We start from the raw sequence: 72089 nt of genomic DNA, 5'->3' as shown, positions 1-72089 counted from the left end.
TTTATTGTGCATGCTGGTACACTGTGCTTCATAGTATTATAATTTAGCTTTGAAATCAACGTATTTGCTGCTTTTTTGTTCTTATAATTGGAAACCTTATTGGCTTTAATTTTATTTTGTAGTTATTTGAGAGCAGCAATCAATTTTAGCTGCTGTCCATTCCATAGTAAATTTTTTCTTTCAAGGCTTCCCTCTAGTAAAATGAAATGGACATTTATTGTAGATGAATCTATTTTATGTATTTGTTTCTAAGAGTAGCCTAGCTTCAAAACAATAAACATTAATTATTTTAAGGAGTGGTATTTTGGGTTTTTTTTTTTTTTTTTTTTAAATATATTTATGTGGTCAGGACCTTTTTTAAGTGTTGCATATTTTCTAACCATATGTTCTTGGTGCTGGCTTTGTTTTTAGAACATTACATTGTTTGAAAGAAAATAAAAAATAAGTGCAAGAACAGTGCTGACATAAACCACCTTACACTATATCACTCATATTACTCCCCCTCCCCCATTCCCATATATTAAATCAAAATTAGGCATACAACAGTTAGGTCTGTTATCCCTGATTAAAACTATCCTGTTGCTGGTCAGTACTGCAATGGTGTATCCTCTGGAATATTCTAAATCTTTTAGTAGAGATCAAGTCTGTGCTTAATGCATTAATTTATTTAAAGTATTGCACTTATATTCAGCAGGATAAACATCAGCATGTCTGTATAAAGGTTTCCATCCATCAAAATGGCCACGGTCTGTAGCGGTGCGTGGTGACGTCACACGTCGAGGTTCTATCCTATGCGTTTCGTCACACATTGGATGTCGTCAGGGATGGAAACTTTTATACAGACATGCTGATGTTTATCCTGCTGATTGTAAGTGCAATACTTTAAATAAATTAATGCATCTTTTACATATTACACTATGAGTGGTTACTTTTTCCTCTTGGGCATTCGCTGTGTGGAGAGACATCTGCTATTTAAGAGCTATATGATTTTGAGGATATCTTATACATTGTCTGGATTTTCGGGGGGACCTATCTGCCAGTCCTTGATACATCAGCTGAGCCTGATAACTGCGCTGTTTGACCAGCCCTTTGGGTGGTCAAACTCTCTGGTAAGAGGCTGTGTGATTGGGTGGAAAGTGAATGACTTTCTCTATCCTTTTGGGCTCCAGATTCTTGCAAAGCCCCAGCACTTCTAGTTTATGTGGATTTCTTTTCATTGGTTAATTTGTGTTATCTATATTTGTTTTCTCACTTTTGGTGGATGATTGGTTATAAATAATAATCATATGTATCATCAATTAAACGCTACACTGACAGTTTTTTTATATATATTTCTATTGTTTGCTTATTGATTGTGTTAGCTGCTTCTTTTCCGGTCTTTAACACCTAAGTGCAAGTCTTTTATATAATATACTTTAAAGTATGTGACCCAAGCTAATTGTAAAAGAAAAATCAATTACATAGCCATAAATGTACTCTGTCAGTGCACACAGTGTTGCTGTGACTTTCCTTGATAATAGTACTATTCTGTAACACCATATATATATTAGATGCATTCCTCAAAATTGTTATTTACAGGCCACTGACACTCATACTACATGCATGAAGCATTTGTTCTGGTACCTGCATCCTCCAGCAGATGAGCACAGGAATCCTATGGAAGTGGATTTAAATGCAGCGGATGCATGGACACAGCTCATGTAAAAATCTGACAGCCACATATGATTGGGTGCTCCAATCCAAACGTATACTGTATGCCTTTTGGGCCATGCAACCACCCCTGCATTGCTGTCAGCTATTGACATGACAGTATATGTTTGGACTGTGTCTGTGTATCTGCTGTGTCTGCATCCAGTTCTATAGGCTGTCTGCTTGCAGCTGGGAGCAGATGGACACATCAAAACATAAACCTCCTGTGTGCAATATGAGTGCCAGTACCTGAATTTAGGGCTGATAACTGACCGGCAAAAAAGTTAAATGTATCAATGAAAGTAGGACTGCAGCCAAGAATAACAGGATAAAAATGAGGAATTCATGTATTTTTAATGTTGCCCTCGAGGCAGCATGATAAAATTATATATACATATTTATGCATTGGTGTTTTCCTTTAAGCCCTAAAAATAGCCATAAATTTCCAACTGGATTTGCCCTCCTCTCATAGACTTCAATAGGATTGACTTCTAAGTTCTGGTTTGCCAAATTTGAAACATGATTCCCCAAACCCTTAGTGCATTGAACCAAGGCAGATTTGATCAATCCATGTCCTCATTAATGGAAAGTAAGCTTAGTATGAATGTTTGGAAACTCAGGTATGTTTTCAAGTTGAAACATACCATTTTCCCGACAGCTTATTATGGTCACCACTTTTTGTTTTTCTTGTGGATGCTCTAGATGGTAGATCTGGTTTTAAAACACTTACAATTCCAATGTCTTCTCTTTCTTGCTATATTGTCATTGGAACATTTACCTTTCTATGTTTCTATTGTATTCATCTAAATTTCATATCCAAAAAGATCTTTCTCCTGCAAGATTATCCACTAGAAGGTACACTGATTTGTCATTTCCTCACAGTGGTAGAAAGTCCATTCATTGCCCAATAGGGCTTCAGAATATTACATGTTGATATCTCATTTTTTCATGCAATTCAAGAATATTAAACAACAAGTGCTATAATTAACTATAAGAAAAGGCACCATTTACCAAATATGTCACTATGAATACACTCCATTCAATGCTTTCAAGTAATATGCCCAGATGTTCCAAACTGTTGTGGCACATAAGCTCACAGAGAACTTACATTCTATTCAGAATGGCTATTTTTCTTTTAGAATACAATGTTATATCTTAACTTATTGTCTTCTTTTTTTTCAGAAAACATTTGTATATGTAGGTAGACACTAAGCATACAAATGATACATAACTTTCATTTTATAATGTTACTCCTGTCATTATTGCAAAGCATACTATATGTACAATTCCTGTTCTCCCTCTGAAATATAATTGAAGGATAAATTACCTAAATTTAAACTAAGAAAAATGACTGTTGTGTTTCAGAATTCAATAAACATCTGCTTTCTATTAGCAGCACAGGAGTCCGTAAGAATATAATGACATCTGCCTGCATCCCTGAAGTCAGATAATGTATCCTCCACATACCAGTTCTGGCGGTGCTGCTGCAGAGTATATACAATGCAGTTATGAGACCGAATGACACGTAACAATGGTAAAAACTAATCGCTTCCCTCTAGAGGTTAAACTAACATAAGGTAACTTGTATCTTACTTCTGGTCATAGGCACAAAATAACATTCCCATATGTCACACACAGTCAGTGTCAGGCACCTAGAATTGGTTCAATGATTCTGCTTGTCAGTTAACCCACACTTCTGTATTCTACACTCTTATATTTTCCAATAACTTGTAGTACAAAAAATTGTATCTTCCCATTAAAAGTATTTGAAAGAATGTAATGTAATAACAAATATGCAATTTACTTTACTTTTTTTTTAGAGCATGTATGTGTATATCCTACGACATTGACATATATTTATGTTTAAGTATAAAACGGCATATAAAAACTTGCACCACTAAGTACAGTGTGACCTCATTATATTGTATAAACCTTGCAAACCCAAGCTGTAAGACTTTGTTTAAAGTGTTTGAATTTAGTAAAGGCTACTAGTCATCACTAAATCATCCGGTAAAATAGTGCATTTTTAATGAACGTAAATTATGATAGCGAAAATTGCAATAACTATGCAAAGCATTACTACCTAAAAAATCAGTAATATCCATTCATTGTACTGTGGTACTGAAAGGGTGAAATTTGGTTGGATTTTATGCTTTAATATGCTTTTATGCTTATGCTTTAATAACTTGTATACATTTTTTGTATACATTTTTAAGATTGTATCAAATATTTTGATAGATTTATATCTTGCTGGTGAAATTTTTGTTTGTTTCCAATGTGTTTTTAACCACTTGCCCTCCACCCTATAGCAGTTCTACTGCTACAGGGAAGACTACCAGCACAAAAGCATGCATATATATGTGATCTGAGCTCCGGAGATGTTTATGGGCTGGGGGCGTGCTCGAACCAGCCAGGCGGTACTGTAATTGGGTACACCACCAATCACTCACCAGGTTCAGGCCAATGATGATTGATCTGGATCTGCTGATTGGCTGTACGGAATCAGAGCACAGCCTGTGCCTGTGTTTACATTACAAAGGCACAGGGAATGGTACAATCTTCTCTCCCTGGAGCACATTCCATTCCAGAGAGAGAAGAATGCAGATCCATGTGAGTTCAAGCAGCACACTGAGACAGTAAAAGCACAGCTAAGTCACATTTAACCCCCTGATCACCCCCCAGTTAACCCTTTTTATTGCACTGTCACCAGTGTCTATTTTACAGTGTACAGATTTTTTTATTCATCACTGTATTAGTGTCACTGGCGACTTTAGATAGCATTAGCATTAGTTAGCGTCCCTCCCAGATAGTGTCATATTGCCCGCCACTACATCAGTCATCATATTTAACCCATTGATTGCCAGGAACACGCTCAAATACACAATTAACCTCCATTGCTAGTATAGTGTCTGAACAGATCAATATCTTTGATCAGCTCAGAATTTTACCAGCGATCACAGTCATATAGTGTCCCCAAAAATGCAGTGTTAGCAGGATCATCCCTGATACCTGCCAGCACCTGCATTTAGCCCCTATGATTAACCCATCCCCCTTCTCCTCCAGCAAGTGCATTGTCAGTAGATCACTGTTACTCCATACATTGCACACAAAACTGCAAAGGCCTGATCTTTGCTAGCACTAGCAGGTAAATATTTTTGTAATAGTTCAAGCAGTTCTTGACAGCCAGGTGCTCTTTTTCCTGTAAGTTGCACAAGGTACCTATACATTTAGTGGCCAAAATATCCAAAGAAAAGTACACTAGTGAAGAGGCCTATAGGATTCTGAGCATGACAGATGAGAATGAAGGGGAATCCTCACTGAGAGAATCTAGCTCAGAATACGAACCTGTAGAGAGCAGTGGCACCCCTACAGTTAGCTCAGATGATGGATCAGAGGTCCCTACTAAGGTCAGGCTTATCTGATTCCATTCCCAGGTTGCTGAGCTGTTACAATTGCATGATAATTCTTATTTTCAGCAGAGTGGCAGTACTAGTTCCGCTCTACCTTTTCCTGAACTGGTGAGCACCGGCGGCCTAATACGTCCTGGTATTTTTACATACCACCACTACAGCATCACTTGGTGACTTGGTCCCATAAGTGCAGTACAAGCTGGTGCGGCGGTTAGCACAAATAATGTCCTGCAGCCACCCAGAATTCGCACACAGGCCCATACAACCCATAGTGTCCTTCTGGATGTGCTTTCAAGTCCTGATTGGCAGCCCACAAATTCTGCAGCACCTGTACTTCCCCCATTCACTGTTAAACCAGGAATTTAGATGGAAACAGCAAATTTAACTACTGCCCTTGATTTTTGGAGCTGTTTTTCATGGAATATCTGTATGGATTGATTGTGGATCAAAGCAATTTATATGCAGAACAATGTATCACCAACTCAAATTCAAACCTTGTCAGACCATTTGCATGGAAACCTATTACGGTTTCTGAATTTAAAATTCAACATGGGCTTTACTAAAAAGAATGAGTTGTCCACAGACCCAATTCATCACATGCCCGTGTTCTCTGCTGCCATGGCCAGGTATAGATATGAGAATATAATGCGATTTATGCATTTCAATGACAATACACTCTGTCATCCTCGGGGTGACCCTGAATATGATAGGCTCCACAAGATTTGACTCTGTACAATGCTTTTGTGCTTTACAAAGCAACTGGACAAAGTGGAACCTTCCTAAAATTACAGGAAGAGATCATCACGGCACTTTTGTATCCAGAAGGTGCTGTGGCCCAAACCCCTAACCCAGATGCAGTGAGGTGGATGCATGAGAGACATTTTACTGATACCATTCCTGGTATCCCAAATAAAAATCACCCAAAAGAGATGTTGAGTCTGTAGCAGAAATGGAATTAGGCATGACACCTGCTTTTTTGTCCATCCTGTCCTGGCCAACCTGGTCTGTGTCTCAAGGACTGCTTCTGTTGCTACATACACTAGTGGAGTATTAGTATAGGGTGCAGCAAGGCACAGTCTAGAGAACATATATTGTATACACAAGGTATCGCAAAAGATGTTAGGTAGTCAGGAAAGTGGATAATTTTGAGAGACCCTAACATCTACATTTTAGTTTAAAAAAAAAAGTAAAAAATAAAATAAAAAGTAAAAAAAATTAAAAAATTAAAAAAACAAAAATAGTTGTTGTTTTATTGAGTTACTGTTTTATTGTTACTGTTTTATTGTTAGCTATTGCTGCTTTCTTTGCAGGAATGCCATTCAGCTGTAGCACCAATCTGTTTATTCTGACAGCAACAGGGTCTTGCTCTCAGAATATACGTAAGTGTGAGCAGTGCTGTTGGATGAGATTTTTCATCCGCAGTTAAAAAAGAACGTATATGCCCAAGCATGGGGGCCTGGGGTGGCCAGTGGGTGGATTACTCTTATGCTTCGTCATATATATGTAATAATATTTTTTGGCGCATATTTCAATAAAAAAAGTTGTTTTATTGAGTTACTGTTTTATTGCTAGTGTTTTATTTTTAACCATGGCCGGATCTAGGGGGGTGCTGGGGAGGGCTATGCCCCCACAAATATCAGCTGCGCCCTCCCAGGCAGACTTTATCCAAGAGAAGATGTCTGCAGCGGCTCACATAGCCCAGATAGCACACTCCCCCTCCCCTTCCTTGCATGGACAGGAGAGTAGAGAGGGTATCGATGTACACTACCTCCTCCCGCCCCTCTCTTCCTATCTGCCCTGCCCAAACTCCAACTCCTAAACAGTGCTGAGCCTGAGAAGATGTGTGGGTGGGAAATTTCAAGCACTGCAGCCGACAACTACATTGTGGCTGTATGATAGATTCCTCTGCCTGAGCCTGCAGAGACCAACCTGGGTAAATGAGCTGAGCTCTGCACTACAGCTGAACTCTCCCTCTCTCCCTCTTTCTCTCTTTCCTCCATCTCTCTCCTTCTCTTCCCCCTCCATCTCCCTTCTTCTTCTCTCCCCCTCCATCTCCCCCCTTCTTCTCTCCCCCTTCCATCTCCTTCCTTGTTCTCCCCCTTCACCTCCCTCCTCCTTCTTCTTTCCCCCCTCCATCTCCCCCTTCTTCTCTCCCCCATCCATCTCCCTCCTTCTCTCCCCCTCCATCTCCCTCATACTCTCCCCCCTCCATCTCCTTCCTTCTTACCCCTCCATTTCCCCCCTCTTTCTCTCCTTCCTCCATCTCTCTCCTTCTCTCCCCCCTCCATCTCCCTCCTTCTTCTCTCTCCCTCCATCTCCCCCCTCCATCTCCCTCCTTCTTCTCCCCCTTCATCTCTCTCCTTCGTCTCCCCCCTTCATCCCCCTCCTTGTTCTCTCCCCCCTCCATCTCCCCCTTCTTCTCTCCCCCATCCATCTCCCCCCTTCTCTCCCCCCTCCATCTCCCTCCTTCTCTCCCCCTCCATCTCCCTCATTCTCTCCTCCATCTCCCTCCTTCTTACCCCTCCATTTTCCCCCTTCTTCTCTCCCCCCTCCATCTCCCTCCTTCTTCTCTCCCCCTCCATGTCCCTCTGTCTTACCCCCCTCAATGTCCTCCCTTCTTCTCTCCCCCCTCCATCTCCCTCCTTCTTACCTCCCTCCATTTCCTCCCCCTTCTTGTTTCCCCCCTCCATCTTCCTCCTTCTCTCCCCCCTCCATCTCTCTCTTTCTTCTCTCCCACCTCCATCTCCCTCCTTCTTCTCTCCCACCTCCATCTCCCTTCTTCTTCTCTCCCCCCTCCATCTCCATCCTTCTTCTCTCCACCCCCATCTTCCTCTTTCTCTACCCCCCCTCATCTCTCTCCTTCTCTCCCTCCTCCATCTCCCTCTTTATTATTCTCCTCTATCTCCCTGCTTCTCTCCCCTCCCTCCATCCCCCTCCTTCCTCCCTCTAGTTAACACTCAGGGACAAATGTAGTATTATAGGAGATGGCTGATAATCTGCTGGCTAGATAAACTGATGGAGGTTTCTCTCAAGTTTCTGTTGCTTATGTTTAACCCCTTCCTGCCCAGCCCCAGAATCCCATTAGGGTCTTATTCACATGAGCTTTTGAATTCAGATCACTCTTCAGAGAGCAGTTGGCTGGCAGTGAGGAGATGCTGTATCACCTCCTTACCACCTGCTTTAACCATGAACCCCACACTAGTGCACTGCCACCATGTTCATTGCATGCAGTTGTGGGGTGCTTGCAGAGCAGCCTCATTCACTTGAATGCAACAGAGGATATAATTTCTGCCACGGTCACAAAACATCATAGTGACAGTATGTGTACACCCCAACATGATGCTCATCCTGACTGCTACACTCCATATGTTTTGTTTTTTTACTAACTCCTGACCCCTGTACTGGTTTTAATGACGTTTTTTGTTAAGGAAAAGATCAGAAAAGTAGCCTATACATTAGCCTATACATTAGTCATTTTTTTTGTTCAACAGTGGGTTGAGCAAAAAAAAAAAAATTACTTGATTCTCTCATCCACAAATTCTACATGGATGGGGGAATCAATCCCACTGAGGTAATGTGTTCTGAAAGTGAAAAGACTTCAATGTCGCCAGAATACACTGATCAGTGCTTCCAGCTATCAGTAACCTCAGTAACCAATTTATTAATTAAAAAATGGTACTCACAAACAGCAAATAAAATCAGGCATGTAGTCCTCAAAGGGACTTCATAGATTCCATCATGGGGGTAGACACTCAGTACCGCTGACGCGTTTCGAAGGCCATGCCTTTTTCATCAGAGCTGAGGCATGGCCTACATGCCTGATTTTATTCGCTGTTTGTGAGTACCATTCTTTAATTAATAAATTGGTTACTGAGGTAATGCGCAAGGTTGGTGCGCTTCTCGTTTTTGTTTCATTTTGCAGTATTGGTCGGGCTTCCCCAGCCTTGTTTGGAGCTGCACAACCTTTAATACACTGGTGGTCACCTTTTTCTGGTTTTGGTTCCATCTACTCGCCACCGGCCTGGGTCCCAGAGCGCAGGAGAAATCGCATCTGGTCTATTGTATACAGCAGGCACATATTCTGTTCAATCCCCCCTTCAGACCCTCCTACTGGCCATCCACATAACTTATTTCTCTGTTCTTTCCCAGGGTACCCCATGTCTTTCATAATTCCAGTTTTGCTCACATTTTGTCATCCTGCTTTGCCTTTTTAATTGTAAAGCCAGTCAGATTACTTCTTATGAGTATTGTTAATATTGTCAATGTTTACATATTGTTTATACTGTTTAGAGGCTAAGTTTGCCTTTAAAAACATATATGTCCTGGGTACTGCTGACCCCTTTACACTGCCATACTGACCCCTGTTTACTCCCCTTCTGACTAATTGCCCTTGCCCCCTTCTGCCCCCCTGTACATTGGCCTACAAACTGCTGAACCCTGCAATACACTACCATACTGACCCTTGTCCTCGGCTTTGCTGACTGACCAATCTCTGCCTTCCTGACCTCCTGTACACTGCCGTACAACTGCTGATCTCTGCCCTTTCCTCTGATAATTCCTGTTCTCTGCCCTGCTGACCCCAGTACACTCCACTACTGATTCATGTTTTTTCATGCTGCCCTGCTGACCTCCTATCCTCTGCCCCCCACCCATATAAGACCAGCTAGATCTGGCCCTGTTGTTAACCATTGCTGTTTTCTTTGCAGGAATGCCATTCAGCTGCAGCACCAATTTGTTTATGACCCTTTTTTGGAAAGTAGACACCCCAATGAATTTAATAAGAGGGATGTTGAGTAGTTTTCAGATCTCGTTTGTTGCCACAAGTTTTTGGAAAATGAAGAAAGACAATGAAAACTTATTTTTCTTTCCTTTTTTTCTTTTTCAAAACCTTGTGAGAAAAAAATTAGATCTGAAAAATACTCGCAATTCCTCCTATTACATTTCTTGGGGTGTCTACTTTCCAAAAAGGTGTAATTTGGGGGGGTTGGTGCTATCCTGGTATTTCAGGGCCTCCAAAACTGTGATAGGTTGTGAGGAAGTGAAGTTATGCACCTTCAGGCTTCCAAAGGGGTCATTGGATTTTGGGCTCCTGTATGCGGCTAGGCTCCCAAACAGTCTCACATGTGGTATACCATTCAAATGGCAACTTTGTGTAAAAAAAATTGTAATTTTCCAAAAACTTGTGGGAAAAAGAAAATCTTTCATGGGCTTAACATGCCTCTTAGCAAATAGCTTAGGGTTGTCAGGGATCTCGGGTTTTGCGGCGGCTCACGGGTCCGCGCATGCGTGGAAGTATAATATGAATGAATATACGGGCGCTAGGACACAGGCACCCGCGGCAACAAACATGGTCGCACATGCACACTCGCGCACACGGGAGCATGCCTGGCACCAATGACAGAGCAGGAAACACTATTTAAACTGACTCTTGCATGCTCAGGTTGCTGTATGGTCTTGTTCCTGCTTGTCCCTGCTATCCTGTTTTCCTGTGAGAGTATCCTGTTGCTGACCCAGCCTGACCCTGATTGATGTTGACCGTCTCCTACCCTGGCCTCTGGCTCGTCCGACTATTCTTCTGCCTGTTCCTGATTATCTGACCTCCTGCTACTGAACCTGGCCTGTGACCTGACCATTCTCTGCCTGCTGCTCTGTACTGTTCCACCTCCACTGTTACCGACCCGGCCTGCCTGACTTCGCTACTGCTTCACAGTGTGTTCTGTCCATCCATCCAGCACCGGTCCATCCATTGCTGTCTGGGCCTGCTCTGCCTCTTCACATCAGGCTCTCATCCTGCTACGTACCACTGGCGGTTCCTTCTACTGCAGCTGGGTGTACCCAGGGGCCGCAACCAGGTCTCAGTCTGCTCCAAGTCCATCCCCACCATCAGGGGCTCTGGTGAACAAGCAGATTGGGGCTTAGACTCTGCACCCTGGGGAAATCCGGTCTGTGGAGCTCTAGAGTTACCATCAGTTGGTACCTGACAAGAGTGTATGCTTTCCAAAAAGGGGTCATTTGGGGGTGTTTGTACTGCCCTGGCATTTTAGCACCTCAAGAAATGTGATTGGCAGTCAGAAAGTAAAAGCTGTGTAAATTTCAGTATCTTTACCATGGTCTGTAAATGCTATAACTTTCACACAATGCAATTAATGTACACTTATTGGGACTTTTTTTTACCAAAAACATATAGAAAAATACATTTTGGTTTAACTTTTTGATGAAATTTGAGCTTATTGGATATTTTTTATAACATAAATTATAACATTTTATTTATTTGTCTATAATATACATGGGATTTTTTTTCACCAAAGACAATGTAGCAGAATACATTTTGACGTGAATGTATGATGTATGACTAACTTTGAGCTTAATATATATATATATATATATATATATATATATATATAATTTTTAAAATCAAAATTCCACCAAAAGAAAGCTCTATTTGTTGGAAAAAAGACATAAATTTAGTTTGGGTACAGGCATTGCATGACCATGTAATTACCAGCTGAAATAGCGCAGCGTTCCAATAGCAAAAAATGGCCTGGTCAGGAAGGTCAGGGGGGTAAATCTTCCAGAGTGCAAACGGTTAAGGGGATTTGTAAATGGTAGGTCTATCTTTATTATTTTATCTTTGTATTGTAATCCAAGAAAATCTAATGGATCTATTCATGAAAAAAATTAGAAAACCATTCAATGAATTTACATTTATTCTGTGCAAATTGGGCAAAACAAATATTCTTTAGGCTATTTCTGAGTGAATGTTATTTTATTATGTATGGTAGCCAAATGCTGCATTATGGCCACTATATAGAGCTCAAGAATATTGAAAATACAGTACATACATCTTTGTAAAAAGAGATACAATTAAACTATCCCAGAGAATTCCAACAGAATTAGAAAATTAATGTAACCATTTGTTTTGACCAATTTGCACAGAACTAATGTACATGAACATTCACTAGACAAATAGCTGTTTAAAAGTCCATGAGTTTTACAGAGTATCTCACAAAAAATGAAATCTCTAATGTTAGCAAAGCCATAAATAACATTGTTAAAATGCAATGCAAATACTGCACTGTGTGTATGGTAAGTGCATGACAAACACATAGTAAATGTATGCATCTTAAAAGCCAGGCTACAACAGTTCAACTGGCATTTGGCAGACATGTCTTTTTTATCTTCTTCCCCTACCTCTTACACAGATATTAAAAAAAGAGCAGTACAAAGTAAAGTTGTGTTTACACAGCTAAAATCTATTTCTATGACTAGCTTATAGCTTATGTATGGCATAATTCTATGGCTCGTTTATAGCTGGTGATACATCACCAACAGCATTTAATATATAACAATCTTACAATGTATGAGCTAGGAGCAATTACAACATATAACATTAAAGGGAACCTGCCAAATGAAATAAAAACAATTATTGATATACTCAAATGTTAGATACTCATTGGTGGTACATCAGATCACATTGCCTGATTCCTTGAATGTGAGATTTAGGCTACCTCTTACATTTAACTCTTCCCTACCCCAAACCAAAAAAAAAAATGTATCAACTTAATTAAGTGTATCCTTGATCAAAATATAAAATCACATATTCATTTTCACACTATATTTAAAATATGTATAGTTTATGCCTAGTAATCTGAATGATCTTGGTTTGTCAAATTACATTTTTGAACATCTACATACATTTACTTCTGTGAATTCTGTGAGTATAAACTGCAGCATCATACACTTCACAGACCCTGCTCTCTGAGGAGTTAAAAGCGTGGTTTTTGGAGTCAGTACCGGAATCACTGCCTGCAGTTATCAAGGTACCATGGGATATGTAATCATAAGTTCTTCCCCCTAACCTAAACCTTAATACCCTGAACCCTAAAAACTTAGTCTAAACCATATTGCCCCCAAACCCCCACCTTACCTTAACCTTAAAGTGGAATTCCAGTTACAAAGGAAAACCTACCCTTGCCTGGTATGTATAGTAAATCAACATTTTATAATATCAAAAAAGTTAGTGAGCGCAATCCAACAAGCGACCAATGCACTAAAAGGAACCACAAAACCTTTCTAATAAACTCAAAAGTACAAGGAGTGCAGCGCTACATCAAATTAAATGGCAAAGAAAAAATACAGTAAAATAATATCAATATAGTCAAATAATACTGAAAGGATACCGATCTGATCTCCAAGTATTTACTTCATCAAGTCTGCAGCAATACCTAAATTTATAGTTTTAAATACTACACTATGAGCACCTTTATTCTCCATATCTGGCACTGAGCCTCCATGTCTCAGCCCCAGTGATTTAGGTATTGCTGCAGACTTGATGAAGTAAATAATTGGAGATCAGATCGGTATCCTTTCTTTCACCACTGAGGGTCCATCAGAGGATTTCATTTCCGGGCTGTCTTTATTCAAGATCCTAGGATGCATGTGATACAGATATGCATTTATTACTGGGTTTCTGGTGAGTAGGCAATCTATTCATATTATCACAACGGGAGACCGGATTGCACCTACAACGTCTGATATTTCACTGTGGACTGAGGAATCCATATATTTATATTACAGTGGACTTATTTTAATATTAGTATTATTTGACAACATTTTATAATATGTATAATTGTAATTGCTGATTGTCTAATAAAAAAACAAAAGTTTAATCTGGACAATAAGCAACCCTACTGATCTTCATTGACAATGATGTGACTTTGCAAAAAAATGTGGCTTCTTCCAGGCACTTCCTGGAACAATTGTCCATGTCTGTGTAAGGATCTGAGCTCAACTCCACATAGCCCAGCCCCCACCCCACTCAGCCCACCCCATCCAGCCTGGCTACTGCTCCACCCCTGTCCCTTGTGACTAGCATCCTGTTATCATAGAAACACCCTTACTGTTTATGCCCACCGGCTAAGCACATCACTTCAGGAAATGATGTGACTATCAGGCATTAGATATGCCAAGCACCTGCCAGACTTATATAGGTCAATGCAGACACATAATGGGGATGTGTTTTAAAGAAAAAAGTAGAATTAAACAACAAAGAAACAACAATTACACATCTTAAAAATACTGCCATTGTAATATAGTATAACTCATTGCAGGGAGTTAATTTGATAGAAGGCTTCTCCTTACACTTTTTTTGTCTTACTATAACATTAACCTGGCCCTAAAGTGAACATGTGTATTTAAATATTCTGAACAAACAGCAGAAGCTATTTAAAACAAATTCCTATTGATCTATGTATCCTTATGCATTGCAAAGCAATTGGATTTTCAAAGTTCACAACACAGATGTTTAAATCCTAGTTTTTATTCTAGAGCAGATTTTAACAGGCTAACAAACCTCTACTGCAAACAACCAGATGGTGTCTCTAAGCTGTTAGAAACCAACTGAAACTCAACTCTAGAATCTTTGTTGTGAACTTAGAGGATGTTTGAGGATCTTTGAGAACTTAGGATCTTTGAGAATGAATAACTTCACATTAAAAACACCTATAGAGGTTTTAAAGTCCTTTTACTGCTTGTTAAAAATATGTCATTAGTTTAATGTCCACAGCCTAGGCACATGTGTACTTTAAGCTTCACCGATAATACAAAGTTAAGCTCTTGAAAGCCATATTGACCTTGAAATTGCCAAAAGAATTTGGCCACTATGTCCTAATACTAGCTGCAAAAGCTCCCAGTCCCTACTCCAAAAACAAGCAACACCAATATGTTGCATGAAAAACTATTTCAACCTATCAATGAATGCAAAGAAAGTATATATTAAATTGTTTCATGTACTCAAACTTATTTCATGTATATGCTGTATACACAGGTACTAACTTCTTCTCTTAGATACATGTTTATGTAACCAGTTCAGCCTTGCCTCTACTATCTAATGATCCCTTGCAAGATCTTAAGCAACCTCAGTGACTCCTGTCAGAAATGAGGGGATGAGAGACACCAAACACCATTACCTCACAAGTGTAGAGGAATGTAAATGGCCTCAGCCTTGAACTGCTCCTATACCATGCCCCTGAAGCATTTTGCTCCACCCACCAAGGTCCTAGTTAGACATGCTTGGTATCGATCAAAAAGAGAATCCTATATTTTATTCATATATATTATTAAAAACATCTCAACCAGTAGCTCTTGATTCAAATGTGCAACTATTTGTGCAACCCCCCCAAAACATAATTTACTTATATGAATTTAATTACATATATGGATTATGCTTACTCCTCTTCACCCTGTGATTGATAATAGCACCTCCAAGCCATCTCAAAAAATAAGGTCTCAAGTTACTCACTGAATTATTCTTAGGCAAATACCAGTTTGTACCATTTTATGTACCATTTCTTTTACCAAATCTCTCATAATACATACAGATTAATGTTGTTAAAAGTTTCTTTTTAAGCTTTTCCTCCCTGAAATACTAGTATTGTAACTATTGTTTCCCAAAGTCAATATGATTCAGTTCATTGATTTTAATTGAATTGTACCCTTTGATTTATTGTCAGTGTAAATCTGAGTAGTAAATGTTTTATATTTCACTAGACATTGAGATACTTTGATTTTGCCAGACTGTCAGTGGAATTACTTTATGTAAAAATGCTTGTCAGATTTTGAAGTGATGAAACTGACTGTGAAATTCTGGCTGTCTAACCTGTCAGAGACACACAGCCCTATATGTACACAGCAGCTAGCACCACTTTGTTCTTGTCCTTTTCTTTGTGACATTGGTACTGTTGGTGCACCTTAATCTCAACAACACTCTTTTTTAAACAGTGTGAAAAAATTGTACCTTGTTGATATGTTTGATATTATAATTCTCAATAGTGAAATCATCAGTTTTGTAAATATTATTTACTACCTGCCTTGGTCCAGTGTTGCAAGTTGAATTTCTGTATAAGGGGTTGTAGATTTAAAGAACTATAATCATCTGAGTCTTGAAAGACCTGGATGTCGGATCAATTTAAGGAGAGATAGCACACCTGGCAGAAGTCCTGGCAAGGGGTCCAGAGAAAGGATAGTGGATTTATCCCAAATGATGAGAAGGCTGGGAAATTTGCCAAACTCTAATAATAGTGACATGGTGTGTTTAAGAGATTCTTAGGTGCCAACCAAGAAAAAGAGTGTACCATCAGTACACATAGCCACTTTATCTTCCTCTGTACCCCCCAGAAACCCTGCTATATCAGGAGATTGGAAAATGAGTGCTGCTAGAGGTTTGAAAGCTAAAGAAAATATATATGGTGACCAGGGACAGACTTGTCTTGTACCCCTGTGTAGGGAGAAAGTTTGAGACAACTGGAATGAAGCTTCCCTTTATCATCTCAGAGAGCTCAAACAAAGATTTGCACTGTAAATAGCATGATATGTGAGACAGTTTTTTTGTAATGTTTCCTGCCTTGAATACCTTTATGTAAAGAAGAGTTTATTTTAAGTTTTCTCCAAGGTAAAGGATGATGGTGTAAATTGCTGCTGGTCCACCAACCTTTTATTTTGAGTAGCGGGAAATGGGTCTGAAAAGGCTACTTCCACATAAAAGGCTATTTGACAAACCTTTTGCTCCAGTTCTTGAGTGATGATTCTAATGTTGCTAATCTCTTTGATAAAGAGCCCCCTCAAATATGTTTTCATTTAAACCTCGGTGGACCTCGGTGCTGAACCACTTCTTTACTAGGCCTGCATCCCCGGCTTTGAGTAGCAGTGGCAGCCCCAGTGAGCCCTCCAGGAGACCTGCTGAGATGAATGAGATGGACTCTGACCCCCCTGCAGCTTCAAAACCCATGCCAGTGACCCCAGCTCAGACGGTAGACACCTTAGAAGACAAACTTCAAGTATTTCTGCGTAATATTACTGCCACTGTCTCTGCTAAAGTTGGGAAATTGGCCTAGGAGCTTAGGGGGGAGATCACTCAGATAGGAGACCACACAGACCACCTTGAGACCAAATTTGATGAACTGGTACAATATGTCCATGTTCTGGAGGAGGATAACGCCAACCTGAAACACCCTGTGTCCCAATTACAGCTTCAATAGGAGGACCTGGAAAATAGGGAGAGCCGGCAGGACATTTGTATTCACGGCATAGCTGAATTGGTCTCTAATTCTCAACTCCAACACCATTTGTTGTCCCTATTCACCACTCTAGCTCCTAGGGTCCCAGGGGCTGAATGGCGGTTGGATTGGGCCCATAGGTCATTAGGTCCGAAACCCTCCGAGGGCACCATGCCCAGGGATGTTATTATACGTTTTCACTACTTTGATTGTAAAGAAGCCCTGCTCTCTTCTACTCGTAACAAGCCCTCTTTGAAATTCAAGGGAGACAGACTTCAAATCTTCATCAACTTATCTCCCATCACCCTGGCCAAACAATGAGTCCTGAAGCCAGTCATTCTTCATCTCCAACAGCATCATGTTCCCTACTGGTGGGGGTTCCACTTTAAGCTCATGGTCTCCAGGGATGACGCCCAAGTCACTCTCCGTGACCGGCATGAAGCAGACTCTTTTATCAAACAGCTGGGGCTTTCTCCCCTGCCAGACAAGAGACCTCCGCTACCTTCAGCTCCATCCAGATCCTCCACCACCCTGCGTAAGATCTGGACAACAGCTAAACCTGGAAGAAAGTATTTCCATTGCACTCCTCAGCGTCCATAACGTCATGGTTTGATGAGCTCTGCCACCTGATGGTCTTGTTTAGAGGGTCTCCTGTTCTGTTATTTAGACTCCCTTTTTCTCATGTGTACATTTTCAGTGTTTGTACTGCTATGTCTTGATCATAACCGTTTTGTATTTTACTGAGGTAGGCATCTGTCACAATGGGTCAGTTGCCATGTCGCCCCCTGGAATGTCAGGCCTTCGGCCTCGATGACCTGGGATACTTCCCCTTCCCTGGGTGTATATCCTTGTTGATATGTTTATTTCCAGCTCTTCTTGTGGCCTTTGTTTTGAATGCTGTATTTTTGTGCATTAGGCTTATTGCCTTGTTCATTGCCTGTATCTCTATTCCTGCTGTTTTCTGTTTTGCCTCATCGATGATAATTTTCTTGCATAATCTGGTTACGCAGCTGCTCTGCCTAATGTTGTTTTATGATGACTTTAAAGGTGTTGTCATAAAATGTCAAAGGTCCTAATTCCATTCAAAAATGGTGGAGGGCTCTGAAGGAATTCACATCCTCAGGAGCAGATATTATATTTGTTCAGGAAACTCATTTCAAACAGGATGGCTCTTTCCACTTTGCCTCTAGGAATTTCCCACAGTCCTATTAAGCTTTTGACCCCTCCGGGAATGCCGGAGTGGCTATATTGATTCGGAAAAACTGCTCGCTGCGGATCTCCTCCTCCAGGGTTGACCCTTTATTGGAATGTATGTACAAAGGTTCCCCACTCAAGCTATATAATTGCCTAACCCTTGATGTCCACCCTCCTCTCCATAAGGCAGCTTTTTTTGTTTTTTTTGACCCCTTGCAACTTCCGAGTTTGTCTCCTTCTGATGTCTCTGCTTTAAATGCGGACATCGATCTTGTTAATAAGTCCTCGACTCCTGCTCTCTTCTTGAGCTTGGACACCCAAAAAGCATTTGATCAGCTTAGCTGGCCTTATATGTTCCTGGTCCTGGAGAGATTTGGGTTTAGCAGCCCATTTATGACCGCCTTGAAAGCTCTATATTCCACCCGTGATTTCCAGGTTAAATTGGCGACATTCTTGTCCCCCTCCTTCCGAATGTCAAACGGTACACACCAGGGATGCCCGATTTCCCCTCTGCTATTTATCCTTTGTTTGGAACCCCTAGCCATCGCCATTAGATCTAACCTGGACATACAGGGAATACGCACTTATGACTGTGATTTTAAATTATCTTTGTTCGCTGATGACATTTTGCTGACACTGACAGAACCCCATACTTCCTTACCTGTTTTGCACCATACTTTACAGCTCTTTGGTACATTGTCGGGATATAAAGTTAATGCAGCCTAAACTGAAGCACTGCTACTCCATATCTTACCTACAGTCCTATCCTCCCTTCAGTCAAACTATCCATACAGATGGTGCTCTCACTCCCTGAAATATTTGGGTACCAACCTCACTTTCTCCTATCACTCCATTTACGCGGAAAACTTCCCTCCACTGTTCCATGCCATCTCCCAATCTTTAAAATAATGGGACTTTCTACCCATTTATTTCCTTAGACGGATTAACGTACTGAAAATAACTATATTACCCAAGCTTCTGTACCTGTTTGAGGCACTTCCTGTCCCTATCCCCATGCCCAAATTACGTTCTCTTCAGAAATCTTTTCTCCACTTCATCTGGCACAACAAATCACATCAGATTGCTTGTACTGTCCTTCTTTCTCCTCGATCCATGGGGGGTCTGGGGGCCCTGGACATTGTGTCATACTATTTAGCTATCCATCTCAGGACCCTTGTCTTGTGGTCCTCCCAGTGCCCCCCTAGTAAATGGACTGAGATTGAATCTCTATAACTCAGTCTGACACACCCTTGTTCCCTCCTTTAGTCCATGACCAACATTGACTTCTCTTCTTACAAACGTTTCCTTTTGGGACCCATGAAGTTCATGTTGTCTATATGGAGGAGATGTTGGGTTAGATTTGCCCTGGGCTCCAAGTGTTCTCCCTTGGACAATGTCATTTTTAACCTCCCTGGTGGTATTCCAGAGTGTAGCTCTGGGTAAACTTTCAGTACCAAAAGCCGTAACCCCGAGCTACACTCAAGATTACCCTGCAGCGTTGCTCAGGGATTCCCTCGATCACTTACCTTGTCCTTCGCTCCTGCAATGTCCCCCCTGCAGTGTCCCCAGCCATCTCCTGCCGTTATCCGTCTTCCAGGTTCCGTTCCCTGCGAGCGTCAGGACATATGGGACGTACAGGGTATGGAACCGACGGGAAATTAAAAAATGTTAAAAAGTGACATTCACTCTATACACTATAATCTCATAGTATAACATTACTGCATCAAACCATTTCACATACATTTTGTCCCTAGTGCTTTGTGCCTGCATTTTTACTGTTCTTTCTGCCTGGAAGCTAAGAAAAGTCCATGGCATCCAAAAAGTGTCCCTTTAGGTCAAAAGTGATTTTAGACCAGCTAGAGAACAGCGATAGTAAATTAGAACCACTTGCAGAATTGAGTGATAATGATTTGTGGGGAAATTCGTCATCAGATACTGAAAACGATTTTGTGACTAAGCTCAGTGATGTGCGAACTTGGCGTTCTATTTCAAATTTCAGTGTTTTTGGTTTGATTACATTATTGAATTAAATTTATTATTATATTATTATTTTTTATGAGTATTTATTATATTATAATTTATGATTTTGTGTTTCAAATGTTATCATACCCAAGATGTTTACTAGACTTTTGTTCAGACAGATTTCAGTGAGTTATTCCTAAGAATTACAGGTCTACAATAAAAAAACAACATATTTCCATGCATAAAAATGACCGCTTTGAGCACAGAAATACTGAGAAATACTGACATAATCAGACCGCTAGGGAGGTTAATCCAAGCCTCCTGGACAGTCTGGCCATGGCTCGTGTGTCCATGGGCTGAGGCTCCCCTATTTAATTTGTGACATTTGGTCAATCCAGTGGCTCGCAATCTTAAATCCTTCCCTGACATTCAAAAAACCTCTCATATACCACCCCATCTGTATTTTGTTTATTTACAGATAAGTCATTTTTTCTACTCCAATATCTCGTTGCTGACTCTTGAGAAACCTACCTCTTTTGAGCATATCTGTATCCAAGGCCCATGCCAACGGGGCATAATATCTGCTATGTATAAATTGCTTTTAGACACCTGCCCCCTTTCTATTGATACTCATCTTTATATGCATAAATGGCACAGTTTATTTCAATGCAATATTGGTTTGCATCAATGGAACAGGATTTTGGAAGCCACCACCAAATCTTCTATGTGTGTAGTATACAGTATAAAGAAAATACTTATAAGATCCTGATGTGTTGATATAGGACTCTTGAGGTTCTCCATGCTTGTAACCCGAATGTTTCTTCTGTTTGCCTGCTTTGTGGGAAGGAAACTGGCGCTCTTTTCCACATTTGTTTGGATTGCAGGTCCATTGTGCCTTTTTGAAGAGAGGTCCTTACTCTATTGAGTTTACTTTTGCGGGTTCCTGTTCCTTTTGAGCCCATTTACTTTCTCTGGGTCTACTTTTTCGGGCCTCTCTAAATATGCACAGAAACTTTCCACCCACATTTTGACGGCGGGCAGGAGAATCATTCCGAAGCATTGGGTTTTCCCTATACCCCCCACATTACTGGAACTGACTAAGGTTATAGCAGAGATGAGAAAGTTGGAGTACCTAACTGCTTTACACGCTGCTTCTATTCCTGCATTTGAGGCAGTTTGGAACTCATGGGACACTTATAACGCTGACTGCTCAGATTGTTTGTGATTGATTGCCACGCCACTGTTTTGTATTGACATTGTATGTACTTATGAACTCCTCATCAATGAGCTTGTTTTCCAGCTTTCTCTCCTTCTCTACCTTTATTTTATGTTTACATATGTGATTTGTTTGTTGTAATATGTTTGAAAACCAATAAAAAGTTAATTATAAAAAAAAGAATGATCTGAGATGTGTCTAGATTGCATCTCAGTGCTCAACACAGCTGATGTCCAGTAATGTATTATGTGTCTTGGACTGGTATAAGTATGCAACAAGATGTAATGAATCATTCACCAAATATCTTGCAAATCAGAGCACAGCTGCTGAAACAAAGCATGGTGCAAAGATTGACAGACACTTTTAATGGTACATTGTGGGACCTAGAAAATCATTAAAATTGCCTATAACTATGAGAGGTATAGTGATTTTGTTTAATATAAATTTTGCAAGTTCTTTAAGAACATTACTTAAATATTGGGGAGGAACATAGATATTGGCTAAAATGAAATCTATATCATATATTTGAAAGTGAAGAAAAATAAACTTACCAGCATTGTCCAGTTTTGCCTGTCTACAGAAAAACAGAATACTTTTATGGATAAGTATAGACACCCCACTAGCATATGAGGAGTAAAAGTAATGATAAAATGGTTGGTAAAAGTACTTTTCAATAAATGGTATCCATGATCAGATGTATCCTGCAACCAATTGAAGTTTTGTGATACCATATACAATCGATTATGGCCTGTTTCTTTGTAGGATCACCCAGGATGCACCCAGACATTCCAGAATTCTGTGAGTTGTTAATGAGAGATGAGAATGTAATAAATGCATTACATAATAATGGGAAAGTGAACATAACTCACAAAGAGGATTCATCTGTGTCCTTTCTGTTGAGCGTTTCCATACATGACCAGGATAATTCCAAACAGATAGAGTACTAAAATACATAGAATACCAAACATAGCTGCTAAAAAGAGAATAACAAATAACAGAACAACTGAGAAATTGAGGCCACTTAGCCCAAGTTTCTGCAACAGTATGTAATGTCTCTATGTGGGAGTAAATTGGGGATGAGAAAACTTCATGAACTCTCTGAGGTCATCATGGTTACAATAGAATTGGTTTCCAATGGTGGAGGAGGATAGAACTTCTAATCGGTCAATGATTTTTTTTTTTTTTATTCAGGGTAATTGATCCCAAGATTTTTGAAAAATTGAATAAATTATCTGGTCACCAGAAGTGAATAGGAGAAGAAGGTCCCACGTTGTCCCCTGACATATAAATCAAAGTTTAAAGGCCAAATTGACATATAGAATTATCACTGTTGATAAAAAGCTGCTAAAATGCATAGATGTATTACTGAAGCCTGTAACAGTAGACTCCTAAGAGTAGAAAGTAAACTTTTGATAAAAAATGTAGACTTACATTGGTGGAGAGGGCAGAGGTTATGGATACAAATATAACTCAATATGGCAAGCATCTTCATAGGCTGATCCTGTGACTGAGAGGAGAGAAAGCTGTTATATACAGTCATGGCCAAAAATATTGGCATCCCTGCATTCCTGTCAGATAATGCACCACTTCTCCCAGAAAAGTATTGAAATTAGAAATGTTTAGGCATTCTCATGTTTATATATTTTGTTTGTATTGGAATGACACAAAAAAGTGGAGAAACAAAAAGCCAAACCTGACACATTCCACGCAAAATCCCAAAAATGGACTGGACATAATTATTGGTACCTTTTCAAAATTGTAAGAAATTATTGCATTCTAAGTTTGTGATGCTGCTGAAATTTGTAATTAAACTCACCTGTATCAATTAACAGATCTTAATGTTCCTGTGTCCACTGTGTGCAACATTGTCAAGAAGTATACAGCCCATGGAACTGTAGCTAATCTCCCTGGACATGGACAAAAGAGAAAAACTTGATCAAAGATTGTAAAGAAGGATTATTTTAATGGTGGATAAAGAACCTCTATCAACTTCCAGACAAATTCAAGCTGACCTTCAGGCACAGTGTACAACTGTGTCATCTCGCACTATACATTGCATTCTGAATGAAAAGGGATGCTATGGTAGGAGACCCAGGAGGACCCCGCTGCTGACACAGAAATATCAAAAAGCCAGACTGGAGTTTTCCAAAACTTACCTGAGGAAGTCAAAATCATTTTGGGAGAATGTGCTGTGGACAGACAAAACAGAATTACAGCTTATTGGTAAAGCCTGTCATTCTATTGTTTTCAGAAAAAGAAATGAGGCCTTTTAAAGAGAAGAATACAGTCCCTACAGTCAAACATGATGGAAGTTCACTGATGTTTTGGGGCTGCTTTGCTGCTTCAGGCACTGGATGTCTTGGCATTATGAAATCTGAAGACTACCAAAGATTTCTGGGGTGCAATGTAGGGCAATGTGCAATGTCAGCAAGTTGGTTCTCCGTCAGTGGTCATGGGTCTTACAGCAGGACAATGACCCAAAGCACACATCAAAAAGCACCCAGAAATGGTTTCAGACAAAGCACTGGAGAGTACTGAACTGACTAGCAATGAGTCCAGATCTCAATCCCATAGAGCAGCTGTGGAGAGATCTCAAAACAGCAGTTGGGAAAAGGGACCCTTCCAATCTAAGAGACCTGTAGAAATAAGAGTGGTCCAAAATTCCAGTAGAGAGGTGTAAGAAACTCATTGATGAGTACAGGAAACGATTGATTTCAGTTATTTTTTCCAAGCAGTGTGCTATCAAATATTAAATTCAGGGTGCTAATAATTTTGTCAAGTCCATTTTTGAGGTTTTGCGTGGAATGTGTCAGATTTGGCTTTTTGTTTCTCCAGTTTTTTGTGTCATACCAATACAAACAAAAGAAACAAACATGAAAATGCCTAAACATTTCTAATTGCAACAATTTTCTGGGCAAAGTGGTGCATTATCTGACAGAAATGCACGGTGCCAATTTTTTTGCCATGACTGTAGTGGATTGCTGCAATAGGAGAGAGTAATATATGGGGGTTGATTTACTCAAGGTAAATAGGCTGTACACTGCAAGTGTGGAAGTGCACTTCAAGTTGCTCTAGATCTGAGGGGAACATGCAAGGAAAATAAAAAAAAACAGTATTGGATGAAAAAAACCAGCAGAGCCTTGCCTCATTTCAGAGCTTCCCCTTGGATCTAAAGCAACTGTGCTTGCAGTGCACAGCATATTTACTTTTAGTAAATCAACCCCATGGTTTCAGTTCCTATTTTTTCCTGAAGTAGTTAAGAAGCAGTCTCAATTGACCCTCAATATGGTGGGGAAAATTATATATTATTGGTAGCAAAAGTGTTTTTCTTAACCTCTCGGAATTGTGGTCGTTTTTTGGACAGCTTGTGAGAGGTCTGGAAACAGCATGACTTTAGAACCAGGAATTGTAACTTCACCTAGCTCTCAAAGTTTACAAAAAAATACATTCTTTATCTCTCTAGTTCTACAATCTGAACATAAAAGATCTGTTAGCATTTTATGGAGGCAACTGGTGTTTCCTCTTTCCACAGCAAACAAAGGGGTTTCTGCCTACAATTTCAAAAGGTCACTGTTCTATGAAATCAGCATACTTATTGCCTTCTGTGTACTTCAGGATCCCAACAACTTTAATTTTATTTCTCTGTAGTCTGTTTTTATATCCCCAGATTTTAGGAAATTGGCAGAAGATTTTTGTAGAGCATGTTTAACTTCAGTCTGTAAGGAAGTAGTGACACCTACCAAGCCACATACCTTGCTCAAGAGAGCAGTGAATTTATTCCGACCTTTTGTAAATTGTATCTAAGAAAATAAATATCTGCTATCATTCCATGTACCTGATATGTCTGTGAGGCAATAGAGTGTTTCTTGTTTAAAGATTTTATTGATTTTTAACCAGGGAGGAAAAGAAGGGACAATGGGGAAAATTGCAAAATTAGGCATCAATGACAACAAAGTCTTTACAAGAAAAGGGAGAGGAGGCGGACGATGGGTTTGACAAAAAAAAAAAACAGTTTTAGGGGATAGAAGATGAGAGAAGCCATTATCTTAGGGGGTGGGTTGGGAAGGTCAGAGGGAGGGTGGGAAGGGGTAAGAAGGGGTAGGTGACTCCACAGTTAGTAGCAGTAAATGGAGGAGTAAGTGAGAATAATAGGGTGGTAACAGAGTAGCATGGAATATTCATTATGGGTTGAGAAGTGAGTCATCAAAGTTTAGCGAGAGGAAGTGCTCTAACCAGGGGTTCCAAACTTTCTTGAATTTAGGGATGGTATCTAAAACTGTGGCTTCTACTTTGGCGTGAATCATAGCCTGGGTAATTTTATTTTTAACTACTGCTATGCAAAGTGAGCGAGATTTCCATGATTTAGCTATGACCTGCTAGGCTGCTGTAGTAACTTGTAGGATAAGTTTAAATTGTGAGTTTGTGACGCCAGGGGGGTGTAGGTTGAGCAGCGCATTGGCTGGGTTCGGTTGGAGAGTTTTTGTGCAAAGTTTAGATATTATGCTAAAGACGTTCACCCAGAAGACTTGGGCGATTGGGCAGTCCCACCATATGTGGAAATGTGTACCCAGGTCTACACAGCCTCTAAAGCAAGTGGAGGGGTAACTAGGGGTATAATTTGCAATTCTTGCTGGGACCAGGTACCAATGAGTCAGGACTTTGTAGTTGGTTTCTAGGGCTACAATATTTTGCAATGACGATTTAGTATTGGACCAGATATGGTCCCAGCCAGAAGGGTCTAGTTGCCGGCCAAGGTCCGTTTCCCATTTGCGTATGTATGAGGGAGGTGACATAGTGTTCGAGGTTGTAAGGAGGGAGTACAAATATGAAATGAGGCCTCGTCTATGGGGGTCTTTGTGACAAGCCCGTTCAAAAGGGGACATGGTGTTCATTTGACTGGTTGCTATGGTGTATGGAGCGTAAAAATGTTTCAATTGTAGGTATTGAAATTTTTCGGAAGCAGGGAGTTCATGGGTTTCGCGTAGTGAAGAGAAGGGTTTAAATTTGTTCCTAAGCATGAAGTGATGGGCCCAGATAAGGTTGGCTGAGGTCCAGTGTTTGAATATGTGTGGTAAAGACCAAGGCTGGGTTTCGGAGATATAAGAGCAGGGGATTATGTGGCAATTGTAGAAGATAGCGGTATTTCAGTTTATCCCAAAGCAGCAAAAAGTGAGAAGTGATGGGGTTTATAACCAAACGGCGGTCAATAGGTCTTAACCATAGAAGGTTAGCAGTAGATAAGGGGTCACACTCCATGGATTCAAGGATAACCCATTGTGGGATTTTGTGGGTAGCATGATATTCTGGTAATTGCGCTATTTGTGCCGCTTGGTAGTATTTACTGATATCTGGGAGACCTAGTCCGCCATTAAGTTTGGGGCGATATAGGGTGGAGCAGGCTACACGGGGGAGGTATAAAATTTTGGGGAGGATTGACATCTTTACGACTGCTATTCTGCCTAGCCATGCCAGTGGTAAAGAGGACCATTTGGTCATAAGAGCAGTTAGATGGGCTAACATGGGGGAGTAGTTGGCGGCGTAGAGATCCACAATATTTGGGGTCAATTTTATACCCAGGAAGGGAATAGAACTTTGTGACCAGGAGAACGGAAGTATTAGTTTCAAATGGGCCAGATCTTTAGGGGGGGAGGGAGATGTTGAGTGCTAATGACTTCTGGGGGTTATTTTGAAGGCCGGAGAGTGAGCCGAACCTATCGAGGAGCCAGAGGAAAGTAGATGAAGAAGTCAAACGGGAGGTGAGGAAGAGTAAAACGTGGTCAGCAAATAGACACAATTTGTGGAGGGTGCCTCCTATCTCGAGTCCATGAATATCCGGGTTGGTCCTAATCAGAAGGGCCAGCAGTTCTATGGCCAAGGCAAAGAGTAGAGGGGACAGGGGGGAGCCCTGTCTGGTGCCACATGAAATTGGGAATTGAGCAGACCGATGTCCAAGATACTTGATTCTGGACGAGGGTTCACGGTAGAGAGAGAAGATCCAGGTTAAAAAGTGAGGGCCAAAGCCCCATCGGCGCAGGATATAGTGCAGGTATGGCCACGAGAATGTGTCAAATGACTTCCGGATGTCTAGGGACAGGAAACAGGCGGGAATATTGCGGGATTTAGCTATATGTGCTAGAAGAGTTGCGCGTTGGACGTTGTCTCCGGCTTGTCGGGTTGGAATGAAGCCCACTTGGTCATTATGAATTAAAGATCCTATACACAAGTTGAGGCACGTGGATAAAATTTTAGCTAGTGATTTGATGTTTAAATTGAGGAGGGAGATTGGCCTATAGTTGGACCATTGTTTGTCGTCTGAGTTCGGGTTTGGAATCATTGAGCTGTTGGCTTGCACTGTTTCTGGGTTAAAGGTTTGGCCCAATAGTATGGCATTGAAGGCATTAGTTAGAACAGGCGTAAGGAGGTGGGCAAATTGTGGCAGAAAAGCCATCGGGTCCTGGGTGTTTACGGGGCTTTAAGAGTTTAATAGCATTTAGGGTTTCAGTTGGGGTGATGGGGCGTTCTAGTGCTGTCAGTTGGTGTTCCGAGAAGGTGGGAAGGTGAGAGAAGCCAAGAGGGTGTCAGCCAGGGAAGAGTCAAAAGGTGTGGAAGAAGAATAAAGTCATGAGAGATGCTTGTGGAAGACTTGTAGGATGCGTTCTGGATTACTAGTGGGGTTGCCAGAGGATGTGCGTAATCAAATGGGTTTGGTGATCTGATCAAGCCTACGGAGTGAAAGCGCTAAGAAGGTGCCAGGTTTATTGGCTTTTGCATAATATTTATGCCGGGATCTACGGAGGGAGAGCTCAGCCTGGTCCGTGAGGAGAAGATCAAGAGCCAGTTGGGATTGTTCTAGGGCTTCTCGGTTGGCATGGGAAGGGGTCGTCTGGAAGGCTTGATGAGTTTGGTCATAGGTCTGTTCTAGGAGAAGGTGTTGCTGTCTCTTTTCTTTATTTAGGAAGGATGTTTTACTAATGCAGAACCCACGAAGTACAGGTTTGTGTGCTTCCCAAAGAAGGAGCGGGGAGTTTGGTTTAGAGATAGGTAGCTTCTGAGCACGGTTTTGATATCCGAGCAGTGTGTTGGGTTTGCTAGGAGGTTCTCGTTGATGATCCAGGAGGGATCGGGGGGGATGGGGCCAAAGAGGCAATGGAAGTAAGCACAGCACAGTGATCCGACCAGGGAATTGGGAGGATTTCGGAGGTCAGTAATCAGGGGGGAGGAGCTAGCAGTCATAAAGATGTGATCTATTCTTGAAAATGTCTTATGAGGGTGAGAATAGAAGGTATATTGACGTTTTATCGGATTGAGTTCTCTCCAGGTATCTATCATGGAGTAACGTTCTAATATGGCACGGAAGGTTTGTTTGGAGGGGGCGGGGGGGTTGAGGGGACTTGTCTAGGAAGGGGTATAGCGGCAATTTGAATCTCCTCACACTAACAGTCTGCCACGTTTGTGATGGTCAATGACCGATAGAAGGTGGGAAAGAAACGGTAGGGGACCTTGGTTTGGGGCGTAATACGTTGCGATGGTGACTTCAAAGTCCAGAAGTTGCCCGGATAGCAGGAGATAAACGCCTTCAGGGTCTTTAATCTCAGTATGTAGTGTGAAGGGTGTCGTACGGTGGAAGGCAATGAATACTCCTCTATGTTTGGTAGCGGAGGAGGCTGTGTAGACCTGTGGGTAATGGGGGCCGAAGAATTTGGGAGTGGAGGAAGGAGTGTAATGTGTCTCTTGAAGGCAGATTATATGGGCGTTGTATGATGCAAAAGAGCGGAATGCCTTGTTGCGCTTCTGCGGTATGTTAAGGCCCTGAACATTCAGGGTGAAAATATTTAGGGAACCCATGGGGAGAGCATGTAACGAACCAGATAGTAAGGTGGTACCAGCTGGAAGGGAATCTGGCAGTCTAGGTAGGAGACTGTTGGGTGGGACAAGGAGTTAGGCAGAGATGTGGAGTCATGTAGGGGGGAGAGGGGAAGGATAGAGTTAGGGAAAGATATTGGGAGAGGGACAAAGGAGGCCATACTAGGCCAAAGAGGTGGTCCCCGGAATCACCCGGAAATCGGGTGGTCTGGGGAGCAGTAATAGCTCGAGTGGTATAAAAAATGCAATACCAAAGGGGCAAATAGTGGGTGCGCAGGTATGCAGGCCATGGGGAAGACAGCAGATAAGCAGATATGTGGCAATGAGATCCTGGGGAGAAAAAGAACATTGAGATTGGTTCATGGGAGAGTCAGGGGGTCCTAGACTTCGGCGGCATCGGTCATCGAGGTAGGGTCAGTAGAGATGGGAGTATGAAATCTTCCAGGCCACCAGAACCGAGGATCCCGTACATAAATTCAAACATAATTATTTGAAAAATTAAACCAACAGGTAGCATATAAGGCACAACAAGCGCTTAACAATAGAAGAGAGAGAACAAGATGATCTGCAATTTACGTGGCATCAAGAAATAATTGTTAAATGTTAAAACATTGACAGAAAAAAGGACAAAAAAAAGAGGTCAAAAGGACGGTATGAGCCCTGAGGACTAACATAAGGATACAGATGCTTAACATCTGCATCTGGGTGAGGGATGAGAAAAACAGACACCATGTGTGTCAACTACGGTAGCGGTGTAGTTCCACTTTGTTGCGTGTTAGCTGTAGGGTGAAAGATGGTTGGTGAGATTCAATCCATGGAATCTTGTGGAGACGAAGCAGGGGATGAAAACCGTCCTCGTTTGTGGGTGCTGAGTTGACCATTGGTGAGGTGTGGAGGGTGGGATTTCTGAGGTGAGCATAACGCTGTTAGCCATATGGAGCTTTCTGATGGTGTTGCTTGAGGGTGTAGCTGGAGGTTCCGCAGGGTGTCCAGTAATTCGTCAGGGTTCTTGCAGATGTAGTCTCGGGCCTGGTAATGGAAACACACTGGGAAGGGAAAGCTCCATTTATATGGTATGCCATGCTGTTGGAGCTCTTGTAGATGCAGTTTTATGGCCCTTCGTTTGGCGATTGTAGTGGGACAGAAGTCTTGGAACAGCTGATAGGTGTGACCCTGGAACGTGAGGGATTCTGCATTGCGGGCTGCTTGTAGAAGTTGCTCTTTAGTGTTAAAGAAGTGGAGCTTGGCTATGATATCACATGGTGGGCCATCTTGGAGCTAGTGCCCTATGAATCCTATCCATTTCTAGGCGTTCTATCGGTATAGCGGCTGCGAGCTCTTGAAATAACGCTGTGACAGTTGATTGGACGTCAATGACTGACTCGGGAAGGCCACAGATTCACACATTTGAGCGCCTAGCCCGATTCTCAAAGTCCTCTAGGCACGTTTGCAGTGTCGCGTTTTCATCACGCAAGAGGTCAAGGTCATCTGCATGTGTCTGAAATGATGCGTCAAGGTCATCCACTCTCTGTTCCAGGTCAGCAGTGCAGTGCCCTAGTTCGCGGATTTCTCTGGACAGCTTGTCTGTAATGTGGTCTGAGGTCTATTTCAGGGCTTTGTGCAGCATTTTTTCAAAACGCATGAGGAGGTAAGGAGTAGTAAGGTCAGGGGTTGAAGCATGTATGAGGGTCTCTAGATCAACATCTGGCTCACCCTCAGATGTGCAGGGATGGCTTGGCTGCTCTGTCTGCAGGGCTGCATACAGTGTTTCTTTAGTGCTTGCCTGCTGCCAGGAGAGGGTGCAGTGGCCATCTTGGAGGAGGCTCGTGCTAGGGCCTCCTTAATGGACTTGCTGGGTGGCGGAGCTTGGCGCCGGGACTCTCACCTGACCATGCTGGCGTGTGGCAGGGGGGTTGCTACGGCAACTGGAGCTGTTTATATATGACAGCGCGGGTCGGGATCAGAGGTCGGGCGGCTGTCTTCCCTGCGGTATGGTGGAGCCTCAGGGAGACATGTCCGTCCCGCTGGCCGCGCTTGCGCACTCATCGGTAATCGATGTGTTTTATTAATGCACAGCAGCAAAATCATCCCTAAAGTGTAGATGGGCTCAGCTTTTTACTGTTTAAGCCTAGATGCTTTCGGGAGTTTTAAAGCCCCAGAAACATGTCTGAGTCATTTGGTGAAGGCCGTGCTGAAAACCTGACAGCTGAAATGTCTCTAGCAGAGTTTATGTCCTCTAGTGAAGCAGATCTTGCAGCTTTATCTGGAGTGTCTATTACCCTTGCAAAGTGCTCTAGCTGAGTGGCAAATCCCTGGCACTCTCTCTGTTTGGCTTGCATGACATCTGTGGAGGATGGCATACGTTAATGCCATCTTGATTCATAGGTCCTGCCGCTTCTGCTTCTTCTTCTTGGCTGCAAGAGTTTGCATAGCATTGGAAGAGGCAGTGGGGGCACCCTTATACAGGAGGTGTGTTACTGGCCAGATCACCAGGTAAAAACAAAAAAAAAAAGAAAGCCTAAAAAAAAAAAACTAATGCAGACAACAAATCCTGTATGATCCTGCATGAGCATTTCAATTAATCTCCATATAGTTGTTCTATCTTGGCTTCCTCTTACTTGTAGTCTCATCGTGATGGGAGCATGATCAGAAATGGACTAACCAATGACTCCAACTGTCTATGCTCTATCATTATATCACCGAAACCGCCCTACTCAAAATCACAAATGACCTGCTAACCGCCAAAACTAATGGCCACTACTCGGTCCTCTTACTCCTCGACCTTTCCGCGGCCTTCGACACAGTTGACCACCGCCTCCTCCTTAATAAACTACACTCCCTTGGCATCAGAGACTCCGCTCTCTCCTGGCTCTCCTTCTATCTATCCCAACGCTCCTTCAGCATTATCTATAACGCTACCACCTCCCCCTCTCTCCCCCTCTCTGTTGGGGTCCCCCAAGACTCTGTCCTCGGGCCCCTTCTCTTCTCCATCTACACCTCCTCCCTCGGCAAACTGATACACTCCCACGGCTTCAACTATCACCTCTACGCCGATGACACACAAATTTACCTCTCCACCCCTCGTCTCACCCCTTCAGTCTCCGCCCGTATCACCCACCTACTAAACGACATATCAGACTGGATGTCGCTCCATTTCCTCAAATTGAACCTTTCCAAATCTGAGCTCCTGATTTTCCCCCCAGCCCGCGCCCTCCCCCCCACCTTTTCTATCACGACCAACAACGCCCCCATCAGTCCCACCCCACAAGCCAAAGTCCTAGGTGTCACTTTAGACTCAAACCTGTCCTTCCAACCCCATGTCCAATCGTTGGCAAACTAATGCAGGCTCCACCTCCACAACATCTCCAAAATACGTCCGTTCCTAACCCCAGACACTACTAAACAACTCGTTCACTCCTTTATTATCTCACGTCTGGACTACTGCAACTCCCTTCGCACCGGCCTACCTCATCACAGACTATCCCCGCTTCAGTCTATCCTGAACGCAGAGGCCAGACTCATCCACCTTACCAACCGCTCCGCTTCTGCCACCCCCCTCTGTCATTCCCTCCACTGGCTCCCAATTGCCCAATGCATTAAATTCAAACTACTAACACAGACATACAAAGCCATTCATAACGCTGCCCCAAACTACCTCACCGACCTGATACCCAAATACCACCCTACCTGTAATCTTCGCTCCTCACAAGACCTCCTACTTTCTAGCTCCCTGGTTTCCACCTCCCACGCCAGACTACAGGACTTCTCCAGGACTACCCCCATCCTCTGGAACTTACTACCCCAATCCATCAGACTGTCACCTACCCTCCTCACCTTTAGGCGCACCCTGAAAACCCATCTCTTCAGGGAAGCCTACCCCACCCTCACCTAACAGCCGATCTCCTCCACTCCTCCTACCACTCCATCCCCCACAGCCACTTCCTCCTGTACAACTATCCCCTCCCTCCTAGATTGTAAGCTCGAAAGAGCAGGGCCCTTGAACCCCTCGTGTTTTTTTTTGTTACTGTATTGTCTCATGGTCTGTCCCCCACTATAATGTACAGCGCTGAGAAAACCTTTTAGAGCTATATAAATACTGTATAATAATAATATAGTTCAGTCTTGAATACGAACCATGCACATGAGAGAAGAAGGTATAATACCTTTCTCTGGGATGTTTCACTCTCCACGCATCTGCCAGTTGATATTTATATAATAACCTCTTCAATAATTTCAATTTCCTACCCCCTTCTCTCTGTGTACATGATGACACATCCAGTTGAGGGTCCAAACACAGATTGAAATCTCCAGCCACGACCATGACCAGACCCTTTTTAAATTCAGAGAGTTTCCTTAACATCCCCTCCAAGAATATCACTGGGTTTTTGTTTGGGCAGTAGATATTAGCTAGTGTATATGCCAATCCTTGTAATTTTCCCCTAAGAAATAGAAACCGACCCTCTGGATCTTCCAGTCTACCTTCCAGGGAAAAATGTATATTTTTTGAGAGCCCAATTGATACTCCTTTGGCCCCTTTAACTGGTGAGTCAGCACAATACCACACTGGATAATACTTTGAGTATAGTTTGACATTTGTATCTTGGGTTAAATGTGTTTCTTGAAGGAATGCTAATTCTATACAGTGTTGATGGATTTGCCTGAGTATCGAATGCTACTTCTATAGAGTGTTGATGGATTTCCCTGAGTATCTTATGTCTTTCTATCAGGGAGTTCAGCCCTTTCACATTGTAGGTCATAAACTTAATCAAACTCATTTCTACTATAGTTACGTTGAGCTACTGTCTTTCCTTCAAGAGACAACAGATACAAACAGTTTAGGATATGAATGTTCTCCCTTCTCCAACTATAACATCCCCCTACCCACCGTCCCCTCCTCCTATCTCACCCCCCTCATGCTCCCCCCTCCTGTCCTACATTTAGCCTTGGATCTGATGAGGGAGCCCCCTACTGGCAATTCCTAATTTGGGGTGAAACTTAAAACACCCACCCTTCTCCTGGACCAATGTCATTCCTAGGTTGGAGATGGCAACGTACTTGGCCTCCTGATCAATAGAACAAGAAATAAGTAAATGATAAGGCTGATTTGTGGTTGCTATTTTTGTTTTTGTTTTTGGACTTATTCTCATTTGGACTGAGTGAATATGACATTTATAGCAATTATGAGGGATTCTTTTTTGAGTGACCTCTATTGTTATTTTGTAAACATGTGAGCTTCAAATATGTAGGTAATATTCCCAGAAATATATTATGATATACTGTGTTTCCATGAATCCTTTATAACTCTGTAATTTCCATTAATTCTTTATGGTTTTGTTAATTTCTTCAAGTCACTATCTAAATACAGTGACTATATTGTGGGAATCATTATAACTGTGAATGATACTTCCCCCTACTCATATAGTTCCCAGCCTTGCTATAACCTATGTCCTTTATGTAAACTTTATTATTATATTCATTCTATTTATAACTCTAGATAATATGCTGTTGCAGCACAATGCTGTATGATTATCAATCTGTCTGTACATGGGTATGCATCCTTCTACTGTTTCCCCTCATGGCCACTGGGGGCTGGACCTGCTATTGCTCCTTTGTGTTTTTTTTAACTGGGCTGACAGGCCGTTCGGTTGGGCCCGATGTGCGGCTGGGTGGCCGCGGTGTCCCTTGTGGCCCCCTTATTAGGGGCCAGACTTCCATGGCTCGGTAGGGACCTTCTGTTCCTCCCTTTGTGCCTATGTGTGGCTGAGACCGCTCTGCCGAATGGTGTATGCGTGGCAGTGGCATGCCGGCATCATCACTGATGGCCGGATGCAGTGACGTCACGACGCGGACGTGCCGCGCCTGGAGCACAATATCGGCCTCGGTTCCTTAGCCGCCTAGTGACATTCTTTCAGGGCTGTGAAGCCCTGCAGGTTATTAGATTTATGAGCCTTGTGGTTCAAACCTTTTTCCATGCCCCCTGTGGTTGTGGTCGTCTCCTTGCCAGATAAAACTGAGCATAACATTAACATTTTTTGGTAAGATACCTTTTTGAATTTGTTGGGATGAATTTATAACTCTTGAGAGACGTATAAGATATTAAACTGTCTTTATTTATATTTACACCCTTAGACCTGCCTTTCAATGAAAGGCTGGGCCTACTTTCTTGATACCCCCAAGTATTTGATGGGTTGGCCCAGGTGTACTATATTTTCACACTATCGTGAATGGGAGTCATCTTCTCTTACTTGATATGTCATTGTAGTTGATGTTATCATACAAGTGACTACTCAAAGGAGGTGTTGTTTTATTTACTTCCTCTCCCACCTCCCTTTTCCCCTGTTTTCCTTTTTTGGATAGTTGTCATGAGTCCAAGATATATACAGTAATCTTATGGGGGGTGTTTCTATCCGTTCAATAGAGACGTTTTTTCACCTTTTTCAGCTTTTGAATGTTTGAGGGTATCTTTCCCTTTTTTTCCTTTGCAATTGTTGCTTTGAGGAAGGAGAGGATTGTTTTTCCCATGGGAAGGCTTGATTTGTGATACAAATACTTCTATTAAAGGTACAACTCAACAAAATAGTATTATTATTGGAATGGCCAATTTAGAATAATATTCATCTTTCTTGTACAGTATTTATATACACATGCTATTATGATTTTTTGGGATGAACCCTAGTATATACTACTTGTGTCTTCCTTTTTTTTATTGGTTGATTTTAGACAATTGAAGTTTTGGACTGTCAGTCATTTTTGTGCCCCCATATCTGGCCTTTGAGCGGCCTCTTGTGTTGTGGAATATATAGAGGAGGCCTACCCCTTGCACATGGAGGGTTTTGCTGCTGTATGGTGCATATTGATATCATATGTAAGTCATATTGTGTTAATGTATGATCTTGCTTCTCTTTATATTTATTTGTGATCTGATATACCCAATTTATATATATTTCTTTTAGTTTTTACTACTAAGCCCCTGAAGCGATCATTGTCATGAAACATATTGGGCCATTTTCCTGCGTTTTAATGTCCTCCACCCCCCCTATAGGATTAATCTGGTGGTTATTATGTTTACAATCATTAAGGTGTTCCTTGTATATGGTGGGCTGTGGGACATTGTCTGCAGGGACAGTATAACTATGATCTTTTAAACTGCAAGATGTTTTTCCATGACTTATTGTCATAATAAAGTACAAATGATTTTACTTATATGTGTTTGGAATCTCTGTGCCTATAAAGTCCATTTGCAACCTTTCCCCCATTTTTTTCCCTTCAATTTCTGGCCTCCGGATCACTCACCCATTCCCCAATCTTCATATCCCCCCCATCTCCTCCCCACTTATTCTAACTCTGGGAAGAAGACAGATAGGAGACACGGGAAACATGACATGGCTGGGTATGGCCAGGTGAGAGAGATAGGGGGAAAAAACACAAAAAAACTCACAACCTTCAGCTCTACTCCCCGGCCCCCACATCTACTATTTTGCTTTGCCCCCTCCAACCCCTCCACTCTCTGAGATGCATTGGCGAGCTCCCATCTACTATCCTGCTTTACCCCCTCCGCTCTCTGAAGATGCATTGGCAAGCTCCCATCTACTATCCTGCTTTATTTTTGTTCATGGGATTGGAGGGGGTGCTTAGGATGAGATCTGGCTGTGTAGTGGTGAGATGCATAAGAATAAAGCAGGATAGTAGATGGGAGCTCATCTCTGCACAAAAGTCACTAACTGTACTTTAAATTGGTATTAAATCCAAAACCAAAATTTTCATTTTTTTCAGCTTACCAATCAATAAATGTAGTGGTTGCATTTGTTTTTTTAAACTTTTTCTCTCTGTTTTCACCTGGTGATATGGCCAGTAAGACACCTCCTGAATTAGGGTGCCCCCACTCTAGATGGAAGAACACAGGGGGCAGCAGCAGAATTGTCAGACTGGAGGGAGGGGAGTGTTAGATGTATTAGCAGATCTAGATACACTGAAAAATTGAGGTCAAACTCCACCTCGTATTACAGTTACTTATGCACACAATGGTTTGTCTTAACAGCAACTGCTACATTTGCAAGATAGCTTGTTCTGTTGAAAAACAACATACTTACTGGATGGATTACCAGGTGAAAATAAAGGGAGTGAAGCCTAAAAAAGAAAACGAATCCATTACATTCAAGGATTGGCAAGCTACAATATAATAAATGTTTGCTTTTTGGTTTAATACTACTTTAAGCAAATCACCCCTTCATGAATTTATCTGAAAAATCCACTCTCTGTGATGGTTGCTTTAAGTTAACTACTCCTTTGAAAAATAAAAAAAAGTGTAATGATTAGCTTTCCTTTAAAGAAAAAAACATGATGTTAGAAATATGGAAGTACCTTTAATCTTTAACCACTTGCCAACTGCCCTCAGTACTTGTACTGCGAACGGGCGGCATGTCATTGCCAAAGGGGTCATGGGGGGAGGGGGGTGTTTGCACTATCCTGTCATTTTAGACCCTTCAAAACTGAAACAGGTAGTGAGGAAGTGGCATAAGGAAAGGTGCCCATTGAATGCCTGAAGGTGGTCATTAGACTGCAAAAAGTCCCTCACATGTGATATCCCCATACTCAGGAGAAGTAGCAGAATGTGTTCTGAGGTGTTGTTCCACATATACCCACGGCGTGTGTGAGCAATATATCATTTAAGTGACAATTTTGCATAGAAAAAAAATTTAATTTTCAGAATAAATTTTGGCCTAAATTTATGACTAAGGGTTTGTTTATTGGATATTTTTCTATAACAGAAAGTATTGGATTTCATTTTCAATATTTTTTTATCTTTTTTGTTTATATCACAAAAAATAAAAAATCCAGTGGTAATCAAATACCATTAAAAGAAAGCTCTATTTGTGTGAAAAAAGGACATACAATTTGTTTGGGTACAGCGTTGCAAGATCACGCAATTAACAGTTGAAATTAAGCAATGCCAAATAGCAAAAAATGGGCTGGTCAGGAAGGGGGGAAAGGTGCAGTCATCTGTATTCTACATAGTCAATTACAGTTGCAAGAAAAAGTATGTGAACCCCTTGGGATTACGTGCAGTTTTGCATGAATTGGGCATAAAATGTGCTCTGAACATCATCTAAATCACAACAATAGAAGAACACAGTCTGCTGAACATAATACTACACAAACATTAGATGTTGCCATGGTTTAATTGCACATAACATGTAAACATTCACAGTGCAGGGAGGAAAAAGTATGTGAGGCCCTAGCTTAATGACTTCTCCCAGAGCTAATTGGAGCCAGGAGTGAGCCAACCTTGACTCCAATCAGTGTGATGATATTGGATGTGTTGCTGACAGCTGTCCTGCCCTTAAAAAACACACACCTGTTTTGAGTTTACTGGTTTCAAGAAGCACTGTCTGATGTGAACCATGCCTCGCAGAAAAGAGCTCTCAGAAGACCTACCATCAAGAAATGTTGACTTGCATGAAGCTGGAAAGGGTTACAAAAGTATCTCCAAAAGCCTTGATGTTCATGTGTCCACGGTAAGACAGACTGTCTACAAATGGAGAAAGTTTGGCACTGTTGCTACTCTCCCTAGGCGTGGTCATCCTGTAATAATGACTGCAAGAGCACAGTGCAGAATGCTGCATGAGGTAAAGAAGAATCCCAGAGTGTCAGCTAAAGACCTACAGAAATCTCTGGCACATGCTAACATTTTTGTTGACACATCTACAATAAGGAAAATATTAAACAAGAATGGAGTACATGGGAGGACACCACGGAGGAAGCCATTGCTGTCCAAAAAGAATATTGCAGCATGTCTGAAGTTTGCAAAAGAGCACCTGAATGTTCCACAGCACTACTGGCAAAATATACTGTGGACAGATGAAACCAAGATTGAGTTGTTTGGGAAGAACACACAACACTATGTGTGGAGAAAAAAAGGCACAGCACACCAACATCAAAACCTCATCCCCTCTGTAAAACATGGCGGAGGGAGCATCATGGTTTGGGGCTGCTTTGCTGCCTCAGGGCCTGGACGGATTGTTGTCATTGATGGGAAAATGAATTCCAGAGTTTATCAAGACATTTTGCAGGAAAACGTACGACCATCTGTCCACCAACTGAAGCTCCGCAGAGGATGGGTGATGCAACAGGACAATGACCCAAAGCATACAAGTCATTCAACAAAACAATGGCTGCAACAGCACAGAATACGCCTTCTGGAGTGGCCCAGTCAGAGTCCTGACCTCAACCCGATTGAAATGCTGTGGCATGACCTTAAGAGAGAGATTCACACCAGACATCCCAAGAATATTGCTACACTGAAACAGTTTTGTGAAGAGGAGTGGTCCAAAATTACTCCAGATTGTTGTGCAGGTCTGATCTGCAACTACAGGAAACGTTTAGTTGAGGTTATTGCTGCCAAAGGAGGGTCAACCAGTTATTAAGTCTAAAGGTTCACATACTTTTTCCTCCCTGCACTGTGAATGTTTACATGTTATGTGCAATTAAACCATGGCAACATCTAATGTTTGTGTAGTATTATGTTCAGCAGACTGTGTTCTTCTATTGTTGTGACTTAGATGACGTTCAGAGCACATTTTATGCCCAATTTATGCAAAACTCTATGTAATCCCAAAGGCTTCACATACTTTTTCTTGCAACTGTACTTGCCTTTAACAAGTATGCAGCCAGCAAAGTGTAAAAAGCTGAACTCTTACTCTCCATGCTTGTGCCTTTTCAGTGACTCTGTGAAGCCAGGATCAGCATGGCAGTCTCAGAGACTAAAAATTAATTTAGCAGTTATGGCTTCCGCATTTGCATCTAAATGAATTTACTTAAGAATAGGACCCAAAGGACTAGAGATGCTAAGGGTTAATTTTTTTTTTCCTTTTTTGCTGTTTTCTCTCGTGTAAATGAGAAATAGTTTATATTGGGTTAGAGATATTTTATACAGTAAGTGTCATCTTTTGTTTTCTGTTTTAGTTAAAAAGATATCAGACACTGTTGACACATACACACATCATTATCTCACAGAGGTAAGAGGTTTATAAACAACATCTATAGCTTTCATTGTTCTAGCATGTTTTATCATGACAGTTGTTCTCTGGCTTGTGCTAAATGACTAAGAATATGATATTGTAGGCTACCATGTTTCAGCAAAAAAAAAAATGCACAATGACACAGATGCAAGCAATGCATCTGAGAGGCTATGATCAAGGCTACATTTTCCCTTGGTAATTTTTTTTTAAACATCAAGATTTTTCATGTTTGATTTATGTAGTGTTTCTAGTAAACAATCAGCATTTGAAGTAAACCTTCTGTTGCCTATGCAGGGCAAAATACAAGGGTCATTAACTTTCTCATCAGCAGAATATGCAAAACTTCCCTTGCTCCTGTACCACATTGATTGGCCTTTTGGACTGGAAAGACAATTGGCACTTTCCAGTATGGGTTAACAAGTGGCTTACTACTTTTCTCCCAGGTGACAGCACAGTGCCTTCTGATTGGCCCAACATTGTCATATGGACTCATAGAAGACGTGCATAGCCCTGCCCTGTATAAGCTCCATCAGATCCGAGCTCACACACAAAAAAAAATAGAACACTACTGCAATACATGCACATTTCCATATGAAGCTGGCTTCCTGTGTTGACTAATAATAGTGCAGCTTTGCCCCTTTTTGTCCCCCTTCATATGCATGCAATAATTTAGCTCCCAGCAAAACAATGCTTGTGCCTTGTTTTTTGATGTAGCAGTCTGTCCACACGAGCAATGTAAGGGTTTTTGAAAGATGAGATGTAGTTCTGTAGGTCATTCAAAGCCTACAAACCTGCTAATAATTGCAATAAAAGCCTACTACAAGAGCAAGGTAAAATAAAAATATATACTATAGTTGGGAAATGTTCTAGGACAGGGGTATTGGATTAAAATTCACTGAGGTCCAGTCAGTAAACTTTTCTTCCAGCAGAGGTACAAATCATATGTTTGTGCTACGAGTCAGATCTTTCACATCACAGCCCCCACTCTTCTTAGGCTAGGTTCACATCTCTGTAGCTGTGGAACATGTGCAAAAATCACATGCATTCTTAACCCCCAGAGAAATGTGGTGCACTTTAGCAGATTTGCTGGGGTTCCATTAATTCTTAATGTCACCCCCATACATCGGCACCTACAGCACATTTTTGCACTCACCAAACCCCATGGGGCTGCATCACCATGCAGCTTAATGTGGTATCATTAAAAAAAAAGGTGGGGACTTATTTCCCTGTATTTCTCATGGGTAGGGTTGTCCATTAAAATGAATGGGCTGCCCTACCTTCAAACGTTCATGCAAACGTGTATGCACAGATCTGAATTGAGCCCTATATCACAATCTTGTTCTTACATCAGCATCCTTATTCCACCCCTTCACATCACAGTCATTCCCTTTCACATCAAAATCCCCCCTTCACATTAATGTCCTCAGCCTTCCTCACACTACTGTCCTCAGCCTCCCCCCACATTACTGTCCTTAGTACTGTCCTTAGTCCTTTCCTTAGTACTGTGTACTGTTCTTAACCCCTGTTATTGTCCTAAGCCCCCCTCACATTACTGTCCTCAACTTCCCCTATTACAGTCCTCAGCTCTCCCCTAACAGTCCTCAGTGACCCCATTACTCTCCTGAGCCCCCATTACTGTCCCAGTGACACCATTCATGTCCTCAACCCCTTCTTACTGTGCTAAGCCCCATCATTACTGTCCTGAGCTCCCCTATTACTGCCCTCAGTGACCCCATTGCTGTCCTAAGCCCCCCATTACTGTCCTAAGCTCCCCCTTAACTGTCCTGAGCCCCCATTACTATCCTGAACTCCCCCTTAACTGTCCAGAGTTTCCACCAACTGTTCTGAGCTCCCATTACTGTCCTCAATCCCCCCTTAACTGTACGTAATTCTTCCCTTAACTGTTCTGAGCCCACCATAACTGTTCTGAGTTCCCCTCTTAACTGTTTTTAACCCCCTTAACTGTCCTTAGCCCCCCAATACTGTCCTCCATCCCTCATTACTGTCCTGAGCCCCCCCTTAACTGTCATGAAGTTCTCCCTTAACTGTCCTGAGCCCCTTCATTACTGTCCTGAGATCCTCCTTTAACTGTCCTTAGCCCCTTTAACTGTCCTGACCTTCCCCTTAACTATCCTGAACCCCTCCATTACAGTGTGCAGCAATCCCATTAATGTCCTCAGACCCACTTCACATCACCCCCCCCCTCCCCCCTTCCTGTACTAACACAGACAAGTAGGAGGACAGGAGGCACAGCAGGTTTGGCAGAGGGCAGGAGCTGCAAGACAGTGAATGGCTGCTAGGACTGCCCTGCATTCAGGCAATCAACCACCTTCTTGTTAACTTGGGAAGCCTCGCCCTTCTTTAAAAGCTGTCAAGCCTCCCACTGTTGGCTCTATTAAAATGAGAATGACAGCTGCGGCGGTGAAAGCCCTGGACAGAATGGCTCATAAAGGGCGTACCAGGGTGATCCCTCCAGAAAAAAAAATTTTGTGCAGCATGGCACAGGGTTAGAGCCTTTGTCTGGTTTGTGTTTTCTGTGTCCCTACTGATATTTCACCTCACTCTCTGTAAAGAAAAGACATTATGATGACACATCTCTTCAAGAAGGACACAGACAACAGCAAAAACATTTTTAGTGGATTTTTAGTTTTAATTTACAACCTGGAGAAAGAGCCAGCCCTAAGTTAGATCAGCAAAGTAAGTGGACTGAAATATCTCAATGTGGCCTACTATTATTTATGTATTTATTTTTGTGGGAACAGTTTTTATTTGACCACTGGTAAAAATACCAGGCTACAATATAGCAGTTATAACTGCACACTATTCACACTACCTTAGAGAGCAAAGGATACAACTGGACATCTAAACATACATTCATAAAAGCATCACAAATGATACCTAATCATGTGCTGTAACAGAAAATTAAGACTTGGAAGAAATGTGGTAAAAAGACAAAAATTGTTAGTGCTATGCAATGAGAACACACAAAAAAAATCACTTTGTATAATGTATGCACAATGGCATAATTGGGAATAGGAGAATATCGAACGTAATAAAGTATGCACAAGAACCCTCAACAAAGTTACAAAGTCTCTAGAATTTTTAATGTAAGGTCTCAAATTAGGCATTAAAATAAATCAGGCAAGTTCAGTATACGCAAATCATTGACAATATGACCTGTACCAAGTCTGATCAGGATGATGCAGTCCAGGAATTGGTGCTTGGATCAGGGGACCCTGCATTCATGGAGGTGGTGGTGGTCCTCTAGGTGCAGGCCATATACGTGGACTCATGCCCCTAGGTTGTGTGAAAGGGGGGATGAGAGTTCCTTACTCTTCGTTAAACTGTGGCAAAGTGTTAGGATTGTAATGATGTGGAGGAGGGGCATTTACAGGTGGACCACGATGTTGGGGTGGTGGAGGTCCTGGTGGTGGATGATTCATGTAGGGTGGCATCTGAGCTATTATATGTCCAGGTGTAGGGGTGATTGGTGGAGGAGCAGTAGTCAAAGGTGGTAGGGGTCCTTGACTGTATACAATATGAGGTGTACCAGTGGCCTGAGGTGGGTGTTGCATTGGATGACCAATTGGAGGAGGAGGTGGAGGGGGAGTGGCATAATGTTGCTATGGAGGCATAATATGGTGAGGGTGCGTTACCACAGGTTGACCAGGATACTCAGGATGGTGAAGAGTTGGACCAGGTCCCTGAAGAGCTTCTCTGGCCCCAGAATTGGAATCATCTTGATTAGGTACAGTTATTAAATTGCTGTGTGTTCTAGTTATAATTCGAAAAACATCTTGATTAACTGGGCGAGGAGGAGGTGGCACCATAGACACCATAGACATATCTGCTGGGGAATCACGCATATCTTCATGCTGTTGATTAAAATGCTCATGAGGCATATCCTGATCTAGTGGTGGGGGCATCAATATGTGCTGTTTAGGAGGCATATGACTCAAGTGGTGCTTATCAGGGGTATTATTAAACGATCAGGCATTTCTGTAGGAGGTAGGGCCATTGGAGGATGGATTGGTTCAGGCTGTGGACGATTTGGTTTTGCAGCTCTCATATGTTGGTGGTTAATATGTGCCTGCAGGTCTCTCTGGGACAAATATATCCTTTTGCATCTTTGTACAATGTTGCACATGAACAGAGTTCCCCCGGCACACTGCTTGATTCACTGGACAGGATCATTGCAGCTCACATTTTATAGGTGTCAGTACTTTCTTCAACAAGTGTTCCTGGACACAGCTTATCTGCCTTTTTCTCATGCAGCAGAGCACAGTCATAGTAGAAAGTGTGCTTGCAAGGAATCATGCATCCATATATCTTGATAGGAAAAACACATTTGTCACAAAAATGAACAGGAGTATCATCCTTTTCTCCAATAAGGTGCGGGGGTTAGCTCAGGTGGGGGATCTCCTTCCCTGGGACAAAGGTAGACCGCACAGCAGGCTTTCGTCAAAATCTGACTGGTTGTCAGTTTTATTAAAAAGGTTTGCAAGAAATATCAAAATAAACAAAACATCAAAATAAACCCTTGCCATCCAGGCACTAACTAAACAGGAGATGATTCCTCTCTAAGAGGTGAAGGGCTTCTCCCTGTCACCAAAACAAAATAACAGCAAACCTTTCCTTGTAGGTATAGTCCATACACACAGCTCTCTCAGAATACCTCTCTGAGTCCCAGGCCACGAGCAACTCCTTGCTCCAGCCCTGCCCCTTTTGTATCACCTGTTGGTGGTCACTAGTGGAGCCCAAACTCTGGTCCGGAACCACCTGCTTAACTGTGGCTCCGAAAACCCGGAGTGGACTCCACCTTACACCTCACAGTATGATCTCATGCGAGGTGACACATATCGTCCATCCATCACTTTGCTGTTCATACTGTCACAAAGGTTTAGCTTAAAATCCCAAAACGTGTGCTGGAAATCTCTGCTGATTGCCAAACATGTCATTGGCTTTCTTTTTATATCTTTCTTCTTCATTATAGTCAAAACCTTGCTGAAACTTGGCAGGGATTCTGCTCATATTTCTTGGGAGTCGAGGGGAGAGTTTACTTTCATTTGGATGTTTTAAAATGAGTTTAATTGGAATTTGCTGTCTGACATCCAATCCACTCAAGGATCCCATACTGTTTGTCCCTTGTAAATCATTGTCGCTATTGTCCATGATGAGGCGCGGAGCACTCCGGGAGCGGAAGTCACTTAACATTCACAGGAAGAGGCATAGCCTACTATTATATCTGGAGCCCATCTCCTGTGATCTCAGAGTAAATAACGTTACACATTACAATAAAAAAATTTACTTCTCAGATGTTTTCCATTCTATTTTGTAAAACAGTCAAACACAGCTGAATACTTTAGAAGAGTCTTTCTCAGGGTTTAGTAAACCATAAAGACAAAAGACAGTAGAGCCATTTGAACTTCCCTAGCCAGGTAGACCATGTAGAACTTGGGTACTTACAAAAACCTTTATACCCCTGATGTAATAGCATTTGATTGCTTTGAATAGATAAACAAGTTCCCGTAATAAGGAATGCTTACAACAACTCAGACACATGACAAACTATTTATGGCTCATTTTGTGCTCCTGTCTATATGAATGTGTGAAAAAGCACAATCCCTGCTAACATAATTACACCATGCTCTTTATTTTTAATGAAGTGTGGTCACTTTATGGCAAACATGATGACTGCATTTTCTAATTAGTGTTCATGCACCCTTAATTGTCTGTGAAGATGTATTATGACACACAGAACAGTATGAATTATATTTATTTTCAACAGACTGAAAAGGGAAAGAGATCAAAGCTGAAACAATAATTCCTTTCACTTAATTTAATTGAATTGTATTCTAGAATTAACAACAATCAAGTAGTATACCTGTGATGCCATAGCTACATTTTATGTGAATAACAATGTATGAAATGACAGTTGAGTGTACTGATTCCTTTAGTTAATGGCTCTGACTGCACTCAGTCCCTATTAACCTTTACATGGTGACAGCAAATTCTCCAGAATTGTTATTATGAACTCATAGAAATTCATAAGTTGTCCTATTTCTGTTACCATCCAAACAGAATTATATTAATTCAGTGTTCTGCACAAAAAGCAAATGTTCTATTCCTTTTTCTGTGTACTCAATCATAAAACAAGATACAGGGTTTAATAACATTCTCTAACTATGTTGTGTTTTCTTCACTGACTTCATTACTTAACCACATGTACTCAGAGGGAGATGCTGTATAGAACATTATGACCTAATATACCTTATAAATGCAATGCAATGCTGTATTAGCAGTTTATATTAGCAACTTTTAATAAAAAGGTAAGCAAGTAGTTATTTATAGTAATTATAACAAATTAACTATATGCTGTATAACATAATATGCATTTTAAAGTAACATATATTTTTACTAATACATAAATAAGATTACAGAGATAAACAAACTAAGTTACACAGCTTCTAATTTTAGAAACAAAAATATACAAAAAAAATGTGTTTCTTGTAAGTTTTTTGCATTTCTTTATTCAGGTTAGCTGTATATTATGGAGAAATCAGAAAATTATAAGAATAGGAATACTATTAGCCAAACAATGTAGGACAGTAACTAAACAGTAGTTGAAACCTTTAGGCTCCGTGCACACTAGCGTTTTTTTTTTTAAGCCCAAAAAATGCTGGATAAAAAATGCTGGTAATACCATTTTTTAGTAATGTTTTAGTAGCTTTTTTAGTAGCGCTTAGAAGCATTTAGGAGCATTCGTGTTTTATTAGTGTTTTTATAGTACATGTAGAAAAAAGCTAGAAAAAGCTGTTAGGAGCGTTTTAGTAGCATTTAGCAGTGTTTAGGAGCATTTAGCATTTTTGTCGGCTGGAAAAACACTCCAAAAAAACTCTACAAAAACATTATTTTTCTGCTCCTAGATGCTGAAGCTCAAAAAACTCTAATAGCCTAAAGTAGTGTGCATAAACATATAGGATAACACTATTTACCTTCTAGGAGCAGAAAAATGCTAATAACAGCTTCTATGAGTTTAAAAAACCCTGGTGTGCATGGAGCCTTAAAATGAAAGTCCTGTGTATATTTGGAAATCATTGTTTTCTGTTTAAAATTGAAATGCAAAATTTGCTAGAAATGTTTAGGAATTTTCACTACTATTCTATTGCAGCCCACCTCCTGCCTTCATTTTTCCTGGGTGAGAAAGACATTTCCCTTCTCCTTACTACATTCACAAATTACTAGTGCAGCTCAGCTCTCTAAATTAATAACTGTTAGAAAACATAAATACTCCTTTGAAAAACATATACAGTGGGGCAAAAAAGTATTTAGTCAGCCACCAATTGTGCAAGTTCTCCCACTTAAAAAGATGAGAGAGGCCTGTAATTGGCATCATAGGTAGACCTCAACTATGAGAGACAAAATGAGAAAAAAAATCCAGACAATCACATTGGCTGATTTGGAAAGAATTTATTTGCAAATTATGGTGGAAAATAAGTATTTGGTCAATATCAAAAGTTCATCTCAATACTTTGTTATATATCCTTTGTTGGCAATGACAGAGGTCAAACGTTTCCTGTAAGTCTTCACAAGGTTGGCACACACTGTTGCTGGTATGTTGGCCCATTCCTCCATGCAGATCTCCTCTAGAGCAGTAATGTTTTGGGGCTGTCGCTGGACAACACAGACTTTCAACTCCCTCCAAAGGTTTTCTATGGGGTTGAGATCTGGAGACTGGCTAGGCCACTCCAGGACCTTGAAATGCTTCTTACGAAGCCACTCCTTCATTGCCCGGGCGGTATGTTTGGGATCATTGTCATGTTGGAAGACCCAGCCATGTTTCATCTTCAATGCCCTTGCTGATGGAAGGAGGTTTGCACTCAAAATCCCACAATACATGGCCCCATTCATTCTGTCCTGTAAATGGATCAGTCTTCCTGGTCCCTTTGTGGAGAAACAGCCCCAAAGTATGATGTTGCCACCCCCATGCTTCACAGTAGGTATGGTGTTCTTTGGATGCAACTCAGCATTCTCTCTCCTCCAAACACGACGAGATGTGTTTCTACCAAACAGTTCTATTTTGGTTTCATCTGAGCATATGAAATTCTCCCAATCCTCTTCTGGATCATCCAAATGCTCTCTAGCAAACTTCAGACGGGCCTGGACATGTACTGGCTTAAGCAGGGGGACACGTCTGGCACTGCAGGATCTGAGTCCCTGGCGGCGTAGTGTGTTACTGATGGTAGCCTTTGTTACGTTGGCCCCAGCTCTCTGCAGGTCATTCACTAGGTCCCCCCCGTGTGGTCCTGGGATTTTTGCTCACCGTCCTTGTGATCATTTTGACCCCGCGTGGAGCCCCAGTTCGAGGGAGATTATCAGTGGTCTTGTATGTCTTCCATTTTCTAATTATTGCTCCCACAGTTGATTTGTTCACACCAAGCTGCTTACCTATTGCAGATTCAGTCTTCCCAGCCTGGTGCAGATCTACAATTTTGTTTCTGGTGTCCTTCGACAGCTCTTTAGTCTTCACCATAGTGGAGTTTGGAGTGTGACTGTTTGAGGTTGTGGACAGGTGTCTTTTATACTGATAACAAGTTCAAACAGGTGCCATTGATACAGGTAATGAGTGCAGGACAGAGGAGCCTCTTAAAGAAGAAGGTACAGGTCTGTGAGAGCCAGAAATCTTGCTTGTTTGTAGGTGACCAAATACTTATTTTCCACCATAATTTGCAAATAAATTCTTTCCAAATCATCCAATGTGATTGTCTGGATTTTTTTTCTCATTTTGTCTCTCATAGTTGAGGTCTACCTATGATGCCAATTACAGGCCTCTCTCATCTTTTTAAGTGGGAGAACTTGCACAATTGGTGGCTGACTAAATACTTTTTTGCCCCCCTGTACAAGTCATAAATGAAAAAGTCCATAAACAATCCCCTCAATGACGTGTATCACTTCTGTGAATATATTCTTCTTGCGTAATATTCAGTTATCCTCCACCACACCAGGTGAAAAACCTGCTCACCTCAAGAAAAGAAAATAGGAACTCATCTAGGTGTACACAACTCCTCAGTCACAGTGACATATCTTCTTATCTCCTCTCTCCTTCCACTCACTCTGACATCAGGCCAAAATTAATCTCATGCAACAGAAAGACCGAAACAGTGCTTTCTGTATAACACTTTAATGTATCCCCCACTAAAATAACACTTACAGATATAAAAGCATAAAATGTGTATCCACATCCAGCTTATCACTCTGCCAGCAAGATAGTGGCGGCATGGTACCTGCTCCTCCTTCCTAGATGTGTTGCTGCTCCTCTCAGTAGGTGGAGACCCATTCTAACACAACCTTTTTATAGCCACACATTCCCCCAACTTGTGTCCAATTGATCCTGGAGATACCGGATGTGAGTCATCATCTTTGGGCGGAAGTGCCAATACTGGCCTCTTCTCTGCCCGTGAACTGCACACACATCACCAGAAGTTCACCGACAACCATCTTAAGTGAGGGTAATAGAAGATTCCCACTGAACACAGGCAACGACAGTGTCATTACAATACCCTACTTAAATACATCAAAATGTAAAGGCATACAAGAATATATACTGACTAAAACAATCAACTATTACTAATAAAATAATTTAAATCAAAATCAATATTAAGGCCCCTAGGTGACAGAACCTTGGTTTCAAAAATCCAAAAGGATTCCCTCTGACTCAAAAACCATATAAAATTTCCTCCTCTCCAATGTTTATTGACTTTTTTCACCCCCCAGAATTTTGATCCCGTGGGGTCTTTCCCATGGACCTCTCTAAAATGTTTAGAAACACTATGTTCCTTCTTACCTTTCTTAATATTATTAATATGTTTCCTAAAATCATGTACAGTATAGGAGAGCAGGATCCATTAAAGACAAATTTGTGAGGAGTCATTATCAAGTGATGAATGAAGAAGAGATCTGCCCCAGTCATGGTATGTCACATTGTGGCAGATGTAGATTTTGTCCTTGGATCCTAGAAGCAGGTAGAATCCTTTTACTGGATGGCACTACTCTTTGTACCAAACACTTTGTAAATTGTGAAACAAAGGTTATAGCATACATATCTAATGTTTTCCAAAAGGATCCAGGTTCATATTTACCATACTGGAAATTAGGAAGATTACCATTTCTATATCATGTAGGGCTCCATCATAAATATATGTCTCATATTAAGTTTGTCCTTTTGGAGGTTGTCGAGAAAATGTAAGGGGGGATCAGGATTGAAAACTTTTGAGACAGGAGACAAAATGGATTTATAGATTTTAAAAAATGCTTGTCGACCACCCTATAGCAGTTTTACTGCTACAGGGCAGCAGCTCCATTCAGAATCATGTATATATATATATACGGGACCCTGCGCTTTCTGATAGGGGGCATGCGTGCGTGCCACCGGCGCACCACTTCTGTTATGATTTGTCACAACAGAAGCCGATCAATGGGTGCCGGTCAATGAATGACCGTTGATCAGCAAGGAGACACACAGAATGGAGCTTTACATATGTAAACAATGCAGAGCTCTGTACTGTCAATGGGGCTTTGGATTTTATTTTCCATAGTTTATAGACACTATAACTTTTGTGCAAGCCAATCAATATACACTTACTGGGATTTTTTTTAATTTTTGTAGTAGAATACATATTGGCTTTAAATTATGAAGAAATTTAATTTAATTTTTTTTATTGGATATGTTTTATAGCACTGTTTTTTTTTAATTGTTGGGGTTTTTGGGGGGTTTATAGCGCCTAAGATAAAAAATTCAGTAGCGATCAAACATAACCAAAAGAAAGTTCTATTTGTGGGAAAACATACATTTCATTTACAGTATATACAGTATTGCATGACCGTGCAATTGTCAGTTGAAGTAGCTCAATACTGTATAGCAAAAAAAAGGTTTTTTGTTTGCCTTTCTCTGGTTCAACTGTGGGTATGGGATAGTGTATATAGAGGTTTTCTATTTGTGAGTGGTGTGTTTTTTTTATGGTTAAACACACACAGTTGCAGCACTATACACAGTGGAAAATAAAAGGCATACTAGAATGCATACTAGACTCTTCCAGCCAACATAGTGACTGCCACAAAAAATTATATTTTTAATCCTACAGGATCCATCATTTTTAAAGTTTTAGAACAATGTACTGTATTTGATAAAGTCATGCATTAGTAGCTGTAAATAAACTCCCACATATTTAACATAGTTTATACTGCATCCTTCCAAGTTCTAGTTTCTAGCTGCAATTGTATAAGCAAAAATCTTGTGACATTTCTTTGCCCAAAACAAGAAGCAGTGACCTAAATCACAAGTCAAGTGAGTCCAGCTACATATACTATATAACTGTTTACTCTGCTCCAGGAATGTTTCCTCTCTACAGCATCATATAATAATAATAATAATAATAATAATATTTATTCAGGTTTTCTATATTGCCAAACGTCTACCCAGTATTTTGCAAAGTGGAAGAAGCAGTTCAGTTACAATGCACTTCAAGACAAAAGGGTTAGGAGGGCCCTACTTCTGAGAGTTTCCAATCTAAAGGGAAGGGCAAGTGATACAAAAGTTAGTAACCACGTGAGGATGAGTTATTCAAGGAAGTAGTTGTTAGCTAGGGATGAGATAGGATTGTTAGGGTAGGAGATAGCTGTAAAGGCTGGAGTAGGGAGTTCCACAGGGTGGAAATGATTCTACATAACCCACGATGTTAGCATGGGAGGAGGTAAAAATAGAGTTAGAGAGCAGGAGGTCTCTCTCTTACATGCTTATATTTTGAAATAGTGAGTTTTAGAAAGTGGTTTGATATCCACACAGGTCAGTTAGAAATTTAGTGATGTGCAAGGAGAAGGAGACAGGGGGGGCAGGCTAAGGAGTAGAGAGATAGATTTGGATGTTGTTAGCATACAGGTGTTATTGGAAGTCATGGAAGATTAGCAACTGACCAAGGGAAATGTATAGCTAGAGAATGAAAGGAGTCCAAGGACAAAGTTTTGAGGGAACTGTATGGATAAAGGAACAGGTGAGATGGAGGTAGAGTTGTAGGTGGCAATGGAGGAGCTCTTAGAAAAGGTAGGAGGAGAACCAGGAAAAAACAAAGTCTTGGAGGCCAAGGAAGTACAGTCTTTTGAGAAGAGTGGGTGGTTAAATGTGACAAAAGTTGCAGGAAGGTCAAATAGTAAGAGTACTGAGTAGTGGCCATTTTTTTTAGCAGTTAGTAAGCTGTTAGTGACAATTAGAAGGGGAATTTCTGTGGAATGTTGTGGCAAACGATAGTAAGTACTCAAGAAGTTTGTTATCAGTAAGGTAGCAGCTCACATGGTTGCTGACTAGGCATTCTAGGAATTTGAAAGTAAATAGGAGCAAGGATAGGAGTCCTAAGTTGTTGAGGCTGGTTAGGTGCAGTAAGGGATTTTTAACCCCTTCACGCGGGCGCTTTCTGGCCCTTTAAGGGGTTTCTGATGCCAGGTGGTTGAGCGGGGTTTAGGGTCATGTGACCACAGTGATTGGCGGTCACATGATTGGAAAAGGTCCCAATCGTAAGAAGAAATCGGGACCTTTCCATGGGACACCAATACAAGTGCTGGGAGTGCACAGGGTGTGCGCTCTCAGCACATGTTTGTTTACAAAAGGTATGCAAATATGGGTCCACTTGGTGTCAAGGCCTAGCTGCAGAGAGGCTGCATATTTGCGTACACTCGGTGTGAAGGGGTTAAGCATGTGAGTGACCAGTGCATGTTTTTTTTTGGGGGGGGGGGATTCCAGTAGAAAGGGAGAGGTTGAAGATGTAAGAGAGTTATAGAATAAAGTAAGAGGGTGATCAGAGTAGTGAGGGAACAGGGTCAAAAGGGCAAGGGTTGAGGTGGGCATCAAAGAAAAGTTTAACAACTTCCTCTGCGACAGGATCAAAAAAGGAAAATATTGAATGTGGTGGTAGAGATGGTATGTGGAGCAGATAACTGGACAGTGGTGACCTCATTAGAAATTACATGTTGTTTATGAAACAACTGTTAATGTTTTGGGTATTGAACAAGTTAGTGGATAGAGTTATTGGGAGAGCAGATAGTTTAAAACCAATGTCATAAACAGTGAAAATGTAAACTAATTCAGAAAACCCTCGCAACTGTTCTAGCCCCTCTTGCACTTAACTGCTCTGATGACATAGTCCCACCACCCCTGTGAGCCAACACAAAGACTGTACACTAAAACACATCACTACACAGCCCTGTAGTATTGTGTAGCATTGCTACACTGTGTAGCATTGTAATGCAGGCTATGCAAAGCAGTTGTACAAAAACTGGCAACTACCCCAACCTATAACTGGCCTTTACAGGAAGGTGCATATGAAAGGGCACTGCACAACACAAACAAACAAACAAACAAACAAACAAAGGATTTCTCAGCACACTTACCAACCAACCTGCAAAACAACCAAAGTGGCTCTGTCTAACAGTTTAAGTTAAATCAGGGGGTTTTGTTTACACACATTTGCAAATATATGCATAAGCCGCAGTGCCCACTTGAAGGGGCTCTGTATATACTATGGTACTAACTTTAAATTTCCAGAGCCTCCATAGTAGGAGCATATATAAGAATGGATAGATTAAGGACAGGTATGCCTGGAGGAGGCCCATCCCTTCTTAAAGGCAGAAGAATGCGCATGATGCCCAGCAAGAGCAGCATGGCAGTGAAGGTGCCCAGTGCATTCCTGCACCCAATTCTTTAAAAGTGCAAAAAAAAAAAAAGCAACAACCCTAGCCTATAACTGATTTTTACAGCAAAGTGCACTTGGAAGGGCAATGCACATCACAAACAAACAAACAAAGGATTTCCCAGAACACTTACTGACCAGCCAGCCTATGTTTAAAATGTTGCAATAAAAAAAGAGAGGGGGGCGCATGCGCGGCCGGCTCCGGAGATGGACGCTCAGTGAGGAGAGCTCCGTCCTCCCGTCAGCCTGACAGTGGCACACTCAGACCCCAGGGATTCAAACCACCGCCGACTGCTCACTTACCCCTCGCCATCCGAACGGGCGATGACCCGCCGCCGCAAGACCCCAGGGAATCCAGGGAAAATGACTAGCTTCTTCCCTGCAATCTTCTCAGGCTCCCAAGATGGCGCTGGCTGCACAGTAAATGGTCTCACAGCACAGCAGGAGGAGAACACAGGATCACAGACAGCATATCACCCAGATGCCAGGCTGAGGAGATCCTTATACCCAGGGGACCCGGGTGAGTCCCCCCCCCGTCCCCCACATCTAGTAGCCCTGCTAAATCTAGGCCCAGACTGGACACAGAATCACCCCGACAGACAGTCATCCCCACCAACCGCAATTCTGACAGCCTATCACGGAGATTGCCATGAAAAACATGCTCCTATCTCTGCGCCAAACACTACATAACGACATGATGACATCATTATCGCAAATCTCAAATACAGTTCAAATGCATGAGAAGCGCATCTGCCATATTGAGAACAAACTAGGAGAAATGTGTACCACACACAATGACCTCATAGATGCCCACACAGATCATACAGATGACATTGAACAAATCAATCTCAAATTGGCAGATTTTGAAGATCGCTCCAGGCAAAACAACATCAAATTCCGTGGCATACCGGAATCCGTCACCTCAGAAACCATTGTCCGATATATTCAACAGTATATGAAAAATTTAATCCCTGCCCTCACAGACGTGGAGCTAGCAATAGATTGAGCACATTGAATCCCCAAACCGTCATTTCTACTAGCGTCGGTACCCAGAGATACACTGGCGCGTATACATTTTTATCATGTAAAAGAAAAAAGTATGCTCGCAGCAAGAAATTCCACCTCAATTCCCTCAGACCAAGCAAACATTAAATTGTTCACAGACCTATCCAAAGCCACACTCGCCAACCGTAAAAAGCTTGTCACCATAACTAAAGCTTTACGGAAACATGGGATTGGATACTAATGGGGCTTTCCCACAAAGTTAAATGTCAAACACCAAGGCAAATTTTACACAATCAAATCTCTAGAAGCAGGCATCGAGTTACTGAAAACGTGGAACATCATTCCAGTGGACTTCCACCAACCAACATCCAACAGGCCACAATGGATGGAAGCAGAATGGTCATAAACCCACACACAAATCTACTCTCTTCTAGCCCAATACCCTGGGCCTCACCAAAGCATTAGCTGGCAATCGGCCCTAGATCGAATACATCAATCTTTCAAGTTCGTCTCAAGCATGAGCTCCCGTGTGAGTCATGCTTATCTGTGCCTCCTCAGTCTACAGTAGCTGTTTTTGCTACACGTTACCTATGTTTTTTACAGGTATTTTTTACCCCTGTTCTTTCCCCAACCTACCAGTCAACAGTCGCCAACATCACCCCTCTCAACGAACCCACTTACACAAGTGAACACTCTCACTACAACCAAGACCAACCCAAACCCATTAAACTACATACTCAATGGTCCACCACCTCCGTCAAGAGGAACAATGCACATATTCACAATTCCTGAACCACCACCGCAACAAGATTCTATCCATCTACTACCAACAATATGATTACTATAACCTCGCTAAATGTCCAGGGCCTCAACTCCCCTTTCAAAAGATTTTTGCTCTCAAGAGAAATCCGCTCCATACAACCTGATATTCTATTCCTACAAGAGACCCACTTTGCATCATCCAAAATTCCTAAACTCAACATTCTCCACTTCTCCACAATGTACATGGCAATAAATCCCAAAAAGAAAAATGGCGTCATTACAGGTATAAAAGACTCCCTACAATTCCAACTCATCTCCGAAATATCAGACCCACAGGGACGCTACCACATATTAATCTGCAAAATTATCGATACTCCATACACACTGGTGAACGTCTATGGTCCCAACACCAACCAACTCCAATTCTTCAACAAACGTAATTCCATCATCACTCAACATAGAAAAGGAAGAATACTCATCGGCGGAGATTTTAACATCATCGGCAACCCTCTTCTGCACTCCTCATCCAAAAAAAGAGCTTCAAAACAGTCCCTTAACCAATTTTTTCATTCCAATGACCTTTACGATATCTGGAGATGTCAAGACAGTACAGAAAAGGACTATACTTATTACTCTCCATCCCACTTTTCCTACTCAAGAATCGACTTCTTCATCACTGACAAGTGGACCCTACAACACTCTCTTCCTTCAAGATTGGACTATTACATGGTCAGACCATGCTCCAATCACCATCTCCCTTGATGACATACAACATTCCAAGATTCCCTGAATATGGCGTCTGAATGCGACCTTGTTGAAAAATCGTGACTACAAACAACAAATACTAGATGCCCACAAGACATTTTTTGAACTTAACGATACACCTGATATTTCCATATCCATTCTTTGGTCAACCTATAAAGCATACATGAGAGGTATTTTGATTCAATTAAATTCCCGTATTACCAAAAATAGAACCCAACAAATAGACGAACTCCTCGCATCAATTAAATCAAACGAGGAAAAAAACAAAAAATCCCCAGACCAAGCAACCTCCCCATCCCTCACTGCAGACAGAAACAAACTAAGATCCCTCCTACTATACAAATATGATCTAAATCTCCAAAAAATGAAAGCCAAATTCTAGTCATTAGGTAACAAAGCCAGCTCACTATTATCCAAAACAATAAAACAAAAACATTTAAAATCCAAAATAGCTTCAATTAAACATCCATCTGCAAATTCCCTTCACACTAACCCACAGGAGATAGCTAACACCTTTGCAGAATATTATCAAAACCTATACAACCCCAAAAATTACACAAACACCACCCAACCGACAGTCACATCCATTCAACAATTTCTCCACATGACCAACCTCCCCCGATTATCCCCAGGCCAACTTGATGCCATCTCTATCCCTATTTCCCCAAAGAAATAGAAACAAACATCAAAACACTCCCACTCAACAAATCTCCAGGAAATGATGGATACCCTAACGAATACTACAAACATCTATCCACAGACCTTTCCCCATATCTGTCCAAACTTTTTAACCATGCCGCCGCAACAAGCTCATTTCCCAAGGACATGCTACAATCCATTATAACGACCATTCCAAAACCCAGCAAAGACCCTCAACTTGTCCAAAATTACAGACCAATCTCACTACTCAATACTGACATTAAATTACATGTGAAAATTATATCTCAAAGACTTCTCCCATACCTCCCCACTCTTATCCACCCAGACCACAACTTAGAAAACACCACATACCCCTCCTTACTCTTATCTCTGGACGCAGAAAAAGCATTCGACCAGATACATTGGCAATTTATGCAACTCACTGTCCAAAAAATTGGTATCACAGGCTGGATGCTTAACGCCATCTTATCATTATACTCACAACCATCCGCTAGAGTTTTGACAGACGGCACATTGTCTGACCCCTTCGACATCTCTAACGGCACCAGACAAGGTTGTCCACTCTCCCCAGTAATATTTACACTCCTTATTGAACCCCTAGCATCCAAACTCAGAGAAGACCGATCTTTCTCAAGAATCACGCATCTCAACGTAGAATACAAAATTAGCCTATTTGCAGACGATATCATACTGATGGTAACCAACCCAAAAACGTCACTTAAAATGATTCGCTCACGCCTTCATGACTACTCGATAGTATCATACTATAAACTCAATGAACCCAAATCCTCCATACTAAACCTTCACATTCCATCGCATCTCCAAACCCTACTCGCGACCAAATTCCCCTTCTCATGGGAAACAAACCACATCCCTTACTTAGGTATCAAACTCACACCAGCAACGGATCAACTATATTCCGCAAACCACAAAACTCTACTTGAAAATATTCCTCGAGAACTAACCACACTCCGTACTTCGGAACTCTCCAAATTAGGCCGAGTGGCAACCCTAAAAATGTTCATTCTACCAAAATCCTATACATATTCCGTACACTCCCAATAACAATTCCCAACTCATTCTTTTCTAGCCTACAAACAATTTTCACAAAATTCCTATGGAATTCGAAAAAGCCCAGTTGCACCACAAACCTCTTAATACGCCCTACAATGAAAGGAGGAGCAGGACTCCCACACCTTAAATCTTACTACACTGCGACTCTCCTGGATCAAATGTATTTTTGGTGGAACCCATCAAAAGAAATAATTTGGTCCATAATGGAACCCCTCTCTTTTTACCCTCTGAAACCCCAAAATTTAACTCTAATTCCACCAACCAACCGCATAGAACACAAAATAAAACACCCCTGCATACAAACCTCCCTACAAGCCTGGCATGACCTCCTGTCCACCAATTTCAAAGACATCAAACAAATCCCCACTCCAACTAATTTACTACATGTTTATACCCTCGTTAGAACTATCGCATTGGACAAAACAAGGCATAATTAATATTTCAGACCTCTACACCAACCAATCTATATGCCCTTTTCATGCTCTTCAAACAAAATATAATCTACCTATATCTGAAAACTTCACATACCTAAGAATTACTCACTGTCTACAAACAACAATAGTACCTCACACTACCAAATTACCATCTACAGCATACCTTTTTCTCACCAAATCTAAATACCCAGGTAAAGGTATCTCTACCTTTTACGCGTACCACACTAACCTACAATTCACGCTACAAACTACCTCTCTTATCAACTGGGAAAAAATCCTACCAGAACCAATAACCTCACAATGCTGGGAAAATGCTTTCAAAAATACATATAAAGCTACCCGATGTAGCTCCCACTGGGAGTCATATCTAAAAATACTCCACCAATGGTATCTGACTCCGGTCAAACTCTCTCTCTACTACTTAAAACACTCCCCTACATGCTGGAGACAATGCGGGGAAACAGGCTCAACGATACATATCCTGTGGTCTTGTAAATCACTTAGATCCTTCTGGAATACTACCTTCCAACTAATATCTGACATAACCAAAAGTGTGATTGCCCCGATTCCCGCATTAGCACTCCTACATATCGAGATTGAAAAATTTCCTTCTCACTCCCGCACAATTATCACCCACATTCTCTTTGCTGCCAAAATAAACATCACTAGACTATGGAACTCAAAATACGCCCCCTCAATCACCTCACTGATTACAGACCTCAACTTCCAATGCGAAATGGAGAAAAAATTTGCAATCAACACTTCCTCCCTCCTTAAATTCAGCCACAAATGGACCCGATGATTAAGTCACCCAAAATGCTCTGTACAACCCTGATAACACTCAACATTTAAAAACACCACCTAACCCCTGACTGGTACATCCTTCTCCACCTAGTTATACCCCCCCCCTCCTCCATCTCCCCTACCAATAACCCCCCTAACATCCCAACCCCTCACCAAAGTTTTTCATTCATATATAAATACCTCTGATGATTTAGCTAATTAAGACCAACTTCATCATTGCCTAAAGAGTGGAATAACAACTACACTGCTCAAATGTACAATGTTTTATTTTATTGCATTATGGTATGAATGAACAATGTCTTATTCCCTTGTTCTCCTTTTCCCTGAAAAATTCAATAAAAATATTGAAACATAAAAAAAGAGAGAAAACCATCCCCTCTGGATGATCAACGTACATTTCAAAGATTTGAACAAACTTTGTTACAAATTCCTACATGTTTGTTCTCAATAAGAGCTGTAAGGTCCACCAAGTTTTTGGGACACATTGAGTACTCTGATGAGAAACGTTGCAGTAATTGCATCCCTTTAGAAGTGTTAAATCCTCAGGGAGTGTCTCACCAAAAATTTTTTTTTTTTTTTTTGTGGAGGAGGCCTAAAACCTGTCTTGTATCTTAGTATAGAGTTTGTCACATAAGCAAGAGATGACATTTTTGTGGGCGTACAACAACCATGTACAGAATATACTTCCTTTTTCCTGGAATCTCTGCATATTAACATTTTTAAAGACTAATATACAGTATACTCATAACCTATGCTTTGTATGTTCTAGTCCATCGGTTCATAAATATTTGCCATGCCAACATTACATAACACAAAGTTTATCCATTTTCAAAGAATTTGATACAAAAAGCAAGTCTAAATTTGTAGTATTTCTTAGAAAATAAATGCAGAGTGGACACATAGTATTTATCTTCCCTAGACATTGTTGTCATGTATCATATGGAGTATTGGATAGCTATGGGCAGAATGCGTAACAAGAACATTATGGAGCTAGAAAGAGCTCAGTGACGTGTAACAAACTCAATAACGGAGCTAGGAGATTTTAGTTAGGAAGAAAAAAATTCATAGCCATAAAATGCAAATGAAACCGCTATGAGAGAATATGTTCCTAACAAATTTTCCTAAAATAGATATTTCTTAATTAGAGGATATGGATGAATGAACCAAGCAAAGTCTGGATCCCTGGATAAAGAATCTTCAAATCCAAAACATAGCATCTGACCCCACACTGAAGTTTTTGTGAGAAGAATCTTGTATTTTTTTTCTCCCCTCCTTCAAGCCCAACTTGCACTTTTTGTTAAAAAAAAGGATATGTAGTTGGGAACTGCCATGGAGGACATATACCAATGCAAAACATTTAAAAATACAGTCCAGCAGGAAGCGGGTCTTTGATAGGGTTTAGTGAGCAATAAATAAATATACTAATATATTAGATAGGTAATACCATAAAACCCCTGAAATGGGGATTTTTAGAGAACAATATTCTCTCAAAAATACAAACATGAAGTCAGAGAATGAAAAATGAAGAGTAACATGATAAGCATAAATTGCATTCTCTGCATGAAGGCTAAAAACCTTCTGTAAGCAGCTTCCTCCCTCAGCCCCCCTCCTCCTTTTACTTATATGAGCCCGATCTCGATTCAGGCTCTCTCGGCTCCCTCTCCTCATTGGATCAGACACAACAGCAGGAGTCATTGGCTCCTGCTGCTGTCAATCACATCTAGTGAAGAGGGAGTGGGGGTGGGGCCGAGCCATGCTCCATGTGGCTTATGGACACACAGAACTGGCTCGGAAGCAGCTTGCTATGGGGCACTCAACAGGGGGAGAGGCCAGGAGAACTGGCAGGGGACCTGAGAAAAGTAGGATAAGGGCTGCCCTGTGCATAAACATTGCAGAGAGCAAGTTTGACATGTTTTTTATTTAAAAAAAAAATAAAAACCGAGCCTTTAGAATTAATTTAACAGTTCATTGACATTCAATTTAATGACTGACAGGGTATGAGGTACCACTGGAAATGAGTCTGAAAACCAGCATAAATGTTAATAATGCCACCAGTAGTGCAACCATGAGTAGAGAAGGAATTTGAACTACAAATGGGTAAGGCTATATTACTCATATGTACTGACAGCAGATATGCTAGGCCTAGGCTAACTGGAAGAGAACACCAAACACACAAGTGATGTCAAAATAGACTAAAAGGACTGATAATGGCATAGTGAGGATAACAAAAAGGGCAGTCTCTAATATGATCTGTCTGTCGGCTATTGTTAGGGCCCTTGAAGAATGTTGTTGCACTTAATGACAATCCTTTTAAGAATCTGAATGCAGTAAATAATCAGTAAGAGACAACTTGTATCAGTGGAATGCTTGGTGTCTGCTGTCAGATTTAGTTGCTGTTAGATATCCCTGCTCCCAGTTTCTTTGAGGAAGATGTACGGTGGTATTTATACTGTAAGATCCAAATCAGGTCAGGTGTACTGAGATTCCAAGGCATAATGTTTACTGTACTGCTCTGAGAAATTACAGAAGGAACATGGGCCTATGGCCGTCTCACCAACGGCCAAACAGCAGTCTCTTGCAATGCAGGGGCCCCCCTTAGCTTTGCTTGGATGTGGATTGAGTCTAGTGATCTGTACTGATGAGCCTGGGCATATTCTGCTCTCCCAGAAACAAGGAGAGAAGAAACTGTGATGCAGATTGAACCACTGAATACCTCACGCTCTTGTTGCCAATGGCTCTGGGCCTTAACAAAGCGATTCCTCTGAGAAAGAGCATCTGTGGCTGTGTCCCTTAGAATGCTCACAGTGCCAAGAGATACAAGGACTCACTACTGGGTGCTGATGTCCATAGTTTTAAATGAAGTAGCCAAAAAATTTATATATACTGTATATATACATACATATGTGGATCAACATCCCAAGCTGCTCTAATAACTGCTGGGTGCAATGTTTTATAGGACAAAAGAAAATTGAAAAAATGAGCACTATGGATAAAGGCGACGAGATGGTCTTATCTCAGCTAGAATATTCAAAGGTAATCATAGTATTGTCAACAAACACATGTAATCCAATGTGGTAAAAGGTAAAAGTTTATTCAGCCATGATGATAAAATAATTTCCTACAGTTAATGATTGAAACAGCTTAGTAAATCATAGAGGATCATTCAAAATCACATCTGAACCATACTGATGTCAGAAGTAGTATATGACATATGTAAGAAATTGCTGGGTAGGCCAATGCAAATGGCATAGGGTCAATAAATCCATGATGACACTACAAGTTAGTATGCTCCTTCAAAATACTAATGGCATTAGTATTGAGGTACGTAGTTTAAACAGCCATCCTCCAGAGCCTACAGCAGTGTATCGGAAGTGACCTCAGAACCTCTACCACAAGCAAGCCGGAAAAGAAGCCACAGACCCTCAATAAAGTGAGGCTTGGTGTGCAGAGCCAGCAGGAGACATTGTGGTTGCCATAATGATACATTTCGCATGGTAGTGCTTTGTAAAAGGCAACAGGCAACTTCAGAGGACCTGAATTTAAAAGGCTATCCATTCAAGAGGGGGGCAGGTACAGGTAATATAAATTAGGATTCTTAAAGGCACATGCAGCAAAATAATTCTAAAAGGCTCATGCACTTAAAAATAACCATCTCTGCCACAGCATAGTCCTGTAATCAACATAAATATAAAAATAATGTAAATATACATAAGATTAAATATATATGTGTCTATGTATAAATAAAGCTAATAAAATTATGGGTATCCTAAATTGTGCTTACATTCAAAAAAGCATTGAAAAGACATTTTAAAAACAGCTGATAATTGCTACAGACAGTAAATAAAAAACGTAAATAAATAGAAGCGAGAAAAAACATACATATTCAACAACACAAGGCACATGTTTGTAAAGTTTGTAAAGTATACTGTATATCTTCATACCGCACTATGTACTGGATCTTCATTGAGTTCATCAAGTACCATGGATCCCAATTTTAAAATCCAGAAAGTTTCCCTTCTGCATAGAAGGGAAAATCTTTCATTGAGAGTGAGAGATCTGTCATTAATGCATTCTATAGCCATAACTGCCATAACTCTAAAATCTTTGTTATGTTAATGGAGGAAGTGGCGAGGAATGCTATGTTTATCATAGTCTTCTTTGATGAATCGGCTATGTTCACCTATTCACTTTCATAGCATGCATTTTGTGTGACCTATGTACAGTAAATTACATGGGCAATGTGGCACATAAATGACATATTCAGAGAAACATGTGATGAACTGTTTTATTACATATTCATTACCCTTGCCATCTGAAATGCTAGATTGTCCATGATGAATAGACTGGCAGGTTAAGTAACCCTTTTTGGACATTGATAAATGCCTATCCTGTTATTAAAATAAAAACGAATGTCAGCAGACCTATTAATGTTGTTAGTATGTGATACTAGATGTTTTTTGCCAGTAATAATGAACCTAATTTAGGATCGAGCTTTAGAACTTTTCAAAGATCTTGAAAACATGCAACTTAAGATTTCTTCTGTGAACTTTAAAGGAATTAGCAGCCCTGCAAAAAGACACATAATATCAAGTCATATAGTTTATATTGCAATGTTTTTTGCTTACCAGAAACTCATTTATCTTCACATAAGCCACCACTATTCCAACATCATCATTTCCCTCATATATACCTCTCCAATGCTCCTTGAAAAAAAAAGAGGAGTAGCAATCGCGATAACAGACACAATGTCTTTCAAACAGGTGACTATAGGACTTAATGATCTAGAAAGATCTGTGAGATAGCAGAGCTTATTACGAAAGTCCATATAAAAGAACATCTGGGTAGCAGTGACCATAACATGATTTCATTTATTGTTAGCTGTAAACAGCAAGCACATACAGGAAAAATAAGAATGCTCAATTTTAAGAGAGCTAATTTTCCAAGGCTGAGAGCTGCTCTCCAAGACTTAGACTGGGAGGGAATATTGTCATCAATGAACACAACAACTGGGAGTTCTTCAGAAAGACTGTATATGAACACAGTGCAAATTATATTCCCATGGCAACAAGTTTAAAAGGCTAAAAATCAAACCTATGTGGCTTATGTCCAAAGTTAAAAAAGCTATAGAGAATAAGAAAATAGCTTTTATTAAATATAAAAAGGAAGGAGCGCTATCATTGTTTAAACATTGCAAAGAATATAACTGAATATACAAAAAGGAAATAAAGGCCGCAAAAATTGAAAACAAACAACAGATTACAAAAGATGGCAGGACCAACCCCCCAAAATTCTTAAAATATATTAATAGTAAAAAGATCCACGCATGTATGCTCTTTACAAAATAATCTAGAGTGGGTGACTGGGGACAAAGAGAAGGCACATTTATTAAATACCTTCTTCAGCTCTGTGTATACAAAAGGGCATGGGGGGAGATTTTGTCCATAATGCGCATGGTATTGACACAGCTCCAGATGATCCACATTGGCTCACAATTATTGACATAATAAAGGTGCATAAAGCACCTGGTCTAGATGGCATACACCCACGGGTTCTTAAAGAATTGAGCTCTGTCATTTCAAAGCTATTCTTGCTAATTTTTAGGGACTTTTTAATGACTGGCATATTATCACTGGATTGGCATAAGGCCAATGCGGTGCCAATATTTAAAAAAGGTTCAAAATCTTTACCAAGTAATTATAGACTTGTTAGATTAACACCTATAGTTGGGAAGATACTGGAGAATTTATAAAAGACCACATAGATGAGTTCTTGCTGGAATGAAAAGATTTTAAGCAACAGACAGCATGTATTCATGAAAGACAGAAGTTGTCAAACAAATCTGATTTCTTTTTATGAGGAGGTGAACAAACCTTGGACAGAGGGGTGGCGGTGGACATGGTATACTTGGATTTTGCAAAAGCGTTTGACACAGCTCCCCACACATGGTTAATGTGTAAGTTAAGGTCTACAGGCTTGGAAAAATCTGTATGCAAATGAATAGAAAGCTGGCTAAAAGATCATATTCAGAGAGTAGTAGTTAATGATTCATACTCTGAATGGTCTAGAATTGTCAGTAGTGTACCCCAAGGTTCAGTGTTGGGACCCTTACTTTTTAATATATTTTTTAAAAAGATATAGGGTCTGGGATTATAAATACCACTTCAGTCTTTGCAGATGACACCAAGCTGTGCAGTGGAATAACATCCTTACAGGATGTCTCCAACTTACAAGCCGACCTCAATGCACTGTTTAATTGGGCAACTATGTGGCAACTGAGGTTTAATGTTGATAAATGTAAGGTTATGCACTTGGGGGCTAAGAATATGCATTCATCATACATACTGGGGGGGGGGGTAAAACTGGGGGAATCAATGGTGGAGAAGGATCTGGGAGTTCTGTAGATCACAAGCTTAATAATGACATGCAATGCCAAGCTGTGGTTTATAAAGCGAGCAAAATCCTCTCTTGCATTAAAAGAGGTATAGACTCCAGAGAGAGAGATATCTTTTTCCCCTGTACAAATCATTAGTAATACCTCTTCTGGAATATGCAGTTCACTTTTGGGCACCAATTCACAAAAAAAGAACATTGAGAAACTGGAGAAAGTACAGAGAAGGGCACCCAAACTGATAAAAGGCATGGAGGAGCTCATCTATGAGGAAAGATTAGAGGAACTGAATTTATTCTCTCTTCAGAAGAGGAGATTAAGGGGGGATATGATCAACATGTATAAATACATCAGTGCCAACTCTTGAGGAAGTCTATTCCACATTCTGGCCAGCTCAGTGGATTGCTTTAAAAAAGGTCTGGATTCTTTCTTGGATACACAGAATATAACTAGATACTAACATTTATAGGTAAAGTTGATCCAGGAAATATCCGATTGCCTCATGGGGGATCAGGAAGGAATTTTTTTCCCCTGCAGGAGCAAATTAGATCATGCTTTGCTGGGTTTTTTTTACCTTCCTCTGGATCAACTGTGGGTGTAGGATTATAACTTTTTTTTTTTAATTGGTTGAACTGGATAGAATTTTGTTTTTTTTCAGCCAAACTATGTAACTATGAAAAACATTCTGTATACTCTGATCAATGTGTGACTTCCTAATGTAAGGCAACTAACATTCCTTAAAAAAATTTGGAAGAAAGTGTCTTCTTTCTGTCAATGTCACACAATCATGTGTGGTATATACCCAATAAAGATCTGAATTTGTTACACTCTTCATCAAATCGCCACTACAGAGCTACTCTGGCAAATAGGTGGTGCATTGATGTATTTTTGCTACCTCAACCAGAACACAGAGCAGAGATGTTTAAATCTCTTAAAGAATTCCTTTACATTAATTTCTCTTTGGTTGCAGATCCTTTCACACTGTGGAATACATATAAGTTTTGTATCAGAGTACTTCTCATTCAACTGAGTACAAAGGTTAGGAAGCAATGGACACAACAGCTTAATGATTTGCTCTCTACTATTCAGAAGTTGGAATTAGCTAACAAAACGACTACATCTCAGTCACTTTCTGACCAATTATCTCAAGCTGGACACAAGTTAAGGTCTCTTCTGCCCTTCCTGCATGATTGATATGCTAAATTAATGAAGGCCAATTCTCATAACTATTGTAATAAGGCAGGCAAAGTATTAGCCAACCAGGTTAAAGAAAAGGTCCTTAAACTAAAAAATGACATACTGTATCTTATTAACCCAAAGACAGGTACAAATCTGAAAGAAATTGCTGATGCTTTCAGCGACTACTATAGTTTTTTTATACAATTTACAAGATGATTCTATCACATTCAAACCAAAACCAGACCTTATTAATACATTTTTAGCCTCAATTTCTCTGCTTAAAATTCAGCAGAAAGACTTGTTATTCTGTAACTCACCCTTTACAATACCAGAAGTTGAAGCACTTATTTATAAACTTCCCCATAATAGATCACCTGGTCCTGATGGTTATTCCTTGGAATACTGTCAACTATATAGCTCTATTATAACACCCTACCTGTTATCAGTCTTAATGCTGATGTTACCAGAGCTTCCTTTACACTTGAGATGTTAACTGCTACTATAGTCACTGTCAGGAAGATGCTCGCCATAGTGCACAGTGGTGCAGGTGCAGATGTGCGAGGGCCCGTTCTGCTGCACATAGTCGTGTGCATTTGCGTCCGCGCGTGCGCACACACGCGACAGCCCGTTGCTATTGTTGGCTCCAATCAGACTATTTAAACCCAGCTTGTTTCTTGGACTCTGCCTCCGCCTTCTGACTCTGCCTGATCTGCTCCCACCAACACTGACCCTGGCATGTGACCTGACTATTCTTCTGTTTACCGTTCATGTCTGATCCGCTTATCTGTTACCAACCCGGTTTGTCTGACCCTGCATACAGTCTGCTACCAGCCTGCTTCATTGCCTGCCTGCTCTGCTACCAGCCTGCTCTGCCACCAGCCAGTCCAGCCATCCCATCTCCCAGCAAAGTGCCAGCAATTCCTGCACAGACTACAGGACTGAACAGGCACTCATACCCCGCTGTGCTCTTGTGGTTGCTGTTCCACCTTTAGTGGCCGTTGAAACAGAGCTGTATGAGAGGCCTTCCTCCTGCTATCAGGCTCACAAGTAAGGTACGTGACAGTCACTCTACCAAAGCCTGGGAAAAAGACAACTTTACCACTAAATTTCAGAACGATTTCACTATTAAATGCAATTGTGAAATTGTACGCTAAACTATTAGCAGGATCAGTAGGTTCATATTGGGCTGTCAAGCCCCTGATGCAACTAGGCAGATAATTAACCTTAGTTTTTTCATTTAGGTGAATAAGGTTCCTTCTCTGCTTCTCACATTAAAAACCATTACATGCAAAGAAGGCATTTGACAGGATATACTGGGGGTATCTGTCAGAAGTGTTGGCCTTAATGGTGAGATACATTCTGCAATTTCTGCTCTATAAACTATGCCTTCAGCTCACGTTTGTGGACGACATGTTCTCTAATAATTTTGCCATTACTAATGGTACAAGACAAGGATGTCCTCTCTTGTCACTGATCTTTGCCTTACCCATAGAGCCTTTGGAAGAGAAGATTAGAACACATTCTTTTTTTTTTTTCCAAAATACTTTATTGTTTTAAGAGAAAACCAAAGCATTTAGAGCATGTACAGCCATGGATCACAGTCAAAACATAGACATGACATGTTGCTTTCCGTTTCGCAGACGGGACAAATTGTAAACAGTTGTACAAGACAAAATCATGTAGAACAGTACATCCAACATAGAAAGTAACATGGTGGATACCAAGAGGAAAATGGATAAAGTGATGTTAGTGAATGTTATCTCGTCCTGACTCTCATCAACTTTTTATTGGTGAAGTAGTGTGATGGTAGGGGTAAGGGTAGGGAAAGCGTTGGGTACAGTGACGGTCATTGTTTACGTATTTATAGCTATGTGCTATGGTTGAAGTTAGTCATATCTGTGTGCAGGTAAATGCTCCATTTGGTTGGTAGAGAAGAAATGATACAGGGAAATAACAGGCGTGAAGACAAGAGGTTAGAAAGAAAAACAGTAGTAGAAAGAATTATAGGGTGAGATGTTGGGGAAGAGAAAAAAAAAAAGGGGGGGGGGGGAGGGGAGAAGGCATTACATCCTCATCTAATGGCCCAGCCAGACAGTTATTACTAGTGCTTAAAATATGATGTGTGAAGGATCGGTCAGTGGGGTAATGCAGGTATCAAGAACCCCAGAAGGCATGTTGAAATATAGATGAACATACCATCCTTGTGTGTGAGAGAAGTGTCTTCGGTTATCAGGGTACATCCCCCTACAGCATTGTAGTTAGACATTCAGCCAGAGAGTCTTGGTTGATCATGTACTATTAGGTGATAGTTAGGGGTGTATTTGAAATGACTCCAGCATGCCCATGTTTTCCTGAATCTCTTGGGATGTTCCTTAGCTACAGAAATCAGTTCCTCCATTTCCTCAGTTTTGTCAATCCGGGCAAACCATTCTCGTATAGTGGGAACATGTGTTGAACGCCAGTGGACTGGGATACATTGCTTAGCCGCATTTACCATATGCAAGGCAAGTGATTTGCGGTATGTCCGAAATGGAAGTACAGTATGATGGAGCAGATATTGTGTGGGGGAAAGGCTTAGGGCGTACGTGGTGACTTGTGCAATTGTAGATTGAACTTTTCCCCAAAAGGGTTGCAACAATGGGCATTCCCACCAAATGTGTAGGAGTGTGCCCGTCGTTTGATGGCATCTCCAACACAAATTCGAGACATTGGGGTTCAAGCGGTGAAGCAGAGATGGAACTCTATACCATCTAGAGTACACTTTAAAGTTATTTTCTTGTGTGGAGACACATATAGACCCTTTATGTATGTGTTCATATATGTGATCCCAGTCTTCCGGCGATAGTTGGAGTTGTAGGTCCGCGCCCCAGGCCTTACAAGCTTTCCTCACTGAGAGGTCATTGGTGTTTTCGAGACAAGAATAAAGTTGGGTAATAATATGTCACTGAAGTGAGTCCGTTGCGCATAGTTTCTCAAAGGGGGTCAAACGTCTAGTGTATGCTTTTAGGTGAGGTGAGCTGTGGACAAAATGGTGGAGTTGTCTATACATCCATTGTGGTAAGATCAATGTAGGCCATTTCTTCAGAAGGAGATCTCTGGATAAGAGCCTTCCGTCTTTAAAGAATTGGTGCAGACTTAAGCTGTCTGTGGGACCAGGTCCCGCAAGAAAGGCATGCGACATACCTGGTGGGAAGTCTGGATTCAGTCTGACAGGAGTGAGTGGACCTGGGGTGGATGAGAGTGCTGTATTCTTGCTTATCTGGTGGTAACATGACAAAGTAGGGCCTGTAAGAATGTAGAACACATTCTAATATCCAAGGGATTACCTTATGTGGCAAACAGCATACCATTGTATGGTTTGCAGAAAATGTAATATGTCTTTATCAAATCTGGATCTTTCCCTTGCTGTAGTACATAACATTCTCCTCTTTTTTAACTTATTATAAAGTTAATGCTTCTAAATCAAACATATTAGGTATCTCATATGACACTGTAGTGAAACATGCTTCCTCCTCCTTATTACTGTTGTGCAACAGAAAATGTCACGGTTGAAAAAATGTTTGTCTGCTTTGGACAGGCAGGCTGGCAGCTTACAAAATGCTGCTTTTACTGAAGATTCTGTACTATATTAAAGCACTACCCATTTCAATTGTTGCCCCTTTTTTTTTTACACTTATGCAAAAACAATTTTCAAAGTTTATTGGGTCGATGGTAAGGCATGTGCCATCATATGGTAATGGAGCATAGATCTGCAGAGGGCATGGGCCTTTCTACCTTAAAAGATTATTATATGGAAACTGGCACATAACTGGTGGGGGAGCCTGACGCGGAGATGAGGGTGTCCTCTTACACCTCCTGCTTGGTGGCTCTGATAGAGCAAACAGAAGGCACGAGGGCCAGGACTGGCACGAATGCCTGGCAAATCCGTGATGTCAGCCGACAGGTGGGTAGTCCAGGATGCAGGTAAGCAGAGGATGCAGGTCAGCAGGAGTTGGTAGGTTCTAGCAGGACCTTGGTAATTGCAGACAGTAGGTAGCAAGTGGTAGGCACAGGCTGGAGTCAGACAAGCCAGGTTGGGATCTATCAGGTGGATAAGGTACAGGAAGAAGGCAAGCGGATAGTCAGCAACCATAGGCAGATAGCTGGGGAACAAGCAAAGGTGTAGTCAAAGGGTAAGCTGGGTCGGTGCAGGCGGAGTTCAAGCAAAGTCAAGACAGGTCAGGTCGGTAACAGGATCAGATACAACAGACAGCAGACAACGGAACATGGTAGACCAGAAGGCAAGGACTCCCAGTGCAGCAGTGGTTTAAATAGCCCACCTGGCACCAGTCTGGTGGCAGGTGTGCACACCGGCACATGCGCACAGGCACGGCTGATAGGTAATTGGCATTGGCACATAAATGTGTGCCTGGGCATTCACTGTTTTCCCTGACAATGGCTGATAGGTAATTGGCCACTGGTACATAAATGTGTGACTGGACATTCTCTGTTTTCCCTGACAGAGACCCTCTTGGACCAACTTAAATATTGGTTCCTTCTTCATCTGAAACATTGGAGCATCTTAGAACATGGTCTGGGTCTACCCTGGGGCTCTCCACTTTCTGCTGTTGTCTGTTAACCTCTCTAATACATGTAAAACATTTGAACACCCCATTATTTCATTTATTATGCTTGCACTTTTTTTGTAAGCACTCTGATTGTTCTACATATTATATGGAGATACTCATACCTCTCAATTCCATATAAGAGACATTGCTTGTGATAGGAGATTAATTCCCTTTATTGAGATTACTCAAAGGTTTTATTTACCTGCCAAAGAATTTTTCATATATGCCAGACTGACATCTTTCCTTCAGCATCATGACTTTGTCAGGATT

General features: G+C 41.2%; 1 pseudogene; it reads right to left on the bottom strand.

The window, feature by feature from the left end:
* Positions 1–43566: 43566 nt before the first annotated feature.
* LOC149456518 (E3 ubiquitin-protein ligase Hakai-like) lies at positions 43567–45597 on the bottom strand (annotated as a pseudogene).
* Between the last annotated feature and the right edge of the window lie 26492 nt (positions 45598–72089).

This window comes from Staurois parvus, unplaced genomic scaffold, assembly GCF_062004578.1.
Source record: "Staurois parvus isolate SC_StPar_1 unplaced genomic scaffold, SC_StPar_1.0 ptg000361l, whole genome shotgun sequence".
In the NCBI taxonomy this organism is placed as follows: domain Eukaryota; kingdom Metazoa; phylum Chordata; class Amphibia; order Anura; family Ranidae; genus Staurois; species Staurois parvus.
The sequence above is the reverse complement of the archived record's forward strand: the minus strand, read 5'-3'. Positions and strand labels throughout refer to the sequence as shown.